At 34.6% G+C, this 71,152-nt stretch overlaps 7 protein-coding genes across 10 annotated transcripts in view; 5 read left to right on the forward strand and 2 right to left on the reverse strand.

The window, feature by feature from the left end:
* The first annotated feature begins 32,208 nt into the window (after positions 1-32,208).
* Positions 32,209-39,346, forward strand: LOC140887328 (protein NUCLEOLAR COMPLEX ASSOCIATED 4). Its single transcript, XM_073294511.1, has 15 exons — positions 32,209-32,630; positions 32,700-32,792; positions 32,939-33,015; positions 33,113-33,165; positions 33,294-33,345; positions 33,772-33,872; positions 34,473-34,555; positions 34,656-34,757; positions 34,888-34,946; positions 35,046-35,220; positions 36,274-36,447; positions 37,361-37,520; positions 38,386-38,443; positions 38,551-38,656; positions 38,845-39,346. Exons 1-15 carry the CDS (start codon positions 32,292-32,294, stop codon positions 39,040-39,042), a joined length of 1,830 nt encoding a protein of 609 aa, XP_073150612.1. The 5' UTR covers positions 32,209-32,291; the 3' UTR covers positions 39,043-39,346.
* A 2,781-nt stretch (positions 39,347-42,127) lies between these two features.
* Positions 42,128-43,996, forward strand: LOC140892725 (tetraketide alpha-pyrone reductase 1). The gene is made up of 6 exons (XM_073301699.1): positions 42,128-42,506; positions 42,604-42,776; positions 42,854-43,042; positions 43,166-43,328; positions 43,427-43,619; positions 43,715-43,996. The coding sequence occupies exons 1-6, from the start codon at positions 42,380-42,382 to the stop codon at positions 43,866-43,868; spliced, it is 999 nt and encodes a 332-aa protein (XP_073157800.1). The 5' UTR covers positions 42,128-42,379; the 3' UTR covers positions 43,869-43,996.
* A 702-nt stretch (positions 43,997-44,698) lies between these two features.
* Positions 44,699-47,073, forward strand: LOC140886865 (amino acid transporter AVT3B-like). 2 transcript variants are annotated; one of them, XM_073293752.1, is made up of 3 exons: positions 44,699-46,090; positions 46,603-46,654; positions 46,731-47,073. In XM_073293752.1, exons 1-2 carry the CDS (start codon positions 44,810-44,812, stop codon positions 46,606-46,608), a joined length of 1,287 nt encoding a protein of 428 aa, XP_073149853.1. In that variant the 5' UTR covers positions 44,699-44,809; the 3' UTR covers positions 46,609-46,654; positions 46,731-47,073. The 2 variants fall into 2 exon arrangements, with proteins under 2 accessions (XP_073149853.1, XP_073149854.1); XM_073293753.1 differs by having other exon boundaries at positions 46,748-47,073.
* A 4,986-nt stretch (positions 47,074-52,059) lies between these two features.
* Positions 52,060-54,355, forward strand: LOC140893614 (probable serine/threonine-protein kinase PIX13). Its single transcript, XM_073302700.1, has 6 exons — positions 52,060-52,287; positions 52,401-52,726; positions 52,821-52,956; positions 53,048-53,190; positions 53,402-53,525; positions 53,657-54,355. The coding sequence occupies exons 1-6, from the start codon at positions 52,185-52,187 to the stop codon at positions 54,112-54,114; spliced, it is 1,290 nt and encodes a 429-aa protein (XP_073158801.1). The 5' UTR covers positions 52,060-52,184; the 3' UTR covers positions 54,115-54,355.
* A 3,071-nt stretch (positions 54,356-57,426) lies between these two features.
* Positions 57,427-61,009, reverse strand: LOC140891470 (protein NLP2-like). Of its 2 annotated transcripts, XM_073299968.1 has the most exons (6): positions 60,912-61,009; positions 60,726-60,788; positions 59,658-60,575; positions 59,489-59,536; positions 58,478-59,399; positions 57,427-58,387 (listed from the first exon to the last, which is right to left on the reverse strand). In XM_073299968.1, exons 3-6 carry the CDS (start codon positions 60,516-60,518, stop codon positions 57,621-57,623), a joined length of 2,598 nt encoding a protein of 865 aa, XP_073156069.1. In that variant the 5' UTR covers positions 60,519-60,575; positions 60,726-60,788; positions 60,912-61,009; the 3' UTR covers positions 57,427-57,620. The 2 variants fall into 2 exon arrangements, with proteins under 2 accessions (XP_073156069.1, XP_073156070.1); XM_073299969.1 differs by lacking the exons at positions 60,726-60,788; positions 60,912-61,009 and having other exon boundaries at positions 59,658-60,355; positions 60,448-60,580.
* Positions 61,010-65,107: 4,098 nt separating this feature from the next.
* On the reverse strand, positions 65,108-68,352 carry LOC140892984 (uncharacterized). Of its 2 annotated transcripts, XR_012152967.1 has the most exons (7): positions 68,190-68,352; positions 68,026-68,106; positions 67,495-67,623; positions 67,055-67,117; positions 66,769-66,893; positions 65,266-66,119; positions 65,108-65,163 (listed from the first exon to the last, which is right to left on the reverse strand). XR_012152967.1 is itself a non-coding variant. In XM_073302046.1 (6 exons), exons 1-6 carry the CDS (start codon positions 68,286-68,288, stop codon positions 65,927-65,929), a joined length of 690 nt encoding a protein of 229 aa, XP_073158147.1. In that variant the 5' UTR covers positions 68,289-68,352; the 3' UTR covers positions 65,251-65,926. The 2 variants fall into 2 exon arrangements, 1 of the variants encoding a protein (XP_073158147.1); XM_073302046.1 differs by lacking the exon at positions 65,108-65,163 and having other exon boundaries at positions 65,251-66,119.
* A 726-nt stretch (positions 68,353-69,078) lies between these two features.
* The window catches only part of LOC140887081 (isocitrate dehydrogenase [NAD] regulatory subunit 1, mitochondrial), a 3,642-nt gene continuing 1,568 nt past the window's right edge, over positions 69,079-71,152 (forward strand). The window contains exon 1 of the mRNA XM_073294108.1: positions 69,079-69,695. Within this exon, the coding sequence (XP_073150209.1) occupies positions 69,219-69,695 (477 nt within the window). The 5' untranslated portion in view covers positions 69,079-69,218. The remainder of the gene's footprint in view (positions 69,696-71,152) is intronic.

Consider the following 71,152-nt stretch of genomic DNA (forward strand, 5'->3'; position numbering starts at 1 on the left):
GAAAGACTTGCTGAAAAATAAAAAGAAGCTGAATGATCTTACGCAAGTCACAATGAAGGAAGAGTGCTCGGCGGTGTTGCAAAAGAAGCTTCCAACAAAATCTCAGGATCCAGGGAGTTTTTCTATACTCTGTCATATTGGAAGTTTGTCTTTTGAGAATGTGTTGTGTGATCTTGGGTCGAGCATTAATTTAATGCCTTATTCTATTGCTCGAAAATTAGGAGTTGAAAATATAGAACCTGCTGCTATCTCTCTTAAATTTGCTGATGGTTCTATTAAATATCCGAGAGGGATCGTAGAGAATGTCCTAGTCAAGATAGAACACTTTATATACCCTGTAGATTTTGTTATTCTTGACATGGATGAGGACTGTGAGGTTCCACTGATTTTAGGGCGTCCTTTTCTTGCTGCTAGTAGAGCCCTAGTTGATGTTGAGAAGGGAGAGTTGGTTCTAAGATTGAACGATGAACAAGTAGTTTTTACTATGTCTAAGTCGGCTACTGAGAGCCCAATTTTGAAATCTTGTTCTGTTATTCGTTTGGTTGATGAGATGCATGATGTTGATGCATGTCTGCAGGTGCAGTTGTCTACAGGAATTAATCCCTTGCACAAGTTCTTTAATGATGTAGCATGCAAGTGCAGGACTGATTCGAGTTTTTCACAGACGGTGGATAAACCACCTTGAATTTCACCACTCAAAGAGGAGTATAGTCGGGCTATAGACTATAAATTTAGCGCTGACTGGGAGGCAACCCAGTGTTTTTGTTTTTTTTTTTATTATGTTTTTGGTTTTTATTTTTGTTTTTATTTGATTATTGTTTCTTTCCCATGCCAGTTGGTCGTGCCCGCCGATAATCTAGACTACTGATACCGTCCCAGAGGATACTGTCAAGAAGGAAGAGAATACATCGAAAACCAGGGGAGTGTTATTTTTGTTTTTCATTACATTGTGTGTTTGTTTGCATTCTGTTCATTGTTCTGAAGCATTGAGGACAATGCTTTGGATAAGTATGGGGGGTAGACTAATTTATAGCATTTGTGTGTTTGTTTTGCATTTGTCGTGTTTCGTTTTTGTTTGCATATAGTGTGTTTTTGTTGTTGTTTGCATTGCATGAGTAGGATGAGTCATGATAGCCAATGATGATGAAGTTATGTTGAAAAAAAAATTTTGAAAAATTTTGCTCTTGGCTTGACATGAGAAACTGTAGGTTGAACCGTGAATATTTTTAAGCACTAATGTTAGACCAGTGGACTGTAACAAAAGATTTGATGAAGTTTCTGTCTTTTTGACCATTGCACGGCAATAGGTGGTTTGTGGATCTTGATTGTGTTCTATGAATTTTGATGAGGCTCTAGTTTACACTTATGATCTTGGGCGCACCTAGAAAAAAAAAATTTTACAATTCCATCCGGGCCTTGAAAGGATTAAAATCCTATGAAAAAAAAATTTAAATTTAAGGCTAAGTATGCGGGTTAAATGGGATTGTTGCTCCATCCGGGCTATAGACGAGGGGATTAGAAAGAAAAAATAGAATGATTTTTCGTATCCTAGCCAGTTATAGCTAAGTCAGCGGGTAATTATTGGGGCTAATGCAATACCGGGTGCAAAATCCGGAGGTGTGTAATTCATTATCTCAAGGGAGGTGGGTATGTCTAGAGATCATTGGAATGAATGGACACTTGAAAAGTGAAACTTGCACTGATTTGTCATAGGTCGCTAAGCAGATTTGAGACGAATTCGGTCTAAGTTGCATGAAACTGGAATGACATTTCACACACACACGTTTACGTAAAACCGAAGGTGTATTATGAAAAGTTGAGAGCATGTCGGTGATTTTTGTTGGTAATTGAACTTCTCAAAGGCTGTGCACATTCATGACTTGTCCTTACTTATGCTTTTGTTTGCATTTTATTTTTGCATGTCTTGCTCGAGGGCGAGCAAGAGTTAAGTATGGGGGTGTTGATAAGTGCAGTTTGTATGCATTAGTTTGTGATATTTTTATATATATTTTTGTGTGCATTCATATTATTTTTATGTGTTTTTATGTGTTTTAGTTCATGTGTGTGTATTTCACTTTCCCGGTTAATTTTGTAGAAAATTAGATTTTTGAAGAGCGAATAACAGAGCAGCCTTGATCTAAAAATCATATTTAATTTTTGAGAAATCCAAATCCGATCTCCACCGGTCAGAAGTTCAAGATGTTTTGAACCTGCAGTCCAAATTTCAGATCAATCCGACGGCTAGAACTCAAGATATGAATTTTTCAAAATCGTCGCTCGGAGCAGGTTGAAGGTTGCGCTGATGATGAGAGTTGTTGCGTGTTTGCCCTTGTCTAGGCGCTGATAAGCATGGGAGAAGCGCTAACGCGCTGAGAAACAAGTTGTTAGCACAAGAATTAGCGCTATCGCGCTTTATGGCTGTGGTTGGCGCAAAAAGCAGCGCTATCGCGCATCTTCAGCAAATAAATAACGCAATGCGCGCGCAGAAGAAAATTTCAGAGATTCGTGAGTGGAGCGCGCGCGAGCAGGACTATTTCTCGCGCGCGCGCGAGAGAGGAAGTTTGGGCCACTGTTTTATATAACTGCGCGCGCGCGTGTGTCGACGGGCCAGAAAATTCCGAAAATTATATTTCAACTAGGAAATTAATTTTTAAGGCTTTCCAAACACTATAAATAGGAGTTTTTATTATTTTAGAAGGGTTCCAGAATTTTAGAGGAGATTTCGAGAGGCGGCTACGGCACAGGCTTGGGAGATTTTTCTCTTCTCTTTTATTTTATTTTATTTGTTAATTCATGATTAAAATTTGGTTTTGAATTATGAATTGTGAGTAGTTTCTTTATTTCGATCAAGGCCACGTGATTGGGCCAGACAGTTTATGTAAAAACTTGATTTATTTATTTGAGATTTTCAGACTTAATTGAGTTTATTGATTATCAGATTTATCTTTGCCTTACAAATTTCTTGGCCAGTTATTTGTTTGCTTGTTAATCGATTCCAATTTGTACAGAGGAGGTTTCGAATTCGATCACTTTGGTTTTCAACATAGTGTAAAACTGACTAGAAATAAAATTCGGTTTCATTATGCGGTTTAGGTGTTTACTGAATTTTCACAGTGTTTATGCATTTGGATTTGATTAGAATTATGAAATATTAATCCGTCAAATTTGAATAGGTTTGATTGTTCTAGAAATAGTCTTTCGAACAATTTAGGAAAATTCCCGTAAATTATAATTAAGTCTGATATCTTAGATAGATTGCTTGTTGTGTGAATTGTCTGGTACCTACGTGTGTCCTTGATCGAAGTTTTTTCCAAATTTTAAGTAATCCAAAATATTCCAGCTTTATTTTAATTAATTTGAGTTTTATTGCAATTTTAGTTATTAGTTTAAAAACCTGAAATCGCTCTTTTTAATTAGCCTAGATTAAGTAGAAATAAATATATTTTGGTAATCATATTTTTACAGTCCCTGTGGGTTCGACATCTGGACCGTTGTCCACTTTATTATAATTTGACCTGGTTCGCTTGCCAGTAGAATTTTATTCATACCGAAATAGCCGGTTAAGTTTTTGGCGCCGTTGCCGGGGACTGTTTGATATCAAAATTTTTATTTCTCTTGAGATTAGACTGTTTTTTTTTTTATTTATCTGCTTTATGAATTTTTTTTATTTTATTTGTGTTTGTCAGGTACTCATCTGCTAGTGCATGCATCGATCTCGACTATTCAAACATCTCCTACCACTCGATTTGGAGATAGAACGCACGCTTAGTAGGATTCGGAGAGCTAGGAAAGATCTTAATTTGGAGCTTGATTCTGAGTCTGAGGAAGAAATGGCAGAAGAAGTTGACAACCGCACTGTTTGGGATCTTATTAGGCCTCCGGTTGAAGGTTATGGATCCAGCATCGTTCGCCCCACTGTTGAGGCAAACAGCTTTGAGCTTAAACCCTCAACTATTCAGATGATCCAACTTCAAGCACGATTTGGAGGCACTTCTACTGAGGATCCTTACGCTCATCTGGAGCGATTCTTGTCGATTTGCGACACATTCAAGTTTAATGGGCTAACCTCTGATGCAGTGAGACTGCGGTTATTCCCATTCTCTCTACAGTGCGAAGCCTTGGAGTGGCTTGATGACCTGCCGACTGGTTGTATTACTACTTGGACGGGTCTTGTCCAAGAATTCCTAAAGAAATACTTCCCTCCTACGAAGATGGCTAAGTTATTCTCTGATATTATATCTTTCAAGCAAAAGGAGGGAGAATCTCTACATGCGGCGTGGACCAGGTTCAAAAAGATGTTGAGGACATGTCCTCAGCATAATCTTACTCAAAGCCAGCAGACCCAGATATTCTACAACGGAGCCGATCAGTCGGTTCGATCTATGCTGGATGCTGCCGCCAATGGATGCTTATTCAGGAAGACGCCAGCTGAAGCTTGGGAGATTATTGGCAACATGGCAGAGAGTAATATTGGGTGGCCGGATGTAAAGAAGGAAAAGAAGGGTGGAATTCTAGAGGTCGATGCTTTGATGGCCCTGAACGCTAAGATCGACTCTCTAACACATCAAATGGCACTCATGAAAACAGCGCCAACACAAGGGAATCTGAAAGAGGATCAGCAGTTGTTTGAAGTTGATGCTGTAAATTTTATGGAAAATCAAGGACGGCAGCCGTACAACTCCTACAACAATAATTATAATCAGAACTGGCAGTCCAAGCAAGAGGAGAAGAAGCCGAGCTTCGAGGAAATAATGATGAAATATGTGGCGGGTACTGAGGCTTGTTTACAAAATCAAGAAGCTATGATGCAGAGGTTGGAAAGTCAGATGGGTCAAATTGCTTCCCAATTGTCAAATCGTCCTACTGGATCTCTACCGAGCAACACTGAGCTCAATCCCAAAAGCGTGAATGCAATTATGATAGTGACGAGATCACAATCTGAACAGTCTGAGAAGCAACCGGAAGACGAGAAGACTGTGGAAGGGCCGAAAATTGATGAAGAAAAAGAGGAGGTGCGTACAGAAAAATCCTCCACGACAGGTAAGAAAGGTAAGACTTCAAAATTTGAAGTTAATAAAAATGTTGATTTATCTACTTTACCTTTCCCTCTTAGAGCTAAGCAACTATTATTTGATTCTCAATTTAAGAAGTTTCTTGAAATTTTCAAGAAACTGCATATTAACATACCTTTTGCAGATGCTTTAGCTCAGATGCCGAGATATGCAAAGTTTCTGAAAGACTTGCTGAAAAATAAAAAGAAGCTGAATGATCTTACGCAAGTCACAATGAAGGAAGAGTGCTCGGCGGTGTTGCAAAAGAAGCTTCCAACAAAATCTCAGGATCCAGGGAGTTTTTCTATACTCTGTCATATTGGAAGTTTGTCTTTTGAGAATGTGTTGTGTGATCTTGGGTCGAGCATTAATTTAATGCCTTATTCTATTGCTCGAAAATTAGGAGTTGAAAATATAGAACCTGCTGCTATCTCTCTTAAATTTGCTGATGGTTCTATTAAATATCCGAGAGGGATCGTAGAGAATGTCCTAGTCAAGATAGAACACTTTATATACCCTGTAGATTTTGTTATTCTTGACATGGATGAGGACTGTGAGGTTCCACTGATTTTAGGGCGTCCTTTTCTTGCTGCTAGTAGAGCCCTAGTTGATGTTGAGAAGGGAGAGTTGGTTCTAAGATTGAACGATGAACAAGTAGTTTTTACTATGTCTAAGTCGGCTACTGAGAGCCCAATTTTGAAATCTTGTTCTGTTATTCGTTTGGTTGATGAGATGCATGATGTTGATGCATGTCTGCAGGTGCAGTTGTCTACAGGAATTAATCCCTTGCACAAGTTCTTTAATGATGTAGCATGCAAGTGCAGGACTGATTCGAGTTTTTCACAGACGGTGGATAAACCACCTTGAATTTCACCACTCAAAGAGGAGTATAGTCGGGCTATAGACTATAAATTTAGCGCTGACTGGGAGGCAACCCAGTGTTTTTGTTTTTTTTTTTATTATGTTTTTGGTTTTTATTTTTGTTTTTATTTGATTATTGTTTCTTTCCCATGCCAGTTGGTCGTGCCCGCCGATAATCTAGACTACTGATACCGTCCCAGAGGATACTGTCAAGAAGGAAGAGAATACATCGAAAACCAGGGGAGTGTTATTTTTGTTTTTCATTACATTGTGTGTTTGTTTGCATTCTGTTCATTGTTCTGAAGCATTGAGGACAATGCTTTGGATAAGTATGGGGGGTAGACTAATTTATAGCATTTGTGTGTTTGTTTTGCATTTGTCGTGTTTCGTTTTTGTTTGCATATAGTGTGTTTTTGTTGTTGTTTGCATTGCATGAGTAGGATGAGTCATGATAGCCAATGATGAAGTTATGTTGAAAAAAAAATTTTGAAAAATTTTGCTCTTGGCTTGACATGAGAAACTGTAGGTTGAACCGTGAATATTTTTAAGCACTAATGTTAGACCAGTGGACTGTAACAAAAGATTTGATGAAGTTTCTGTCTTTTTGACCATTGCACGGCAATAGGTGGTTTGTGGATCTTGATTGTGTTCTATGAATTTTGATGAGGCTCTAGTTTACACTTATGATCTTGGGCGCACCTAGAAAAAAAAAATTTTACAATTCCATCCGGGCCTTGAAAGGATTAAAATCCTATGAAAAAAAAATTTAAATTTAAGGCTAAGTATGCGGGTTAAATGGGATTGTTGCTCCATCCGGGCTATAGAGGGGATTAGAAAGAAAAAATAGAATGATTTTTCGTATCCTAGCCAGTTATAGCTAAGTCAGCGGGTAATTATTGGGGCTAATGCAATACCGGGTGCAAAATCCGGAGGTGTGTAATTCATTATCTCAAGGGAGGTGGGTATGTCTAGAGATCATTGGAATGAATGGACACTTGAAAAGTGAAACTTGCACTGATTTGTCATAGGTCGCTAAGCAGATTTGAGACGAATTCGGTCTAAGTTGCATGAAACTGGAATGACATTTCACACACACACGTTTACGTAAAACCGAAGGTGTATTATGAAAAGTTGAGAGCATGTCGGTGATTTTTGTTGGTAATTGAACTTCTCAAAGGCTGTGCACATTCATGACTTGTCCTTACTTATGCTTTTGTTTGCATTTTATTTTTGCATGTCTTGCTCGAGGGCGAGCAAGAGTTAAGTATGGGGGTGTTGATAAGTGCAGTTTGTATGCATTAGTTTGTGATATTTTTATATATATTTTTGTGTGCATTCATATTATTTTTATGTGTTTTTATGTGTTTTAGTTCATGTGTGTGTATTTCACTTCCCCGGTTAATTTTGTAGGAAATTAGATTTTTGAAGAGCGAATAACAGAGCAGCCTTGATCTAAAAATCATATTTAATTTTTGAGAAATCCAAATCCGATCTCCACCGGTCAGAAGTTCAAGATGTTTTGAACCTGCAGTCCAAATTTCAGATCAATCCGACGGCTAGAACTCAAGATATGAATTTTTCAAAATCGTCGCTCGGAGCAGGTTGAAGGTTGCGCTGATGATGAGAGTTGTTGCGTGTTTGCCCTTGTCTAGGCGCTGATAAGCATGGGAGAAGCGCTAACGCACTGAGAAACAAGTTGTTAGCACAAGAATTAGCGCTATCGCGCTTTATGGCTGTGGTTGGCGCAAAAAGCAGCGCTATCGCGCATCTTCAGCAAATAAATAACGCAATGCGCGCGCATAAGAAAATTTCAGAGATTCGTGAGTGGAGCGCGCGCGAGCAGGACTATTTCTCGCGCGCGCGCGAGAGAGGAAGTTTGGGCCACTGTTTTATATAACTGCGCGCGCGCGTGTCGACGGGCCAGAAAATTCCGAAAATTATATTTCAACTAGGAAATTAATTTTTAAGGCTTTCCAAACACTATAAATAGGAGTTTTTATTATTTTAGAAGGGTTCCAGAATTTTAGAGGAGATTTCGAGAGGCGGCTACGGCACAGGCTTGGGAGATTTTTCTCTTCTCTTTTATTTTATTTTATTTGTTAATTCATGATTAAAATTTGGTTTTGAATTATGAATTGTGAGTAGTTTCTTTATTTCGATCAAGGCCACGTGATTGGGCCAGACAGTTTATGTAAAAACTTGATTTATTTATTTGAGATTTTCAGACTTAATTGAGTTTATTGATTATCAGATTTATCTTTGCCTTACAAATTTCTTGGCCAGTTATTTGTTTGCTTGTTAATCGATTCCAATTTGTACAGAGGAGGTTTCGAATTCGATCACTTTGGTTTTCAACATAGTGTAAAACTGACTAGAAATAAAATTCGGTTTCATTATGCGGTTTAGGTGTTTACTGAATTTTCACAGTGTTTATGCATTTGGATTTGATTAGAATTATGAAATATTAATCCGTCAAATTTGAATAGGTTTGATTGTTCTAGAAATAGTCTTTCGAACAATTTAGGAAAATTCCCGTAAATTATAATTAAGTCTGATATCTTAGATAGATTGCTTGTTGTGTGAATTGTCTGGTACCTACGTGTGTCCTTGATCGAAGTTTTTCCCAAATTTTAAGTAATCCAAAATATTTCAGCTTTATTTTAATTAATTTGAGTTTTATTGCAATTTTAGTTATTAGTTTAAAAACCTGAAATCGCTCTTTTTAATTAGCCTAGATTAAGTAGAAATAAATATATTTTGGTAATCATATTTTTACAGTCCCTGTGGGTTCGACATCTGGACCGTTGTCCACTTTATTATAATTTGACCTGGTTCGCTTGCCAGTAGAATTTTTAATTAGCCTTCAGAGCCGAAACAAGTGGCATCGGAGGTCGCGCACCCTCACCATAAAAATACCAGCTATCATCCACAACCGGATGAAACTGTACCAGACACTGATAACAATCCACAGTAGCGTGATACAAAGTCAGCATATCTATTCCCAGGATACAGTCAAAATCTGCCATCGCTAATATCATCAAATTAACTGCTAACACATTACCCTCAAACTCCAGAAGGCAACCCATCACTAGACGCTTAGTTATTATCTCTTGCTCCAACGGAGTAGATACAACTAAATCCATATCTAATGATACATAAGGTAATCTATGTCTCTTAACAAAGCGACTAGAAATAAAGGAATGCGATGCTCCATTATCAATTAATACAAGTGCAGGAATACCACATAACAGAAAGGTACCTGCCAACATGCGATCGCTTTCCTCTGTAGCCTGCTCCTGAGACAGAGCAAACACCTGCCCTTGAGTCTGGGGACGATAACCAGAAGAACTTTGTGGTGCTGGCTGCTGACGTGGAAAAGTAGAAGCCTGAGATCCAACCTGTGATCCCGATCCACTAGCAGAACCCATGCGCTGAGGACAATCTCTCCGCAGATGTCCCTGCTGACCGCAAATATAACAAGCACCAGTAGCTCTCCGACATGAAGCTGCAGGATGCTTCCCTCCATAGTGACTACAAAACTCCTCCTTCTTCTTCTTCTTCTTCCCAAAACGGAACATACCTCGTGAACCACGAGATCCAGATGAAGTAGTAGGAGTAGAAGAAGACGTAGGTCCAGATTGCACAACAGATTGAGCTCGAGGCTCAAAAGATCCACTAGGCTGTGCTGACATCATCAACTGTGCCCGCCTATTGCTAGTCTCCACAAGACGGCAACGGTTCACCAAAGTCTCAAAAGATACCGGGTCATCACAGACGACAACCTGAGAGTAGATATCTTGGTTCAAACCTTGTAGAAAGATATCATACTTCGATGCATCACTCTCATTAATATGAGGACTGAAAGGTAGCAGATCAAGAAATCGTTGCTGATATTGATCAATAGTCATTGATCCTTGCCTCAGAGTAAGCAACTCCATAGATCGTGCTTGGCGAACAGCCGGAGAAAAATACAACTTCTGGAACTCCCGACAGAAATCCCCCCAAGTCACCTGTCCTCTCTCAGTACGTGCCTGAGCAGCTTTGGCATCCCACCAAAAACGTGCTCGATCCTCTAAAATGAATTCTAGAACTTCCAATTTCTGATCCTCAGTACAATCGAAATCATGAAAAGTACTCTCGAGTTTAGACATCCAACTTCTAGCTTGTTCAGGATTCTCGCCTCCCACCAAGGGTTTCGGTCCTACTTGCATGAACTTATTGATAGAGTAGCGATGTCTACCCTTATGATGACGATGTTGATCATCATGATGGCGGTGATGACGATGATGATGACCACCTCCCTGGCCAACACTACCGTGACTCTCGTCAGTCATATCCTGAAAAGAATTGCACATTAAAATCCCAATGCGCAAGAATTACTCAAAACTAAACTAAATCCCAAATACTAATCCCAAAATCTAAGCATGCTCTGATACCAAAAATATAGTGACCCTGCATGGTATCACCTACTAACTGGCAACTAATAGCATGCATTAAACTTAATACAACAAAATAACTTAACAGAGTAAAACATGCGGAAACAAAACCATAAAATACATATCAGCTTAGTAATAAAATCCAGGCTTAAATCTGTGGTAATAAAACCATATCGAAAACTTAAACAGTAAACATTATACAGCTATATCGAAACTTGCTGTATAAAAACTCCTCAAGGCTCCTGCTCCCTAGTCCTGCCTTGAACTACCAGCTCCGTCCATCCTGCGACCTGCCCCATGGAATAGGGTATCCAAGATAACAACTAGGACGTGAGCGCTAACGCTCAGTACATAAACATGAGTACACGTAAATATATGATGCATGCAACATGATGACTGGTACAGGGTCATCTGAAAAATCATGCTCAGTACCGGCGCCACATGAGTGCTGCCACCGCACGGATCAACCTCTGGGTGCAATCACACTCGTCTAGTACACCAGAGTAGACAGACATAAATACCCCCGCCGTCGCGGTACTCTCAGTGACAGACTATCGAATATAGAGTTGAGCGGCTCTATAGTCAGGTATAACAAGGTATAGGCTCAACGTGTATATGCACATGACATATGGATATAAAAAACGGTAAATCATATCTCATGCCATATAATAATGCCAAATGAATGCAACATATAAACATGTATACTCGCTGGCAATCTCAGTCAATGTGTACGTACCTCTAGGCTAGTTCAAGTAAAATAGGATCCTAGGTTCCAAACCTATATTCAAAAGTTCACTGTATCACTACATAAATTCTATAAGCCTTAACTAAGCTAATAAGTACCCCCAAAACTTAAATAAATTCCCGGACCATACCTTTGTCCGTAGTTAGCCCTTTGGAGTCGCTAGTCCCGGATGACTATAACCACACCTTGGTTATTCCAGAACCTTTATTATAACCGATAGGACCCTCAAGTGTATATCTCACACTATATAACTGAAGAAAGAAACTTGGGAATTCGTATTTAGAAATGAATCTGAGAAGCCCTATTTATAGGCAAAATTCCCGGCCAGGATCGGAACTTCCGATTTCAGGATCGGAGCTTCCGATCCAGCTCACTGCGTGCATGTGTGACAAAAATATAAATATATTTAAATATTCCTACATAATTAAATATTGATATAAAAAACGAAATGAAGTTTATATGTTTATATATATATATATATATATATATATATATATATATATTAAAATTTTCGAATCTTTGGAATTATTTTTAAATAATTCATGATTTTCAAATTTGTTTGGAAAAAAATATTGTAAATATATGTATATATGTATATAAAAGATGCAAAGATTATGGAAGTTTTAATTTATATATATGTATATAAAAATATGCAAAGATTATGCAATTTTTAATTAAGTTAATATTGTAATTTAAGTATGGAATTTTTTATTTCCGTTTTTGGCAATATGCTTTTGGCGGGAATTTGCCAAAAATGGCAAAAACTCAGTTATTATATATATATAGATTTACGTAATCTTTGTTTATATATATAATTTGTAAATAAAATAAAAACTATACAAAAATCACTAATTATTTCACAACCCGTAAAAAATAGAAAACATTTCCGATTTTAATTACGAAATTAAATCACAATATTAATATAATTAAACATTCCATAATATTTGCATATATATATATACATTTAAAATTACACAACATTATTTACATTATTCTCTAATTTCAGCATTCTTTTGATAATATTTGCTTTTAAAAAAAATTAAAAATAAAAATAAATATTTAAAATAAAATCCAACCTAGGATTCGGAAATGAAAAATTTTCAGAACAAAAACAGGAAAAAATAGTTTTAAAAAATAATACCTTTTTCAAATTATATTAAATCAATTATTCTATATTTGGCATATTTTGATTATGGAGGATTTTTAAAATATTTAAATTTCAGGCTTAATCACAATATTACGTAATTAAAAATTGCATAATATTTGAATTTTTAATTTTGTATAAAAAACTATACAAAATCACAACTATAATTAAAACTATAAAAAATCACAATCTATAATTGCGAATTAGATGCATATAAAATCATTACCTTAATTAAAACTATAAAAAAATCACTACTAACTTCCCGGCCCTTCTTAAATACAATAAAATCTAAAAATTAAGAAAAATATAGAATAACTTAGTTTTAACAAAAATATAAAGCATTTCATATCTTGATTACGGAATTAAATCAAAATACTCATATAATTAAACATATATAAATATAAGTGGAATTTTTGTCTTTTTGGCAAAATTTTGACAAAAATATGTTGCTAAAAACGGAAATAAAAAATTTCATAATTAAATTGCAATATTCATGTAATTAAAAATTTCATAATATTTGCAACTATTTATATACATGTAAAATTACAAATAATTATTTCCATTATTCTTTGATTTCATCATTCCCTTTCTAATATTTATTTAATTCTCTTTTTGTCATTTTTAGTAAAATCCCGCCAAAACTTTGTTTTTAAACAAAAATTTTGTGAAAATCGGAAAATAATTTTTTTAAAAAACTTATATCTTTTCAAATTATAATTCTTCATATTTGGCATATTTGGATTTGGATTACGGAAAAATGTTTACAAACAATTATATTACTAAATGGAATCGTATTATTCGTGTAATTAAAAATTTTATAATATTTTCATATATTTATGTACCTATATATTCATTTAAATTATTTCATTCATAGTATTTGCTTTCCAAAATATATAAAATTCATCAATTAAATTTTTTTTAAAAATCCAACATAAGATTCGAAAAATGTTTAATATAAATTTATACATAGAAATATATATATATATATATATATACAGAATTCCGTAATATAATTTATATACATACACCTTTAAGATATAGAAATGTTATTATTAAATATAAATGTAATTTCGTAATATTTGCATAAATTAATATACATAAATATCATTCCGTAATATTTGCTTTTTAAAATATCAACAATTCCTCATCTAATCACAATATTCCTGTACAAAATAAAAATTCTGTAATATTGACATTTATTTATATACATATATATTCATTTTAAATACAAAAAATATTTACAAACAATTACAATTCCACATATCTAAGAAATATATAACATTTTAAATTTAAAAACACTTATAATTACAATTAAAGTGTACTTTTAAAATATATATTACATAATATTGCTAATTTACCACGTGTGTGTGAATATATTTATAAACATATGTATCATAATATCAATAAACATTTAAAATACCCAATAAATGTTAAATATACATGGATATATAGATTAGATAATGGTTCTAATGTGAAAAAACAATACTAAAAAATACAGAATGTTTCATATTTACCATATATGTATAAATATATTTATATACAAAATATATATCATAATATCAATAAAACATTTAAAATACCCGATAAATATTAAATATACATGTATATATAGATTACACAATATTGTTAATTTATCATATATGTATAAATTTTAACCCAGATTTCAGCATTCCGTATACGATAATTGATTTTTTTTTGTAAAAAATTAAAACCATATTTTAAGATTCGAAAAAAAAATCACATTTAATACATTCATATATTTATATGCACATACAATATTTTCTTTCCAAAAAATTGAAAATTCCACCTTTAAATTTTTTTTTTAAAAAAAAACAATCATGATTTTCTTAAGGGTGGGGTTTCGGTATACCGTATAAAAAATATTGTTATAAAAAAATTCATACCGGTATCGATATCGAAATTTCAAAATTTTGGTATGGAAAAAATTCATACTAATACCGTAGAGATAACTAATTTTTTTTTTATATATCAAAAAATGTTTATATATCGAAAAATTTCGGTACGGTATCTCGAAAATTAGATATTTTGGTTCGGTATCACATCCCTAAATTTTCCTGCACACAATTAAAAATTTTAAAATTTAACAAAACTGACAGAACATTTCCAGTATTGGTTTGAATAAACTTAATGTATAAATATATTTATGTGCAAAAAATATTATTTAACATGATCAACTACTTCAATAAAACAGTCACCAATCAATTGCAAACCATATGACACATTTGTTTAATGTTATTGTTGAATCCGATATTTTGGTGATAACAAACAACAACTCATTGTATAGGAATGTGCTGCCAACCATCGTATTTCAGGAATCTACTACAACTTCTACCGGAAGCTTGTCAACCGCCCCTGCTCTCGACCGGCTGAAGACACAAGGATAAATCTATCTACCGGAAGCTTGTCAACCGCCTATGTCTCTCGACCGGTTGAAGTCTCAAGCCTATCGACTGGTTATTCAAACCAGTAGAGGACAAATATCTCTACCGGTAGAATGCCAACTGACTATCTAGATATCTCGAGACCAGTACCTGTGACAAGATGTTCCTTGCAAAGATCTTTTATTAAAAGCAGAACCGGCGTATCAGAAGATTTGTTGACTCCTGCAATCGAGACAACAGGTTGCACCAAAATGGCAAAAACACAGAATGACTACAGATAAAGCATTCGACCGTTTATTCCAGTTTTGGACCCTGAAAGTTGTCTGCAGTGTACGATCTTCATGCAGAATCATCAATGCATTTATGAGCATTAAATGTGCATTCAATGCAGCATCAGAACGTTCAAAATAAAGACGTTGATGATTGACCTATATAAAGGGAAGATTGCTCAAGAATCAACAAGTGACAACGGTGAGAGACAAGCAATTCAGAAAAATCTCAATCAACTCAATCACTTGAATAATATCAGAAGTCCTGATCTGATATACTTGAGCACACTTACAAGATCATTCATTTTGCTGCTCAAATAAACCCTCGCCTACAGTTCACATATCTGATCGTCAAGGATCATCCTAGGGTTTCCAAGCCTCTCGACCGCTCTGCAGTTTGAGAAGCTCAACTCAACTATACTCAGTGTTGAAGAGACTTGAAGCTGCTCTGAAAGCTTCCACCAGTCTAATAAGAACTGAGAATCTTATCTGTGTAAATCTAGGAGTTTCGGATTAGGCATTGGATAAGTCCTAAGTCTGAAGTGGGTGTATTACAAGACGTTGTAATGACCAAAGTCTTCTAGTGAATTCCTTCCTAAGTGGAAGAAGGGGAGACGTAGAAGGATTAAGCCTTCGAACTTCCATAAAATCGTGCCTTAGTCTTTACTGCCTTTTATCTTACTTCCTGCTCATACATTGCATTATAAACTTTGCATCACTAAAACCTCTGAACTATTTCCGCACTATTTAAGTTGTTCAAAACGTTTTAGAAGTTGAGGAAATCGATTAAGTGAACTAAACCTCGCTTGATCATTTTGAAGAAAAAGAAGAAAAGTTTCAGAGTGTATTCACCCCCCCTTTACCCTCTGAACCGATCCCAACAAGTGGTATCAAAGCGGGTTCCTTTCTCAACTGCTGATCTAAAGTTTTAAAATCATGACTTCTTTCAACAGAATTCCTATGTTTTCTAAAGAAGAGTATGATGATTGGAAAATTCGCATGCAGGCACATCTTGCAGCACAGGATGATGACATGCTATATGTCATAACAGACGGTCCTATCAAAATTATGAAGGTCAACCCAGCTCTAGCCGATGGTGCAGGACAAATGATTGAGAAACCAAGAGCTGAGTGGACCACTGAGGACAAAAAGAAGGCCAATCTTGACAATGTGGCCCGGGACATCCTATACAAAACACTGGACAAGAATATGTTCAGCAAAATCAAGTCATGTCCCACAGCAAAGGAGATTTGGGAGAAGCTCACTCAGCTGTGTGAAGGGAATGACCAGACAAAGGAAAACAAGCTCACCTTGGCCATTCAAAAATATGACAACGCCAAAATGAAGCCAGGGGAAACCATGGCTGAATTTGATGAACGGTTCAGTAGTATCATTTGTGATCTTATTGCTTTAGGTAAAATTTATACTAACCGTGAAATTGCTGTGAAGGTTATGAGAGCTCTGCCCAAAGAATGGGAGATCAAGACAGTGGCCATGAGAGAGTCAAAAGACTTGAGCAAGGTTGAACTGCATGATCTCTTTGCAGATCTCAAAGCCTACGAGTTCGAGCTCAACATGAGAACAGAAGATGAACCATCTACCTCTCAACCAACCAAGGCCTTAACCTCAACCGTGATACGTCCACCGGTCGAGGAAGCTCCAAAGAGATCAGCTGAGCAAATCAGCAATGAAGCCATGACACTCTTTGTCAAGAAATTTGGTAAATTTATGCGTAAAAACAATTCTAAATTTAAAAATTATCATAAATCGGACCATACAAACGATGGTCCTACTTGTTTTAACTGTGGCAAGCCAGGCCACTTCATTGCAGAGTGCACCAAGCCTAAGAGCAATGATCAGAAGCAATTTTCTGAAAGAAAAAGGGGCAAGGAGGACAAGAGGACCCTTAGAAAAGGAAGAGACCAAAGGGTTCTAGTAGCAGACGAAAGCAAAAGCAAGTGGGCTGAGTCTGACTCCGACAACTCCAATACCGGAAGCTCTTCAGATGACAGCGATGATGAAAAGGTGGAATGCCTTATGGCTGACATCGAAGAAGAAGCTGAGGAGGTATTTGACTTTGGCTCACCTGAATTTACTCACAGTGATTTGGTTACTGCTTTACACGAAATGGCTAATGAATACAAAGCATTATCCAAGGAGTTCGAGGAAGTAAAGGCAGAAAGAGCTGACCTAAAAGATAAGTCAAGCAAATCAAGCTGCATGCAGCAAAAAGAGCTTGATGGTCTTAAGGTCAAGCTAAGTCTGCTGGCTACTGAGAACGACACCTTGAAAAGAGTATTCCAAGCTACCTTGATTGAGAATAAAAAACTACTTGAAACCATTAAGGCTTGGAATAAATCTTTTGTAACCATTGACAAGATTCAAGAAATCCAAAGACCGGTACATGATAAGACCGGTCTAGGGTTTGGAACAAATGAACAGTCTATGGAGTCCTGTATTCAGTCAAGCCTGGACAAAGGCAATCTTAACAAAATAAGATTCGTCAGGTCCAGCACGATATATGAACACGATAAGTGCAGCTTTGAAAAAAATCAGAAAGTATCTAACGAACGAAGCTCTAAGCATAAAGGGCTGGGATATGTGGATCCCCAGATCTCTAATCAAAGAGGAACTTGGATCAAACCAAAACCTAATGAAAGAAGAAAGGGAAACCAATCTAATTTCAAAAGGCCATGGAATGAGTCTAACTACTCTAAGAAAAGATGGTCAAAGAAGAAGCCTTACCAGTACTTTAATTGCAGGCCAGTTCAAAAGAGGTACAGGCTAACTGATGAAAATCAAAAAGGCAAGCAGCACACAGCAACCTCACAAGCACACACATTTATTGCCTATCGACCGCACAGATTTCTGGACACACACACGGGCAAACCTGTAAGGGTGTTCCAGGTGTGGGTCCCGAAAGGGCTAATCCGACCTGGACCCTACTAGATATGGGTACCAAAAGTTCTTCACTCTTTGCAGGTACTAAAAGTCCAAACGGGTGAGAAAACCACTTCTATCAAGGACACTACCTGGTATTTAGATAGCGGTTGCTCACGTCACATGACAGGGAATCCAGAACTTCTAACAGAAGTGGTGTTGCGCAAAGGACCAAAGATCAGCTTTGGAGACAACTCCAAAGGTAAAACCATGGGTAAGGGTAAGATTATCCATGGTAACATCATTATTAAAGATGTGTTACTTGTTGACAAACTATGCTATAATTTGATAAGTATTAGTCAACTTTGTGACAATGATCATTCGGTCGAGTTTCACAAACACACTTGCTTCATAAAAAATGACAAAGGTGAGACTCTTATGACCGGTGTACGAGACCTAAACACCTACAAGGTAAACTGGTCTTGCTCACATATTTCCTCACCTACTTGTCTTACTGTTCATCATGATAAACATTGGTTGTGGCATAAGCGATTAAATCATCTAAATTTTAAGTCCATTTCTAACTTGAGGAAGCATGATTTGGTTTCTGGACTGCCCGAAGGAGTTTTTATAAAAGATAAAGTTTGTCCTGCGTGTCAACTAGGAAAGCAGGTGAGAGCAACTTTTAAAAATAAAGGGTGTATGTCTTCTTCCAAATGTTTAGATTTAATTCACATGGACCTATTTGGCCCTATACCAGTAAGAAGCTTAGGGGGAATGAGATATGCTCTTGTTGTTATAGATGACTTTTCTCGATTTACTTGGGTCATCTTTCTCTCTTCAAAAGATCAAACTGCACCTCACCTGATTAAGCTTTTTAAACGCTTGCAAAATAAACAATCTACTGTGATAGATAGGATCAGGAGTGATAGAGGGACTGAATTTTTAAACACCACTCTTATGACTTATCTAGATGATCAGGGAATCAAGCATGAGCTGTCAGCTGCTAGATCCCCACAGCAAAATGGGGTGGCTGAAAGAAGGAACCGTACTTTAAAAGAAGCAGCCAGAACTATGATTGCTGATTCAAATGTTTCTCAAAGGCTTTGGGCAGAAGCAGTTAACACAGCTTGCTATACTCAAAACAGATCTATGATTAATAAACGATTTAACAAAACTCCATATGAGATCTGGAATGGCACAAAACCTGATATTTCATACTTCAAAATTTTTGGGTGCAAATGCTTTATCCACAACAATGGCAAAAACCATTTGACAGCCTTCGATGCTAAAGCAGACGAAGGAACTTTTATTGGTTACTCAGCCGTTAGCAGAGCTTATCGAGTGTTCAATCAAAGATCACTAACGGTCGAGGAAACCATTCATGTTGTTTTTGATGAATCTACTCTTTGTACAGAACAAACTCAAGGGAGCATAAATGATCTGAGTCACAGATTGGAAAACACAAATCTACAGGAAGAGAGTGACAGTGATCTATATCCTCCAAAGAAGGATGATCCAGCTCCCTCTACCGTTTGTGATCAAACAAGGCCAGAAGTGGATCCACCGGTTGATAACGATCCTCCTGCCAATGATGATCCAGTAAACGAGGACGTTCATCAACCAATTGATGACAACCCTTTAGGGAATTATTTTAGGTGGAACAAAGATCATCCACCTGGGTTGGTCATAGGTGACCCTTCTGCTCCTCGTAAAACACGTGGTCAAATGATTAATGAATTCTTGCATGCAGCTTTCATATCTCAGGTAGAGCCCAAGAAGATAGATGAAGCCCTATCAGATGCCAGCTGGATCGAGGCAATGCAAGAAGAACTGAATCAATTCACCCGCAACAATGTTTGGCATCTAGTTCCTCGACCGGAAAATCAAAATGTGATTGGAACTAGATGGGTGTTTCGTAACAAGCTCGATGAACATGGCACTGTTGTGCGTAACAAAGCTCGACTTGTTGCTCAAGGATTCAGACAAGAAGAAGGCATAGACTTTGAGGAATCTTTCGCGCCAGTTGCTAGACTAGAAGCAATCCGCATCTTTCTTGCCTATGCAGCTTTTAAGGATTTTAAAGTTTATCAAATGGATGTCAAGTCTGCATTCCTCAATGGTCTACTTCAAGAAGAGGTGTACGTTGAACAACCACCAGGTTTTGTCAATCCTACTCATCCTCAATATATCTATAAACTTGACAAAGCTCTTTATGGATTAAAACAAGCACCACGTGCTTGGTATGACACATTACTAAAATTTTTACTGGAACATGATTTCCAAATTGGAACGGTCGATAAGACCCTGTTTAAATTTGTAAAAGGTGATCATGTGTTACTAGTACAAATTTATGTTGATGACATTATATTTGGGTCAACTAACCCCAAGTTGTGCTCAAAGTTCTCTAAGCTAATGCAGGAGAAGTTTGAAATGAGCATGATGGGCGAGCTAAACTTCTTTCTTGGACTTCAAGTGAAGCAACTTGAAACTGGAATATTTATCAATCAGTCCAAGTATGCCAAGGAATTGGTAAAGAAGTTTGGAATGGAACAATGCTCAACTGCATCTACCCCCATGAGTACATCAATCAAGCTTGATAAAGATGAAGGGGGAATTTCGGTCGAGGTAACCATGTATCGAGGCCTTATTGGCTCATTGCTTTATTTGACTGCCAGTCGACCGGATATTATGTATTCAGTCTGTCTATGTGCTAGATTTCAAGCAGCACCTAAGCAATCTCATTTCATTGCTGCCAAACGAATCATTAAATATATTAAGGGAACTACTAATGTGGGTCTTTGGTATCCCAAAGATTCAAATCTTAATCTTATTGGCTATTCAGATGCAGATTATGCAGGGTGTAGAATTGATCGCAAAAGTACAAGCGGCACATGTCAATTCCTTGGAGATAGACTGATTTCGTGGTCAAGTAAGAAGCAGACATCAATTGCTACCTCGACCGCCGAGGCAGAATACCTTGCTGCTGGCAGCTGTTGTGCTCAAATACTCTGGATTCAACAGCAGCTTAAGGATTATGGAATCCGGTCGAGTGAAGCTCCAATCTACTGTGACAATACAAGTGTCATAGCCATCACTCACAATCCAGTGATGCACTCTAGGACAAAGCACATTGATGTCAGGCATCACTTTATCCGAGATCATGTCTTAAAAAAGGAAATCAAGCTGGAATACATCTCTACCGATCAGCAAGCAGCAGACATATTCACCAAGCCTCTACCGGACGCTAAGTTTTCATATTTTCGAAATATTCTTGGCTTAGTAGATCTGAGTTAGTATGCATGTTTTTAGGGGGAATAATTGCCATTATGACATTAATAGCTTAGCTTTTACATTACCATAAATATTGGCATATCATCCGCCTTAAACTAGTGTCTGACAGGCTTAGTACTAGCAGCCTTGTGCTTTGAACCAGTTGACATTAATTGGGCGCGGTGATTATTCTCCTCAAAATTTTTTTGAATTTCAAAAACACTTTTTCATGACGTCACCCTATGGCCCATAGGTTCCTATATATACCTTTTTACACTCGTATATCAACCTTTCACATTTGCTAAAGCCTTCATATTGCTCTAAACGCTCCATCGAATTATCCTCTAGATTTTGCTTACTTTCTGCTCTAGTTTCTATCTACAGCTATCATGTCGATCCAGAAGACCTGCCTGGCAATCAACTTTGACTCCGTGGTTAAGGCAAACAATGCAGGAATTACAGAAGTCTTCACCATGCTTGAAGTCTCTGGACTGAAGAAATTTCTGGAATGCAGTGCCATCTGCGATTTGCCTGTTTTGAAGGAGTTCTTCGCCACCGCTCAAATCGAGCATGGGACTATCAAATGCGTGATCAAGACAGAGGCCTACTCTTTCAATCAGAAGTTCTTCGCCAGCACATTTGATCTGCCCTCCAGGGGTTTGACAAAATGCACGGATCTTCCAGATGGTAACTGCTCTTATTGGTTGAAGGAGTTCTCAACCACTGATGCTCCAATCAAACTGCCGGCCCAGAAGACATCTCTCAAAGCTCCATTCAGGCTCTTGACCAACATCGTGGCCAAGAATCTTCTGGCCAAGGCTGGATCTTACGACAAAGTGACACTGGAGAAATTTCAATACATGGCGTGTATTGCCTCCAAGATCAACATAAACTGGTCAGATATTCTGTTCAATATTCTATGTGAAATGATCAGGGGCAAAGGGCAATCCGAGGGATTTGCTCTGCAAATTTGCCACATTTTGAGCGTCCTTGGAGTGGACTTTTCCAAGACTGAGCCTCTGCATCCCACCAAATGGCTCAACAAGTCCACGATTCTCAAATTCCTGAACAAAAAGGAGACTGCGGTCGACACTTTGCCCTCGACCGCAAAGGTTATTGCTATCCCTCAACTGCTTTCAACGGTTCCGGTCGTGGCCAAACCAGTCTATACCAAGAAGTCTGCCAAGCGCCAACTGATCATCGAATCTGACTCTGAAGACGAATCACGTGAGAATGTTCCACTGATTCAAGCTTTCAGCAAGTCATCTCCTTCGGTCTCCAAAGCAGCTGTGTCATCCACGTCTGCAGGCGAGAAGAAGAGGCAGCACAAGAAGTTAAAGTCTCTTTCTGGACTTGCTCCTACCCTGCCAACGGTCGAGACTACTACCGCTGTTGCTTCTACTGCTCCTCAGGGTGTGATAATCCGAGAAGGTGCCTCATCAGCTCCTAAGGTCACTCTAGCTGATCCCAAAGACAAAGGGAAAGGTGTGATGATCTACACACCCAAGGCTCAACCAGCAGCTACGGTAGAACTCAATTTGATCATTTCTCACGTGCTCCGTACTGTCAAGCGTCATCTACAACGTTTTGACAAATGGCATCACTCCCGCACTCACTTGACACTCGCTCAAATATTTCCTAAATGGAAATCTCTAAACGTCATTGAGCAGAAGATGCTTCTATTTGCTGATACTGAAGATATCGTGGAGGCTCTGGGAAGAAGACAGCTCATAGACTTGAAGCTTCGAGGAAGCCTGCTATCTCTGCTAATTAATGAGCGTGTCAAGAATTTCAAATCCAAGAGTCCTACCGCTGCCGATGACTTTGTGATTTTGACTGGACTACAGGATAGTCTACGTCAAATCACTCAACTACTTCAGCACTTCCAAGCTCTCAACAATGTCAAAACACCAGCTTCAGCAGCCTGTTTACAAGCTTATGTGCTGGAAGCACAAGTGATGATGAAGACCTTTCTCACTCAAGATCAGGGTGAAGAAGACGTCTATGCTCTCCCTTCTTCAGATGGGATTCTGACCGATCTCATCACTGCTGACCTCTTTCAATCATCTGCTCTAAAATCGAGTGTGGCAGCATCTTCATCAGTCGACCCCTCCTCAACCGCAGTCCAACCAGTCACTCAACCGGAAGCAGTTGTAATTGCTCACTCCTCTCCAGTGACGACCGCTCTCACCTCTCCAAGTCATCCACAAGATGTTTCAGAAGTGGCTGCACAAGAGATACCTGTCACCTCTGTGACAGAGGCTCCTTGCAGTAGTGCAGCAATAGTGCCCCCAATAGAGATACCAAGCACTATTGTATCACCTGCATCTCCAGTACAGCAAGTGACTGATGCTGATCAAGCACATCAACCGTCTCCATCCACTGAAAAGTTTATGGAAGATCTCATTATGGATGAACCAAGTGCTGATCCTGATACTCCACCAACCATATTGGCTGCAGTCGAAACAATTACATCTCCAACTGTACCATTATTGGAAGGTCCATCATCTAGATCTCCAGCCAGAGCACCATCACCACATCATCGTGAGTCAAGCCCGGTTTCACCAAGAAATGACCAACAAGGGCAAATGCTTCAGACTGATGATTCTTTGATTGACGCCATGGCCGCAGCTCTAGATCATACCTTGATTAATAGGCTACATGAGCTCACGCAAACGGTTAGGTCCTTCTCTCAAGACATCACTAACTCCTCCTTCTCCGTTGATAATTCACGCCAGACGATGATTCGGCATTTCGAGACCGTGTCTCGAGACCTTGCTCGTATGACCACAGAGATCACTAATCATCATCGCACTCAAATCAACACGCTCTCTACCGTCTCTGAACAAGTTGTCCGATCCGAAAATCGCCTTCACAAGCAGTTGAATGATCGGATGGACACTATGCAAGCCACTCTACTTGCTCAAATCGATGCAAAAATAGACACTATGCAAGCCTGCCTTGGCACTCAACTCACTGAGGTCATCCTTCGACTCAACCAAGGTGATGCCAAAAAGGGGGAAGAAGAGCAACGTAGAGCAGCAGAGGCAAGAAGACGAGAAGAAGAGTCCAGAAGAAAGGAAGAAGCCGACAGAAGAAGAAGAGAAGGCGACAGGTCAGGAGGAGCCAGTTGGTTCAAAAGATGAACAACTTATCTCTTCTTCACTTATCGCAGCTGTTTCTTTTTTTTTGTTTTTCTCTGTAGGTGTAATAAAAATGCCTATTGTACTTAATGAAATTCATTCTCTCAATGAAGTTCATTTTAATGCTTTCATATTGTTCTTGGAGCACTTAAGTTTTGTCATCACCAAAAAGAGGGAAATTGTTGAATCCGATATTTTGGTGATAACAAACAACAACTCATTGTATAGGAATGTGCTGCCAACCATCGTATTTCAGGAATCTACTACAACTTCTACCGGAAGCTTGTCAACCGCCCCTGCTCTCGACCGGCTGAAGACACAAGGATAAATCTATCTACCGGAAGCTTGTCAACCGCCTATGTCTCTCGACCGGTTGAAGTCTCAAGCCTATCGACTGGTTATTCAAACCAGTAGAGGACAAATATCTCTACCGGTAGAATGCCAACTGACTATCTAGATATCTCGAGACCAGTACCTGTGACAAGATGTTCCTTGCAAAGATCTTTTATTAAAAGCAGAACCGGCGTATCAGAAGATTTGTTGACTCCTGCAATCGAGACAACAGGTTGCACCAAAATGGCAAAAACACAGAATGACTACAGATAAAGCATTCGACCGTTTATTCCAGTTTTGGACCCTGGAAGTTGTCTGCAGTGTACGATCTTCATGCAGAATCATCAATGCATTTATGAGCATTAAATGTGCATTCAATGCAGCATCAGAACGTTCAAAATAAAGACGTTGATTATTGACCTATATAAAGGGAAGATTGCTCAAGAATCAACAAGTGACAACGGTGAGAGACAAGCAATTCAGAAAAATCTCAATCAACTCAATCACTTGAATAATATCAGAAGTCCTGATCTGATATACTTGAGCACACTTACAAGATCATTCATTTTGCTGCTCAAATAAACCCTCGCCTACAGTTCACATATCTGATCGTCAAGGATCATCCTAGGGTTTCCAAGCCTCTCGACCGCTCTGCAGTTTGAGAAGCTCAACTCAACTATACTCAGTGTTGAAGAGACTTGAAGCTGCTCTGAAAGCTTCCACCAGTCTGATAAGAACTGAGAATCTTATCTGTGTAAATCTAGGAGTTTCGGATTAGGCATTGGATAAGTCCTAAGTCTGAAGTGGGTGTATTACAAGACGTTGTAATAACCAAAGTCTTCTAGTGAATTCCTTCCTAAGTGGAAGAAGGGGAGACGTAGAAGGATTAAGCCTTCGAACTTCCATAAAATCGTGCCTTAGTCTTTACTGCCTTTTATCTTACTTCCTGCTCATACATTGCATTATAAACTTTGCATCACTAAAACCTCTGAACTATTTCCGCACTATTTAAGTTGTTCAAAACGTTTTAGAAGTTGAGGAAATCGATTAAGTGAACTAAACCTCGCTTGATCATTTTGAAGAAAAAGAAGAAAAGTTTCAGAGTGTATTCACCCCCCCTCTACCCTCTGAACCGATCCCAACAGTTATTCGTGAATTAGACCCTTCAGACTAGCTTTGATCGTTGAAACACAGTTAGTACGTTGTTAAGATCTACTAGATCTCACACGATAAAATCATATTTTAAGATGTTGAGGTATACATAATTTTTTTGATTTATTTTTATGTTCTATCTATGTTCGTTCAAATGTTCAATCTTACTATTTTTCATCATTAATTGTATACAATAACATCATGTGCATCGCACGACACATTTTTTTAAAGATTTTTTTAAAAAGTTTTTAAAAGTATTTTTTAACATTATTATTATTACTTATTGTAGAATTAAATTTTTTTATATTTTAATTTCATATTCAAAATTTTTATGTTATCCAATTTAACCATATTATACATGATATATAGTCCGTACATCGCACGGGTGAAATACTAGTATATATAATAACTGAGTTTTTGCCAAAAATAGTAAAATCCAACCAAAAAAAATTAGCTAAAAAAGGAAAACAAACAAAACTTATTTCTATTTGTGTTCTATATGCAACGAGATTTTCCATTCTTTTCATACATTATATTATATATATATATATACATACAAATATATAATTTATGAAGATAACTCATATAATTTACGAAAATTACATATTTTATAACGCTTTGTTTTGCTAAAAAATTTTACTTTTAAATGTAGATAAATAAATACTACAAATATAATAATAAAAAATTATAATTTTAAATTTGCTTAATTACTCTACACAAATTCAACAATTTTAGGAATACTTACATATTAAATAAATGCTTTAATATATATAGTTCGTAATAATTAATATATTTCTTTAACAATACAATAAAATTAGAATATTTAATAATTATTACATATAAAATGTACCATAAATGAAAAAATCACTTAGTTTCTTTTTAACATTTAAAAAGTCTTTAATTTCGGAGGTTGATTTTTTTTTTATTAAAATACAAAGATTATATTTAAAAATATGAAAGTTTGAACACAAATAGAAATTGAACAACAGAAATTTTTTTAGTTTTCAATAATTATCATATTTTTGAAGGTGAAAATTTTAAAAAAATATATTAAAACGATTTTCCATAATCATAGCATATATAGAGCTACAAATTTTTAATTTGCTATAATAGAATACAAGTTAATCTACCTATATAATATTAAAGATTTCGAACAAAGATTAAAAGAAAAAAAATTACAAAAAAAATATATATGCAATAGAAATAGATATACGAAAATTTATAGATTTATATAAATATAATATATTTTTCTATAATATAAATATATTTATTTATGTAATTTCCATAATAAAAAAAAGGAACAAAATAAGTGATGATATTTCAACCGGCCAATAAAATGATAAAATAAAAAAATAATAACAAAAATAGAATTATTTTCAATTTTGATTAGATCCCAATTATTATTGTATAAATGAACAAATATTAAACATCTAAATTGTGAAAAGTTTAACTTATTTAGATTTTCATGCAGAATTATCAATAAGTATACATAATCACAGTTCAATACATTTTTAGTTTGCAATATTTACCATATTTATAAAGGTTAAAATTTTAAAAGAAGATATTCAAAAAAATTCCATAATCATTGCATATATAAAGCTATAAATATTCAATTTGCTATGATAAAATAAAAGATAATCTATATAGATATAATATCTATATCTATATTATATCTATATCTATATATATATAAGCAGAGTTTTTGCCATTTTTAGCAAAATCCCGCCAAAACTGTGTTTCTAAAAAAAAAACTTTTTTCCAAAACAAAATATAAATTATGTTTTAATAAAATTGATACTTATACATAATATATTCAAACGTGTACATATATAGAAACTTTGCCGAAAAATTAAATTGTCTAGGCCAAAAACGATAATAAAATTAATTTTATTAAAATTAAACTTATTAATTATATTCATGAAATGTATATAAATATATATACATACATATAATAAAATTTCATAGATTTCTATGATTTTCAATTATTATTATAAAACGATAATAAAAATAATTTTATAAAAAATTAAAATTATTAATTTTAATCATGACGTATATTAAATTAAATTGACGAAATTCAAAATACAAATCCCGCTTTAGATTAAAATTTAAAATCAAATACTTAATAATTGAAATTGACGAAATTCGATTATTAAATTTGAAAAAACGTTGACACAAACATTATGTAAAAACACTTGCACAATCCCAGGAAATTTGTATTACTTCCATTATTTTAGCTTTCCAAAATAATTAAAAATCTACCTTTAAGACTAAAAATTATAATGCATGTGATATGTTTTGTACAATCACAAGATTTCAGTATTCCTAAAACACAATCACTTATTTCCAACACAAGATTATACATTCTAAAAATTAACAAAAAAAATATTTAATAATTTGACTGACAAAATTCGAATGATTAAAGAGTGATTTAAAAATAATCATGTCTGTTGTTAAATACAATCAATTAATCAATTGATTTAACATTCTCATGATATAACTTTACGTGCATAAATCCAACTTTTAACGTTCTAAAAATGTAAATATATATCCAAAAAATCCGATCAATGTTATATATATATATGTATTTTATCATATATTTATGTGTATTTTATAAAGGATTTACATTTTACCAAATTTAGATATTTTTCCATATTTGTAACAATGTACGTATGTATGTATGTATGTATGTATGTATGTATGTACGTGTGTGTGTCTATATATATATATATATATATATATATAGTTTTGTTATGCTACCCACCTCCCGTGCCCACCTATGAGGTGGCAATCATCCAATGGATGAGATGAATCATATACAAATGGTTCATCCAATGGATGAGTGTCACCTCATAGGTGGGCATGAAGGTGGGCACGGGAGGTGGGCAGCATAGCAAAACTCTATATATATATATATATATATATATATATATATATATATATATATATATATATATATACTGCCCACCAACCGTGCCAACCTCTGTGCCCACCATGTGTAATAGTTGAGTGTTTTATACATGGTGGGCACAGAGATTGACATGATTTGGTGAGCAGCATAGCAAAACTGTATATTATAACCTAAAGATGTCCATATAAAATAAAAAATTGTCTAAAAAATACCCAGGATATTTTTGCCTCGGTATATTGATACATTTCCTATAACAAAATCTAGAATTGCCAAAAAAACAAACAAAAAATCTTATAACTTTGGGATTCAATCACATTATATTTGATTTCCAAATATACATCATATCAATTAAAGATAAAAAAAAAAAATCAATCAATCTAATTCCATAATTAAATTTAAAATTCAAAACAAAGTCCATATATCTCATAAATGTTAAATATACACGTATTTGATCATATAGTATGTTTCTATATATATATATATATATATATATATATATATATACATAATATGTATGTATATATTTAAATATATGTATGTATATACAAAATATAACAGAATATTTAAAATTCAAATAAACCACCCCTTAAATATTGCATGCCATTAAATTTTTTAAAACTTAACATATATACCAAATCAAAATAAAATCCATTTCACAAAATAAAATAAAATAAAATAAAATAAATAAATAATAATAATAATAATAATAATAATAATAATAATAATAATAATAATCAACATTTAAGATTAAAAAAAACAAAATACAACCGAATTTTTAAAATTCAAAATTAGAAATTCAAATAAATCACTGCTTAAAATTTGCATGCCATTAAATTTTTTAGAACTTAACATATATGTCAGCACAATGTCCGTCGTGGATTTGAACATAATATATATATATATATATATATATATATATATATATATATATATATATATATATATATATTTTGTGCATCACTATAAAGTAATATTTCATTTCAAGAAAAAAAACAATGAATTTATTCTGAAATCCAAATGGTTACTTGTTTAAATTTTATCTATGAACTCGATCCTTCAAATTGTTACTCGGAGCTGAAACTATGATCGATTCGTTGTTATGAACTATCTCCATATGAAAGCAAGAGAGATCCCATAATGGAATGTATAATATTTAATGATGTTGAGGTATACTAATTTTTTTTGTTTTGATATCCATCTATCTAAAAAATGTTAGTATAATTTATATTTTTCTCAATTTTACAAGGGGTACGCATACATACAACCATAGAATATGACATCGTTGAGAAATTGAAGTCAATACTAAAAAAAGGTAATCTTTATGCTTTCAAAAATATGATTGTTGCACAAAATATATTGAATACAAGACCACGTCAAACAAATATAAATGTAATTTTTTCAATTAAACAAATGTGTGAAATTTTCGATGATAGTTTTTCATCAAAGATGTTTGAACAAGAACTTTAGAGAATTGACGAATGCAGATGTCATTGACAAAACTAAATTTTTTGGTAAGTCTTTTTCATGTTTTATTTATGTATACATCAAATATTTTGTGTAATTGACATGATTTTTGTTAATGGATCTTAACATTGTTCGTATTTTTATCATATTTTTTCTAGATATCATTTGCGTAATGATTTCAAAATACTGTCTTCAAAACAGAGAAATCAATGGACGTCACATGAAACTTATTGATTTTGTCATTGAATATTTAGAGTATAGTCCCTTTTTCTAATCTTTCTCATTCTATTTGCGTAGGTAAATTTTTTTATATATAGATTTACTAAAATACTTTTATTATTTGTTAGTAATTTTTTGTAAAAAAAAAAAATTATAAAATAAAACTATTATTAGGCAGGTCAACCCGATGCCTATCTCAATAAGAATATTAATCTTAGCCTAAAAATAATATTTTTACTTTAGTCAAAACAAATATATTTATCTCACAAAATTGATTCATAAGATTGTCTTATAAAAGTTTTTATTACATTATATCAATAACTATAACTAATTTATGCAAATACATATACTTATTAATTATAATAATTAATTACCTAAAATAAAATTTCGTGCATCGCACGGGTGAGACACTAGTTTAAGTAACATCAGAGTTTTTTTAATTAATTAATTTTTTAAAAAATATATAACTATAATTAATACTTTGAATATATTTATATGGTTATTTAGCTTTCAAACTATGATAAATATATATTTTTTGTCTATTTATATACATATTTTAGGTTTTTTAAAAATTAAAATATATTATTATTTATATTATATTATATAAACGATTTTCCGTTCTGACCGATTGGACCGTTTTTTAAAATCGGTTCGATCACCGATTCGATTATGAAAATATTGACTAAATATGGTAGTTCTCACATGAGATTGTCTAGATAATATTTATCAGTGATATATGTGTTAATCGATCTAATTATAAAGTTAAAAATTAATATTTTTTTATGAATCAAATTAAATATGAGCGTAGGCTAAAATTAACCAGTGACGTCGTTTCGTAACATGTTTTGTGTTTTGGTTAAATATATCATGAATATGTAATTTCTATGTAGACCAATCAACATTATTAGGGATGACAATGATCGGGTCTAGAACCGGTCATGTAGGTCCACATACGGGTTCAGGACGGATCTCGGGTTTGGCCAGATCTGCCCCGTACCCGTCCTGCCAAAAATATATATATTAATATATAAATATAAAATATATATGTATATATATATTAATAATATATAGTTATAATTTTTATATTAAATAATCAATATTTTATCCCTAATTTGAATTTATAATATTTTTGGATTGAAATAATTTTAATATATTATGATATTTTTAATGTGAAAATATATTAATATAATTTTTTTGTTATTAATTATTAATTAAAAAATTATACATTTTAACTTGTGAGAATTTTTTTTGTCCTAAATATTATTAATATAAATTTAAAAAATAAATTTAATGATGGTTTTTTTTATTTTTTAAACTTATTTAAATAATTTATTTAATAAAATTTAAATTATATTTAATTTATCGGATCCAACGGATCTAACCCGGATTGAACCCGTCGAGTTCACGGGACGGGGCCAAAGGGAGGCGGGGAGGGTCTCGTGTTTTCCCAAACCTATCCCGAACCCACCCCATTGCCATCCCTAAATATTAAGTTATCTAGATTAATTTTTCTTGTATGCTCCGAAATTGTGAAAATTCAATTGACCCTAATATCATAACCAAAAAGATCTCAATTTTATATAACTTATTCATATTCAAGTTTTGAAATGTTTCAAATAATTTCCGAAAATACCAAAGATTCATGTTTTTGTGACAGAGATGTCAATGAGTCGGATTTCGAATCTCGTTTGAGACTAGTTAAAATCGATTAAACATATCAAAACGGTCTTGAGATATAATTAATTTACGCCTAGAAGTAGAATCAATTTGGATACAAAAGTCATTACTTAAAATAAAAAATTTGTTGAAATAAATTCATCTATTTCAAATGTTTTTTATTAAAACAATTTTGACATTAACCCCTTCTGTCTTTTGATACCAAAACGGCCTGAAAATTAACCAAGCCGAGTTACATAAATGATCACAAAGCCTAAAACCCCAAACTGACTCTAAAATCTCCGCCAAAGTCTCCGCCTTCCTCCGCCGTCTCCACTTCTCCTCTCCGCCTGCAATGGCGTCCAAGCAGAAGAAGAGAGAAAAGTATAGCCTAGCGGACCTCAAAATCCTGGGCCAGAAGTTGCTAACTTCCAGGCTTCACATCAACAACCTCCCCATTCTTCTCACTTTCGTCACCCCAAAATCGCCGCCAGCGCACGCTCTCGAATCTATCCTCTCGCTCCAGTCCTTCTTCACTCCTCTGCTCCCTCTTCTCCCTGCTTCAACTCCTTCCCATGAATCCAATCCCGACCCTGAATTTGTTTACCGGGTCTGGCTGCGCTCCAAGTTCGACGACTTCGTCCAGAACCTCTGCGACGTCTTCATCTCTTCCAATTCCGACAACGCTCTTCGGGTATGTTTTGTTTTCGTTATTGTTCTCCTTAAAAATCATTGTCCCTTGATGCATCTGCTTTTAATCCAGGAAGTTGCTCTGGATGCCGTTATGGAATTTGTGAAAGTGCGCAGCGCTGGAAAATTTCATTCCTCCATTTATCACAAGCTTCTCCATTCCATCGTTAGTTTGGGAGATATATCTCCACTGCTGTTCTCTCTGCGTTCCTTTTTTCCCCTCCCCCTTTTTGTGGCGTATTGAACATAATCGTAATAAGATGTTAGGTGCTTCCGGGTTTGTTGGTTATGTATTTCATTCCACATTTGCAGGTTCACTCTATGTTGGGCGTTGATGATAGTCTTTTGGATTTGCTTACCACGAAGTATTTCAATTTCGTAGATGTCCGGTGTGTTCCATGGCAGAGACATTATTAGAAGCTTGTGGCTTTTGAACATAGTTATTTTGATTCATCTTGTTAGTTTAATCACCTTTGTTTTGTACAGTTATTTTACCTACATTAGTCTGGAAAAGCTTGCTAGAACCTTGGAAGGAATAGGTATTTCTCTTGTGTACGTCTATTGTCAATGCAACCGAATTAGTATTCATTTTATAACCATGTATGGGGCTCAGGTATGATTCTTTAAGTTACCCATGGTTTCCGCGTAAATCTGTTATTTTCCACAGGGGACAAAAGTGGAAGTGTAGATGTTGAGGATCAAAGCCATGTCACACCCAGGTCTGTATAGCTTCTTTTATTGATTTCAGGATGATAATTAGAAATGGCTGCAATTGGATTTAATTATCAGTGTTCATTGAGGATGTGCTGAACCATGCTGATTGACTTATTGGGCTGGTTGGAAGAGAGTGCAATTTAACGAGGCTGGGCGAACCTTGGCACATGGTTTTGTTAGCTTGGTTTATAGGGAGATTTGAATCAACTTTCAATGGCGAGCACTTTTGGTTCCTTACCTTTATGAGATTCCTCCTATTAGACTTGAGAAAATGAAAATGCTGTCAGGCAGCATCAAGTTTTTAGCATGTGTGGCAGTAATCGATTACTAATTTCCCTTTTCCCCCTTTGTAGGACTGACTTTCTTCTGTAACAAACTAAACATAGCTTTATGGTTTAGTAATTTTTTATTTTTATCCTTTTGCATCGCAGCATGGATCTCACCATTTACAAGATTCATTATCTTCTATCTCATATCCCAGCGTTGGAAGCTTCAGGGGAAAAGCTAGATCTGGAGGCGTGGACTGATTTGGGTAATATTGTTTTGCTGTCGATATACTAATGGTTCATCATGTAATCTTTTTTTAGTCATCTCAATCTGACTTCCGTGGACCTCATAGTTCGCTTCTAAAGTCTTAAGTTGTAGATAATATATCTTAGTGCCACTGTTTCTTGCATCTAATGTCATACTGCCCTTGCTGATCGCTTGGAAAATTCAAGTACTGCTAAAGTTCGTTAGAAATCACCTCCACCACTTTCTCTCTGAGTTAGAAATATGTCATGTGCTTTTCTACCTTGGTTGCAAGAATGTGTTATCAAACATGTGCTCATGATGCCTCATATGTTGCAGTATATATGAATATTTAGTTAAATGCTCTTGCTTTTCTCTAAGCCTTTTGTTTCTCTTGAATTATTGAACCGTGTTTCAGTGGTTTGACTGTTCATAGTATTAATTTGAATTCCCATTTGCATTTATTGACATCAGACATCATGTCACAAGTCGAAGGCGACAGACATCCCTACACGTTTATCCCACTACTCTTATGGGCTATCTGCTATTCTTTAATTTTATCAGCTTATACTTTTGACTTTGTTGACATCAGTTTTTTTATGTCATTATCTTTATGCGATAGGCATTTTTATGGGGAGAAGCAATAGGAAAGAACATACCGAAAGAGAAGATAGCAATGCCAAGTCTCGAAAGCCTAACCATGAGGTATATCTTGAGAAAATGTTGAATACAAGTCCAGGTATCAAATAGTAATCAACTCCACTTTTCTACAGAGAAACATCAATTATTTTGGATTATTTTACAGCTTTTGCCTTCAAGGAATGTTTCGAAGAAAATGAAACTGAAATTTACAAAAGCATGGATAACATTTCTTAGATTGCCCCTACCTCTTGATGTATACAAGGAGGTAAATTTTCAATATTTATAAGTGTATTTATGAAGAATTAGTATTTCCAACTGATATGTATTTTTGTCTTAAGGTTTGTCAACTCTGTCTGCAACATCTAGCCTATAACTTGATTTTTTTTTAATTTTAGGTTCTTGTGACCCTTCATGAGGCTGTCATCCCTTATCTCTCTAGTCCCATAATGTTATGGTAAATATTACTCAATCTAATGTTTGTGTTGATTCAAGAGTTATTCCCTTGTTTCTGCTCAAAAGCTTTTTTAATTATTTCTCAACTCTGAATATGTAGCGATTTCTTGACGCGATCATATGATATTGGGGGTGTCATAAGTGTTATGGCTCTTAGCAGCTTGTATATTCTCATGACACAACACGGTATCGAATATCCCAACTTCTATGACAAGCTTTATGCTCTGTTGGAGCCCTCCATATTTATGGCCAAACACCGGGCAAAGTTCTTCCAGGTAATTTATTAAATGTTTAAAACCATATGTATCCATGTGAATCTCACATGGTCCCAGTGTTGGCAATTTAAGTTCAATGTGGATGTGGAAAATCAGATTTAAATATGTTGGAACAAATAGGATCAATCTCCACTTTGTTTGACTGTAGTGACACACTGGTTATCTCATTTTCTAGGTGCATAATGGAAGTCTAAAAAGTTTAAATTTTGCGAAAAAAAACTGATGTTCACAATGTACGTTTTAGGTTATTGTCTATTCATTTTCCTTTGTCATATGAGATTGGAAAAATAAGAGACATTTTTAATTCAATTTATTTAAAAGTTTATACTTCAAAATTTATTTTCTAATGTTCATTGCTTAATCAATATATCGAATCTAGTATTGCTAATACAATATTCTCCTCTCACTGATTTACGTCTGAAAGGTTTCAGTTATAAATAATAAACACTGCTGATAATATGCTTTAAGGGTAAAAATAGCATTTGATTTTGATAATTAAAATAATTTATATTTAATAGTGCTTTATTTTAATGCCTTATTACATTATTTAGTATCCTTCATATCCAACTGTTTACTCATTGTTCGAGGCTGTAATGACCTGAGATCGAATTTCAGGTTTAGATCTCTTTACCCGCAAACATAATTGGCTTGGGTGTCCTGTGACAAAACAAACCCTAAAAGTGACGAAATTCCATAGGGTATTAATGCATTTAAGTACATAGTACAAGTTGCCTCATATAGAACAAGTACACGAACTAATACCTTGATTCTACTGTACACAAAGCTTAGTGGGCTGCAATTTCAGGCAGTATTTGTCAAAAACAGCCTGCATGGTTTATTGTTAAAAAATTCTTAAATATGACTGAATGTGAATAATTATTTCTTATTTTTCTTTCACATAGTGATTCTGTTTTGCTTGCTGATAAGTGATAACATTTTGAAAGTTTGTAATTTGTGGACTACATGTCATGCATGCCTAACATTTTTGGGTATGGCTTACTCTCCGATGTCTGTCCTGTGCTAATTATCTATATCATGTAAACATCTTCCCAGCTGTTGGATTCATGCTTGAAATCATCACTTCTTCCGGCATATTTGGCTGCTGCTTTTTGCAAGAAATTGAGCAGACTAGCACTGCGTGTCCCTCCTGCAGGAGCATTAGTTATTGTTGCTTTGGTGAACAATCTTCTAGAGAGGCATCCTTCTATTAACTGTCTGATTCATTGGGTAAGAGCACAATCATTTCCTTTGAAGGCTATAATTTTTCAATCATTTATAAGGTGGGGATTTGAACATGGTGTAAAGTAATATTTTTCCCATTGATAAGCATTTGGAATGTTATGGCATGTGCTATGGATCATATAGTTCTCAAGAAACTTAACATTCTTAGAATCTGTGTTAGGTTTTTTTCAGACTCACGACATGACTGCAATTTTTTGTTTATTTTTAATTAATGAAAATGATGCAAAGTAAATCATGTAGATGATAAATGATTTATGTTAAATCTTAAAGTGATTGGCAGAAAAATTTAGCATGTTGCTTGCTCTTGGGTGAGATAGGAAGGTATTGGTTAAAATGACTTCTTGACTGACTTGGTGGTCCTAACAAAGTTATAAAATTTGCTGGATCCCTAGAAAATCATGTTTTTTTTTAATCAATTAATCCTTTATCAAACTAGTAAAATTTGTGAATCTCCATGATAGAAAAATGTGATCTCTAGATTCATCATTGTGGTTGCATAGCACAATCAACATGGGATTACCGATAATTAGTTTTTATACGATATTGTACACTGTGGGTATTCAAAGCAGTTTCATCCCTCCATTTCTGGCTTTATTCTGGCCATGATCAAGTGACCTCTTGTTTTTTGTTTAGTCATGTTATGCTGCACCGTGAGCCTATCTTACGAGTGATAGGATTTCCTTAGAATCTTTCCTCATCTTTGACAAGAAGAAATAAGACGGCAACTATTAAGCTTTCATCAGTATTCAATATTGAAACTATTTTCTGTGTTGCAGTAAAAAATCCTTTAGATCATTGCGCTACAAAAGTGCATGATGTGTAGTGTCATTCTATTCTGTGCATTGTTTGTATGTGTTTAAATGATGTATGTTTGGTGACACACATCCCTATCATTTAGGAGGGTGGTACTGGAACCGGAAGAGGAAATTCTGAAGAAAAAAACGAGAGCATGAAAAATGCTGAAAATTGCAGCGATCTGCAGGAGTTGTTTGACCGGAAGGGAGGATTTGATCACTTTAAAAATGAGGAAAGCGATCCCAAATATACTAATGCCATGCGTAAGTTTTACTTATCTCTATTTTGGGTTTTTTCCTGCATAAATAAACTTCCCTAAAGTTAATTGTTATCTATTACATGCCTTTAATTTTATTGCCCGTTCTTTTATATAATCACTGTTGAAGCATTATTTTTGGAGTGAAATTCAGTTTGTTCTTCCCCCATTAAAGTCAATGATTTGTAATCCACGGATATGTCTTGAATCATCCTGTGCTATGTCAAATATACTTTGGATATGGAAACAGCCCTGATACAGATCTGACATGAATTTTGATTCTCCATAAAAAAAGTTGTACAGAAAAATGTTCGACATGGCCAAGAGAGTGTCCCAAATGTTGGGAGTACGATGGGCCTAAATTTCATCTTCCAGACAGTTCTGTGTAATGAAGGGGAAAAAATAGTCAAAGGAATACAATTAATTGAAGTATAAAATCACACATGGAGACTACACTTCAAAACCAGTGCTCCTTAGTCAAACCTTTGCGTTATCGTAAAAAATTGTTGTCTCTTGTCCTTTTGTCTGAACTGTTTTTCCAGTAGTTAGTTGATCGATTTAAGGATCTTATATTAAAAAGGGTCAATACAATGTCCGAGAGGTTCAGTTCTGCTTCATGAGATGTGCCTAGAGAACTCGAGTATCCCTTGAAATCATGTATTTTTACCTCAAAAAGGCATATTAATACTTCACGTTACACTTTGGAACATTATTTGTATTTATTTCACAGATAGTTGTAAAATGAAAATAGGTTTGCTATGTGCACTGGCCACCTAGTTCAGTCGTGTCACCCCCCTGACTCTAATCTGATTGTTATAGATTCTCAGTTAATAAGATACTAAAATGATAGATATGTGGCAATTATTGGACAGGGAGCTCTCTCTGGGAGATCGATAATCTTCGTTATCATTATTGCCCTCCGGTTTCAAGGTATGCTCTATGGAAATTTTAACAAGTATTTTTATGTTGTTTGACTGTTAACACATTACATTTAGATTCTCACTAATTATTAATTGATTCTCTTCTCGTGTGATTAGATTTGTTGTCTCACTTGAGAATGATTTGGCTGTCCGGGCTAGAGCTCCAGAAATTGCTGTGAAAGACTTTAGTTCTGGTTCATATGCAACAATTTTTAATAATGAGGTAAACTATTTGAGGAGAAAGATAAGTACCCCATGATGTGTTCATTTTAGATAAGTTTATCCAAACTATTTTATCTTTATTTGTTTTGTCTTCACTTGGCCTACAACGCTATTCTCTTTTAAACCAATGTATCTTTTTTCTGGTTGTGGTTCTTAAGTCAGTAAACGAAAGTTCAATATTTGTTGCAGATAAGAAGAAGGGTCAAACAAGTCCCACTGGCTTTTTACAAATCGACTCCAACATCTTTGTTCTCAGAGTCCGACTTTCCTGGTTGGACATTTAAATTTAAGGATGCAGAATCTATTCCAATGAGTGTTAATGACCAAGCAATCGACGTATCTGAAGATGACAGTGATAAATCTGCAAAACGGCTGCGAACGAATTGATTATATGGCTACGTTCAATCTTACGGTGGCAAAGAGAAACTTTGATCTACCAGTTTTCTAGTACTGCCTTGGCAGCTACCATTCGTCTCATGGCACATAGAGATTCATATCAGACGATTTTACCATTTTTTTTTGTGTTACAGTTCCTTTGTAGCAGGAAGTATCCTTGTGCTAGAGTAGCTTATATTCAACTAGATAATGAGACATTCTTATTTAACAAGAACCAACTCTGTAACAGTTTTGTTATGTTTCATTAATTTGAGCATACTAGGTAAGAAGTGTAAACAATTTATTTATCGTGAGGTACAACTTATGTATCAATTCAGTTAAAAAAAAACTCATGTATCAATTATTATAGTAAATAATTGGCTAATTACAATAATCATCTTTCAAAGCATTATATCAATTATTTTTTAAATCTTCGAGGACTGAAAAACTATATTAACTAAATTTGTTTGAATTAATTTTTTTAACTTACTGTTAGGTTTAAATAATAATAATAAAATTTAATTTTTTGGGTTAAAATATTGTTTTTTTGTAAAAAAAAAACATGTATAATCAAACTATAAACTAAATATTCTATTTATTTTTGTTCTCGGTTTTAAAATTATTATTGTGCGGTAATAATATTTTGATATCATATTTATTTTTAAAACTAATAGTAAGTCAAACTACATCCTTTTTAGAAATGTTTAGCAACGGAGAAATCTTTTTACTTGTAAATGTTTTCCAATGGTAGTAAATGGTTGTACGTCTTCTCTTGTTACAACAGTTGACATCAGAATCCGAAACTGAGAGAATAAGTCTGTCTATCAAGTGAACAAAATTTATCTTGATCATATCCCCTCATAATTCATACACCGTTTCGGTACCTTATTTGGAAGTCCATATTTTAATTATATTAATCCGACACCAGATTTAGATTTGGATGTCCGTAGTTTAATTAATATATCCTGAAACTTAAAATTGGATATTTTCATTGAGATGATGTTCATAGGGGTAAGTGAGATCCTATCTGTATAGACATTGGCTCATTGTAGATTTAAGAGTTGAGATTTATCGATACATGTGGGGTTTACTATTTTTTCAGTGGATCCCACAAATATTAATAAATATCCACTCCTAAATACATCGTTGGGGTAAGACCTATAAATGTAAGATGTAATTATCCGTTCATAGGAGTCGTGACAACCTGACTCTTTGAAGCATTAAAGATGAATTACTATTACTACTATTATAAATATGGTAACTTCGACCATACCCATGGGTGGTGTGGAAGTATTTGATTAATCTAATCCCATGGGTAGGTTCGAAATTTCCTATAAACATATGAGTTTTGAATTGTGATCAGTATTGATTGTCCTTGTTTGTTCAGTTTTGTCAAAGATTGCTTGGAGTATTACATTAGTTGTTAGATAATCTTACTAAGAGCAAATTAATTTATTTCTATTATAAGTTCTCATAATTTAGATCACTATTTCTCTTTTACAACTTTAATTACTTGAAAATTCCTTTTTTTATTATTTTCTTTATTTTTTTGGTTTTAAAATAATATTGACAAATCTATTCCAATAAATCTGTTTCAAAAGTATCAACAGTGAAATACAAGAACTATTGTAAGGTGAATTGAAATTGGTTTTTATTCACATCGACTTGTAAAACCTATCATTTTAAAATTTAACAAAAATGGAATAATAATAAAGTAAGGTTTGACTTTAATTATTGGAGAATTAAGGTGTTTAATATTTGTTTTTTCATTTCTTGTAATGATAATATGGTTTAGCATATTTAATTGTTCAGGTCTTGTCTAGATAAAATATTCAGGTAATTTGTCTTCATAGTTATTGTCAAATATTTGTTTATATAGTTTTCACATTCTACTCAAATGTATTATCTTTTTTAAAAAAATCTGCAAATACATCTTCTTGTACATAACTTTTGCAAATGATCATGTAAATAAATCTTAACTGTAATGTTTAGATTTAATGATAGTTTCTATTGTATCAGCACATGTCTTTCTCACGCTTATATCTTCACTTATACGAAGTTTGAGAAATCGGTCACTTGTCCCATAATTGCCCTAACCTAAGTTAAGGTAGTGTTTGAGGGGAATGTCGATGTTACAGTAGGGGTAATATTCCAACTGTAGCTGTGTGGCCAACATGCAATTCATGTGGGACTCACATGAATTTTGGTTAATCAAAACCATCCACGCTGCAGAGTGGGGTAATATCCCCTCCGTAACTTCGAATTTCTCGTATTTGAGATTGTTTCTAGGAAATACATTTAAACTTTTCTTTCACAAATTTTGAAAAATTGCGAAGGAAAAGCTCAAAAGCATTTCCTAGAAGCAATCCCAAACACTACATAAGAGCGCTTAACTTTGAAGTTCTTATGTGGTTAGCTCTAAAAAAAAGGCACACCTTGTAGATATGATTTTCACCTATAAAATCTTTTAAACATATCTTAACTGTATAATATCATAACTTCACAGTCTTGAGATCCTTCTCATTCGGGGGTATATGTCAACTAGCTTCCACTTCGTTCATCCCCGAACACACTTTCATAAGAGATGTCGACTCTGATACCAACTATAATGTCTCAGATTTGAGGATTGTAGCAACACTGTTCTTTTTAGCGTGCTTATATCTTCACTCACACACACCATGAGAAATATCCCAAGGGTCACCCATCTCATAACTGCCCCAAGTTAATTACTCTTAACTTTGAAGTTATTATGTGATAAACTAACGAAAAATGTGCATCTTGATTATATAAAGAAGAATGAATTTTAATTTGATAAGGTCTCACGGATATTTTGGATGAGTCGACCCAATCCATATATAGAAGAATTTTGGTATTTTAATCTTCTTTGTGAAAAAATATGTCCACTTTATGTACAAGCAAATAAAACTAACTATTTTGGTGTTCCAATCTTTTAAAAAAACTGCATCTTTATCTATTATATATAGTTTGTCAATTTGGACCTTATCATAATAATTAATTCCACACAAAAATCATCCCTAAATTTCTTGTGTGTGTATATACGAAGGACAAAACTGACAATACAAAATAAAAAATTTTGACATTGGTTTACACTTTTATAATAGAGAGATCAACAATAGATAAATAATAGATAATAGATTGATGATGGTCATGCTTTTTGGCTTCTCTGCCTACTTAATACCTGTAAACCAGGTTCAACCCCAACTCCAACCTTGTTGCCTTGTATTTTTACATTTGTTAATTAATGAGACCTACCTTCTCTAGTACTTGCATTGCTTTGAAGGGTGTATAAATTTGATTCCTGGCTTTCGTATGATATAACAAAAGGAGAATGAATCAGATGGGTGAAGTGAAGGGTAAAGTGTGTGTGACTGGTGCAGCTGGCTTTCTAGCCTCATGGTTGATCAAGCGTCTCCTTTCATTTGATTATCATGTCATTGGAACAGTCAGAGATCCAGGTGCATAATTTGAATCATCAAACTTTGCTCCTATTGTTATTTTATGTTTATGTTAATGGTATTTACATTATTTTCTTGCATTACAATTATTGATCAGGAGATGAGAAGAAAGTGGAGCATCTGTGGAAGCTGGATGGAGCAAAAGAAAAGCTTCGCCTGGTGAGAGGAGACCTCATGATAGAAGGCAGCTTTGATGAAGCAATCATGGGCTGTGTTGGAGTGTTTCACACCGCTTCACCTGTTTTAGGCCACTCTACTTCTGATCCAAAGGCATACACTTTTTTTTTAATATATATATATACTCCGCAAGACGAGACGAGACCAACATTGATTTTGATCCGTGGCAGGCAGAAATATTGAAACCTGCAATCGATGGCACTCTCAATGTGTTACGCTCGTGCAAAAGAAATCCGGCTTTGAGGCGCGTGGTTCTAACCTCATCTTCATCGACGGTTAGGACTAGAGAAGATTTTGACCCTGATGTAGCATTGGATGAGTCATCTTGGAGCTCTGTGGAGCTGTGTGAAAAACACAAGGTATTCCAGTGAGTAGTAGCAGTAGACTTGATTGTCTTTTATACATGCATGGTTTCCTAAGTAAATCATACATAGGCGCGCGCCGCCTTTTTTTCTCTTGGGTGGTTTGTTTGTTCCTACTAGATTTGGTATGCATTGTCCAAAACTCTAGCGGAGAAAGCTGCATGGGAATTCTGTGACAACAACAAGATCAATCTGGTGACCGTTCAGCCTTCGTTTGTGATCGGACCTTGTTTGCCTCCTGTTCTTGGTACAACTTCAGCCGATGTACTTGGCTTGCTCAGAGGTAGTCATGTATAAACATAACACATGATTAATAAGATCAAGATGTGTACGTAGAAACTAAACTGACTGCTCCTTTAAAAACAAATAAACACACACCAGGGGAAACAGAGAAGTTCCAATGGTATGGAAGAATGGGATATGTTCACATAGATGATGTTGCGTTGAGCCATGTTCTTGTTTTTGAGACGGAGACCGCGAGAGGGCGGTATCTTTGCAGCTCAACCGTTGTGGACAACAATGAACTGGTATCGATTCTATCATCGCGCTATCCCGCACTACCCATACCCACAAGGTGAGTATCCCCATTCATCAACAAATATAATCTAGAATCCATGTTGAATCAGATATTGCGACTTGCAACTTTTAACTTTTCTTTTGTTTTTGCAGGTTTGAGAAACTGGACAGACCATACTATGATTTCAATGTGTCGAAACTGAAGGGCTTGGGAATTAAATTCAGATCAATTCAAGAAATGTTCGATGATTGTATCGAATCATTGATCCAACAAGGCCATTTAACCTCTGTCTCGACCCGTTCGTAATAACGGATACCCGAAAATTATAATAAGAAAACAAAAATGAATATGGTGGTGGGTATCACAATAATTGTATGGAGCATGTGTTTTTTATGTGTTCATTCCTTTCATACCTTTGATTGGGAAAGGAATTAAATTACATTAAATTTACTACTATTTTTATACTCCATTACTTTAAACAGCATCGGCATCCCAAGAAAAGATAACACACCACTCCACAAATACAAGTGACGCAATCGAGTTTATCTTCAGACTATAACGTAATCTTCATAAACTTTTCGTGAAAGAAAATTAATAACTTTATATCCAGCACACCAAGACTTCTTCCAACCACACACACATATATTCTATTAATATTATCTTTACTATTATTAAATATGAGAGAATATAGACAAAAAATGATAAGTTTGGTATGCTTTTTTGTTTTTGTTTTTAAAAAAATAAATAAATGTACACAGTAACCTCTCTGTTCATTTTGATACTTATCATTTAACCATGGTAATTTTAATTGAAAAATAATATTGTTAAATAAATAGATTATTCAAGTATGTAATACGTACACCCAAGTAGTATTGATTTATTAAAGATTAGTCCAATAAAGATTTTTAAAATAAAATACAACAAAAAAACATAAAATTAGCCCAATAAAGACAAATTTGATAGGTTGTATAACCAACCAAGCTCATAATTTTTTTTAAAAAAAATCTCCTAATTTTTAAAATTATTATATTATCTCAAATTTAATATAAATATTAATAATAAAAAATATTATCCCGGAACGCAAATGTACGAATGCTAATGTTATATAATTGAACAGATAAAATTAAAAAAATATATGTGGTGAGATTATTCAAACAAAACAAAAAAAAGGAAATATCTGTGGGAGCTGATTCATCACCGTCGTCATCATCATCACCGCCGATAATCGGAAGATAGATTAGATATTGATGGTGATGGTGATGGTGGTGGGAAAGGAAGCGGGCTCATCTTCGAATGATTTGCCCACAGAGAACACACCTCTCTTGTTTTCTTTCGCCCACAAGCCCCAGGCTTTGTCTTCTCAGCTCAAAACCTTCGCAAATGTCTTTATAGCCATCGTCGGGGCCGGAGTTCTTGGCCTCCCTTACACCTTCATGCGCACCGGTTGGCTCACTAGTCTCCTCATGATTCTTGTGGTCGCCGCTCTCACCTACCATGGGATGATGCTCCTAATCAGGACCCGTCACAAGCTTGGGGATTCCCCCTATCCGATTGCTTCTTTTGGCGATCTGGGTTTCGCTGTTTCTGGTTCTATTGGCAGATTTGCCGTTGATTCCATGATCGTTCTGTCCCAAGCTGGCTTTTGTGTTGGCTATCTCATTTTCATTTCCAACACTCTCGGCAATCTTTTCAATTCCTCCTCCTCATTGGTTGCGCCTAAGATCTGGGGAGTGAGCGCCAAGAGCATTTATATTTGGACTTGTTTTCCATTTCAGTTGGGGTTGAATTCGATTGCATCTCTGACCCTTTTGGCGCCGCTCAGCATCTTCGCGGATATTGTGGACTTGGGGGCTATGGGGGTTGTGATTGCTGAGGATTTCCAGATATTCATGAAGCAGATGCCAGCGGTTGAGGCGTTTGGAACTCTTTCCACCTTCTTTTATGGATTGGGAGTGGCGGTGTATTCGTTTGAGGGGATTGGAATGGCATTGCCTTTGGAGTCGGAGATGAAGGACAGGTCCAAGTTTGGCAAGATTTTGGGACTGGCCATGCTCTTCATTGCTGTAATGTATGGGGCATTTGGAACGATGGGTTACTTTGCATTTGGTGAGAACACAAAGGACATAATCACGGCCAACATTGGAAAAGGATTGTTGAGCACTTTGGTTCAGCTAGGCCTCTGCATAAATTTGTTCTTTACATTCCCGTTGATGATGCACCCAGTTTATGAAGTGTTTGAGAGGAGGTTCTGGTCGGGGAATTACTGCTTGTGGATGAGATGGATGCTTGTACTGGTTGTAAGTTTGGTTGCATTATTTGTTCCAAATTTTGCTGATTTTTTGTCTTTGGTGGGCAGCAGCACCTGCTGTGCTCTTGGGTTCGTTTTGCCCGCTCTGTTCCATTATCTAGCATTCAAAGAAGACATGAGCTGGAGACAAGCTAGTGCTGATTGGGGCCTAATTATCTCGGGTGTTTTTCTTGGGGTCTTGGGGACTTGGTACTCCCTACTGGAGATTTTCGCTATCAAGGTGTGAATAAATTGATAGCCAGTAGTTCAAACAATAAATATACCTACATGTTATTGCTTTTTGATGAAACTGAAACATAATGCTGAGTTTTCCTCTGCGCAATAGTTATGCTTTTCATTTTTCATGTGATTCATCTTCTGGGAACAAATTCTTTAGTAAAACTGAATGTGAAGTTAGAGAAAACATTGTCTTTTATGCTACTTTACCAATCCTGAAAGATGTGGCAGAAACTTATTTGTTGTGATAAGCAAGGCATGTTGATTCTCTCGCCTAAACGTGTCTATCAATGAGAAGGAGATATGTACTTGTTTGTGGACAAACATATATGTGAATGGACATCCAAGTTTGTATTTTTTCAGCATTTGGTTGTTGATGATATGCATATCTTCAGATTTTGATCTAATATTATGGGAAACTATGTTAGATTTCTTGGGTTTTTTTCTTAATTGTTATTGAGATTAAGGTCTAACCTTGTTGGCTAGCCGATAATAATCAAATCATTTCCTTATCAGGCTTGAAAGACACCACCATATCTATCAGACTGGCTACGAGTCTACAATTTTGGTACCACACTGAGTTCTTGCTATTCTATTTTATTTTCTGGTCTGTTATTTAGCAATAAATTAGCCCTGATTTGAAGATGTTTCTGATTGAAAGAGATCAACGGTGACTTTCTTGATGTGGATGAATTCACTTTTGCAAGGATGCCACTTGTGAGACTATAGCAAATGCTTTTAATGATTTACCCAACAAACAGGGCCTGCTCTGATATTACCAAGTAGAGATACATATAGTTCCGGATTTTGGTATTGTGTTGGTGGATAGTATTTGAATACAACCGCGCGCTGACAACATTTCACTTTGTAGCAACATATGTATTTCAGTCTTCATTGATAATATCATGTAATGACACTGCCTTTTATATATACACGAAATATGATGAAGGGTTGGGCTTGCATTGCCCTTCATATGCATTTTGCAGCTAGAGTTACTTGTATTCGTCATTCATCGATTTATTTGCATCTCAAGAGATTTAGTTTAGTGTCGAAAGTGTAAGCAGAAGGCTAATCCCTCCATCACCATTCCTTTTTGTGGAAGCTCACTTTGAATTGATGTTGAGGGTGTGTTATTTGAAGGTTTTGGCTAGGGGGCTTTGTTATGGAGAGTGTTTGTTTTTCCATATGTCTAGTTTGTTTGGAGCTGCTGATCTCCAATCCGAGGATGACAAGTTCAGCAAGCATTTCAAGGGATGATTTGCTTGTAGCTGGAAATTTTGATACAACGTTTGAGTTGCTAACAAATTGGGTATATTATGCATGACGATTTGTTAAAAGTTGATTGGAGGAATTTATATTGTGTGGATGAACGACACACAATAAAGTTGGAGCTCGTGAACATGTCGATATGATCTATTACGAAATTGACTCGTGCTTGAAATTTAAAAAAATTATTTTAATATAATAGATGGTCATGATAGTTTTGTATACGTAGATAAACTAGTTTGTACGTGGTGAATAGTGAGTAAAATGAGGACACGAGACATACATGCACGACAAGTGTAATATTGTTGGCCACGAAGTAGCCAAACGTCCACGCTTGAGACCACCACCATCGCCATATATATAGTAACGTGGTTACAAGAAAATGGCAATTTAAGCAATAATAATAATAATAATAATAATTGAGAAGATTAAGATGGCGGACGTCAGAGGAAGAAGCGCAGCGTGCGACGACAGATGCGGGTGTCCGTCGCCGTGCCCTGGCGGCATCACTTGCCGGTAAGTACGAACATGCTTTCCCACTGTTATTGTTCTCGAATGATATCATGAATAAATGGGTGGATGCATGCGCGCGTGCAGGTGCTCGGGCGGAGATCCTAGCAATATGGAACACAAGCAGTGCTCGTGCGGGGAACACTGCAGCTGCAATCCCTGCACATGCTCCAAAAGCAGCTCCACGGCGGAGGCCGGGACGGGGAAGGCCTTCTGCAGGTGCGGTGCGGGCTGTGCCTGTCCCACCTGCACAGCTACTTCTTAGTCAGTGATTGTATCGGTAATAAGACGAGCGATTACAATAGATGAGTTGATTTGTATATAATGGACATGGAGTGTGCATGTAGTTTTGAGTACCATAAAAAAAAATATATATATATATATGATCCGCTGCCGAAATGTGTGTGCGCTCGCGTGCGTAGTTACGTGGTTATTATGGAATAATATTTAGAACTATGTTGCTGAGACTTGGTTGCCTTTTTTTTCATATAGTTGGCCACTATACTGATATATATGTACGTAGGAGAAAGAACATCACTGTTAGGACGTTTTGGGGTATGTGATATTAATTAATTACTGTTTAATTGGACTCATTAAACCAATGCATAATCATGAATGGAAATGAAAGTGCTTCTGAGGTCGCTGTTGGAAACATTTTGGGGGGTATGATATTAAATAAATACTGTTTAATTAGACAGATGACACCATATGATCATGCTATCATAAATGAAAATGAAAGTTAAATGAAATTTCTCCCGAGAAATTCGTCTCACCTTCTGAGATCAATGTTGTAACATTTTTGGGTCGTGGAAAATTAATTAATTACTGTTTAATTGGACCTAATTAAACCGTGACATTCTATCATCATCATAAATAATCATAAATGAAAATGCAAGTTCTTCTGAAATCGTCTCATCTTGCATGGAAGTATTTTTTTTACAACAATATAATTGCATGGAAGTATTTTTAATGGTATGTGAATGTCAATTGTTTTATAACTTTTATCAAAAGCAAAAAGCACAAATTTAATATTTTTTTTGTTTTTGTTTTTATTTTTTTTTAAGAAATAAAATTACAAGTATGATATTACGTAATTACCCTGGATTTTTTATTTATTTTTATATATAAGTTTTAATAGTTTCTGATATAATTTATAAATTTTCAATCATATCTTATTACAAGCACTTGATTTTTTTGAAAAATATATTACATTTTCATACATTTTTTTTATATATCTTGTGCATTTATACAAGTTTTTGTCATTTATTATATTTTATTTTTATGAATTTTATATATTTTTTCTAGCATTCATGTTATAAAAAAAAATATTTTTGATACAAAATTCATTATATAATAATAATTATATAAAGATAAATAAATTTTTTTATGGTGTGAGTAGAAAATTTAAATAATTAAAATAGATCAATTTTATATAGTTTAAGGCACTGTTTTGTACATTATATCACCAATATATATATATAACTCATCTCATGTTTTTTTAATCATATTATTTATTTATATATTAATTATTTATTTTAAATCAATCAAATCATTAACTATTTATAATATATCAATCAAATCATTGAATTTAAATTATTATATTAGCTCTTATAAAAAATATAATTTTTTTATAATTTTTATTTTATTTATTGTTAAAAGTACAAAATAGTCATTTAATATTTTTATATAAAATTTAATCAATCAAATAAACTATAATATATCAATCAAATTCAATATTATTTTAACTATCATTTTTTATTTATTTTTTTATTACATTATATTACTTATCTATGTATTATTTATATCATCATTCAAATCAAATGGTGCTTAAGTGTATGATTGTCACGTAAGTGTATGATTGTCATTTAACTAAAAACTTAATCTTGAAAGCAACTATTCTCCAAACATTCAAACCTTAGCTTATATTAGTTTTAAACTTCTATTTTCAAATATTTTCTACTTTAATTTCTTGCCAACTTCAAAATAATTTTTACAAAAATCATTTTTTTTTATAAGCAAAAGCTCTCCAAAACACACCTAAATGCATGTATAGTTGTCAATGACTCAATGTCCTTGTAATATAATATAATTATTGTTTTGCCGTGAAGAATATTTTCAGTTGACCGAAGAAACTTGATTCAAAACCGAGGGATATTATGATTTTTGAAAATAAATTTTTAATTCTATCGATTCTCCAAATAAATTATTATATTTCACTTTCAAACCAGTTATTAGTTGATAAGTGAAGGATATTTTAACATTAGAATTGAATCAATTATTTGTTTTAGTATTGACTTTGCAATTTGAAATTAAGTGATGCAGCGTAATAAATTAAATCTGATACTTTGATTGTGTGCAACCCAACATATATTATATATATACAGAGACTTTTGGATGTAAAATGAAAAACACAAGTCGTTATAGCTAGCCTTTTATTGTTCACTTCATAAAGAAACCATTTGTAATCATAATAAATTAATTCATATATTGCAGTCAATCATATATAGAGTAAGCTGTTTATGAGATGGTCTCATATGAAAAATATATTGAATATAATTTTTTATTTTAACTAATTTTTTTGATTTTTTTATACATGCATCGCATGCTAAAAATAACATGTATAATATAAACTAGGGGAGAAACTATCTAATCTAAAAATCAAAGTGTGTGTGTTTGCGTTCAAGCCCTTGCTTTGACTTAGAAAATTCAATGCATCAATGAATGGTGTTAAATAATTTAAATTTAAATTAATTAAGAGGTGCAGTTTAATTAGCAGCTACTCGTTTTCAATACGCAACATAATTGCAAAGTTGGCAGCTGGGAAATCAATGAGATTAGATTAGCGGTCTTAAGTTCAATGTTTATTTATTTATTTATTTATATATTTATTATTTTTATTAATATTATTATTATTATTATTATTTTATTTGTAGTTTAGAACAGCCCACAATTTACCCTGTAATCTTCAATGCCTGTTTCCTTTAATATTAAAAATAAAATAAATTACTTTTAATCAATATTGTTTTTTCCTATTCAATTTGGTTTGATATTGGTAGACCTTAAAATAGTGTCTGGCGCATTAGATATCCGTATTGATATATAGCATATATGTGATCGACCATTTGTTTAGTTGTTTTTTTTTAAACTATCGACTTCGGGTTCGGGGTAATTGGAATTGTGGTTCGGGTTCGGGGTAATTGGAATTGTGAGAGAGTGCTAGTAACTTTTAAAAAAACAGTCATTATTTTTTGAAAAGTATTTTTTTCCAATATTTATGGATTGAGTATTTGAAATATTATATTAGATCTTTTCTCAGAAAAAAACATCTACTTATACGAACATAACTAGGAGATATTAGTAAGTTTTTATGTTTTTTTCTTGAAATGTTTAAATTAAAAATTTTCTCATCGACTATACACGTAAGTAAATTGTATTCACATCATGTGAATAACTTTATTCGATTAGTCAATACAATAAGTATTTTTTATTTATTAAAAAAATTAATATCCTTTTACTTGTTTTTTTAAAAATATATGTGCGTAATGAATTTATTTATATTTTAATTCAATAAATATGATATAAAACATCAATCACAATTATTTTCTTAATCAAAATTTGTGTTCGTTCAATATAAAATCATTCTTTAAAATAACAATTTATTTATAAATTAATTAGAATATTATTAATTTACACGATGTTACGTATGAGTTTTATGAAACAAATTTTCTATTTAAATTATTTACGAAAAAATATTAATTTTTATTATAAAAATGATTGACTCCGAAAAGGACCCCATTCCACATGAGTTAGAAGCTCATTGGCTCATGTGAAAGTTAAATCGAGGGATGTGCATGAGCGGCAGAGACCTGAAAGACAGAGCAACATGGCCAACCCCAGAGCATATCCCACAATATTTCAAAAGAAAATATGATCCACACGATGATCGAACCCGCAACGCTGCGTCAGCTCAAATCTTACCAATTCACTTGTGAACAAATATTAATTTTTATTATAACAACGAACACTGGTGTATTGCAATAAACGTGACTTTTTATTAGAATGTAAATGATGTAAAATTACACAAAAGATTTAGAACAAGTCTGCCTTGATGATTTCTATGTTCACACCCTTTGACTTTGACTTTAACGTCTCCGTGTCCACAGTCCATCGATTAAATTTTAAAGTCTTCACATTGATCTAAAGCTTGGACAAACTTGAGATCAAGACCCTCCATTTCATTTCAAAATCCAAGAAATTTCATCTCTTCAGTGCATGAATATAGTTGAATCAACGGGATTCGATCGTAAAAGCGTGGCGTGCACATGGGTATTTGCTTGAGCCGTGGCGGCAGTCGATCGGCCACCGTTAACAGCTACGCTAACCAGGGCCAGCCCTCCACCACCGGCAGCAGCCAATGGAGTTCAGGTTATCCGACACCCATTTCCGATCAATCCCATATATGTTTTCGCGTGTATATTTATTGTATGACGTCTTTTTGTGTGTTGGGATTAAATGATCCGATGTGAATTGTGATGCAGTGGCGACTACAACGGTGTCTTCTACGTGGAGCAAGAGCGCCAATGTTTCTGGGAGCAGCAGCAGCGTATTCTCCGGCGGCGATCACGACACGGGCTCCTCCCCGGCTTTCGCCGCCGGGCAGATGTTATCCCACCCCAGCTTGAGAGTCTTCTCTTTCTCAGAGCTAAAGAACGCCACCAGAAGTTTCAGAAGCGACACGCTTCTGGGAGAAGGTGGATTCGGCAAAGTGTACAAGGGATGGCTCGTGGGAGCAAATGGGGAAAAAACTGTTGTTGCTGTCAAGAAGTTGAATTCCGATGGCTCCCAGGGATTTCATGAATGGCAGGTCTCTTCCAATCCTAGTCCTAGATTAACAACTAATAATTTATGGGATTTGTTTCTGATCATTTGAATGTAAATGAATATGAATTATTCTTCAGTCAGAGATAAATTTTCTTGGAAGACTTTCTCATCCCAACCTGGTGAAGCTGCTGGGATACTGTTGGGAGGGAGTAGAGCTCTTGCTGGTCTATGAATTCATGCCCAAAGGGAGCTTAGAGAATCATCTGTTCGGAAGTAAGTGTGTCGATTGCTGAATTGGAGGTGGAACACTGATTTGTGTATCGAAAATTTTGATGATTTATATTAGATTCTTGGGTCCGTTTAGGGGGTTCTGCTGTTCAGCCACTTCCGTGGGACGTTCGGCTTAAGATATTGATCGGAGCGGCCCGTGGTCTTGCATTCTTGCACGCTTCGGATAGAAAAGTTATCTACAGAGACTTCAAGGCGTCCAACATATTACTTGATGTGGTATAGCTCTCTTGTTTTGGAACATTAGTGTCTTTCCATTAATGTTTTCAACATAGATGTAGTTATGATTGGCTTTCATTGCTATGCTATACATCAATACATGGACAAACCAATGTTCTTGTGGTTAATTTTCTTGCAAGAAGTGTTTGGTAATGTATTGATCATCTGATCTTTGTGATGTTGGTTTGATTGTTTGTGTGCTCGATCTCAGTCGTACCACGCCAAGTTATCGGATTTCGGCCTTGCGAAAATGGGTCCAACAGCAAGTAAATCCCATATAACGACGCAGGTGATGGGGACCAACGGCTATGCTGCCCCTGAATATGTTGCCACAGGTAATATAACTACACTTGCACCATAAAGCATATGACAGAGTAAAGAGTGCCAAAATGTGGTTACATACTTACATTACATATATTAGTGGCATTTTAATTTTTCTTGTCTTTGATCAACTTTCCTGTGGCAGGGCACTTGTATGTCAAGAGTGATGTATACGGTTTCGGCGTCGTCTTAGCAGAGATGCTGACAGGGTACCGAGCACTCGACGAAAATCGTCCCAACGGGAAAGAAAAGCTGGTTGAATGGATCAAGCCACATCTAACTGACAGGAGGAAGTTGAAGAATGTTATGGACTCTCGGCTGGAAGGAAAATATCCCTCTAGATCTGCATTACAAATAGCTCAGCTTTCACTAGAATGTCTAGAGAATGAACAGAAGAACAGACCATCAATGCAAGTAATTGTGGAGACCTTGGAAAGAATCGATGGCGCCCCCGAGAAATTGCATAGAGATCAAGTTAAGGTGAAATCTACTCATCCGCCTATCCATCGACGTGGTGGCGGTCAGCAGCCTCTTCATTACCGGTCCCCGCTTCATCCGAAGCAAGACGTAGATCAAACGTATCCACTTCCCCAGCGTATATAGCCACTGCTGGCTGAGTGGCAAATTCAAAGAACCAAGTCTTGGATCCTTAATTTTCAGCTGCAATGAAGAGCTGCCTCTTGTTTTAATATTATACTTCATAGTTTTTATATTGTAACTTGAGTGATGAAGTATAGAGAATGGTAAATCATGGGAACTGTCATTTTCTTTCTACGATTAATTTGTTGTCGATGTAAAGATACTTTCTACCTACATGACTGTATATTAAACATATTTTGGATTTTGGATTGATTTTTTTTTAAAGAAACGAATCCCCAAGAAAATGAACTACTAAAAAAAATTTCAACGTAAAATTTGATTTCTTTACGACTTTTTTTATTTGCCCAAAAAGAACACATGAGAATGAACCGCTAAGAATCCATATTTTAAACATTGATTTTATAAAATAAATTAATAAATAAGTAAGTAAGGCCCTTTGCGTTACCCGGAAAAAAAAAAAAAAAAAAACAAACAAACAAGCCCAACTCTAATAAATGTTGGCCAGAGCTTTGTAATGGTAGGATATCGGAAGGGTGATTTGGAAATTGGACATAAGGTTCATCCACGAAAATCATATAAAATTAATATTATTTTATTGTCTATATATTTTTTGAGTTTTGAAATTGTGAGTATCTCATACGATGATACGAACACTTACGTGAACATCGCTAAAGTAACTCTTGTACATCCAATAGATGAACATTTTACCAACTGATATAGTCACATAAATACGTACTCACGACACCATACCAAAACTCAATATTTCTTTATCTATCATTTTTTAATAACTTATTACTAGAAATTCAATGATATGAACCAAACATTAACATTGGACTCTCCGCATGTCCGTGGACCATTCAAGCACCTGTCTATTGGTTAGTCTATGCTACACTGAGAGTGTTTCTCTCCCTATTTTAATATCATTAGATCACGTGGAACCCCTATATTTTTATGGAAATTGACACATGTGTTGATGATCCAATGATTGATATTTGACCACATCATGGGAAAAAAGTACTCCAGGTATAGCATAGAATAATCTTTTGTCCACGGTCGCATGAAGAGGGTCGCAACACATTAAATTTAAATGTGAACACCGTACTAAATATAAAATAAAATAAATAAATTTAAATTTACTCACATTTATAATAAAAATAAACTAATAATGATTAAAATTAAAATAATGTATTTGTTTTTTAGATGCATAGGTGTTGAGAGTTTTATGTTTGAATCTTAAATTTATTTCAATAAACGTGGATTATGTTTTGATATTTATTTTATTTAATAATTCTTTGAATTATTATATTGATTAATTTAATTTATAATACTTAAATTTGATTGAATTTCAAATTATCCATAAATTTTATGTTCCATTTTCCCTTAATATTTACTAATTTTTCATCAAATATCCATGCAATTATGTTTCAACAAATTATTATTTATCTAATGAAATTTTTTTCCTACTATTCACACTTTTACATATAACTAAATTAAATATACATTTTTTTAATAATAAAAAAAAGACTCATCCTTTGTTGCATCTAGCACGAGATTATTTCAGTGAAAAATATTTTTTTGTCAAACATATATTCACTTTTAATGTGTCATTGTTTTTAGATTAAATATATATTAGAAAGTTCAGCATTCATAAGTTATTTTTTAAAAATAGATGGTATAAATATTTTACATCTATAATTTCTTCTCATGTTTTTTTTAAATACATTTTAGGAATATGATGGACATCAATAACATGTTGTATTTAGTGGGTCAAATAATAAATGCACCAATTAAATGAAAAAGAAACGCATTGATTTTTCACAAATTTAATATTTCAAATTTGACCCAAATTTTTACACCATTTTCCACCCAATAAGAATGATTAGAAAGTTTGGCAATAAGTTATTTTTAAAAAATATATGGTAGAAATACTTTACATCTATAATTTCTTCTCATGTTTTCTTTAGAATAAATTTTAGGAATATGATGAATATCAATTAACATGTAGTATTCAAAGAGTCAAAAAATAAATGCATCAATTATATGAAAAAAAAAAAACACATTGATTTTTCATAAATATCCCAAATTTGACCCTAATTTTTACACTATTTTTTCACCCAAATGCACATGCAATTAATACGTATAATTCATAGTTTTTGGCAATATAGTAAGGGTGTGTTTACTTGGCATGGTAAGTATCATAGGATGAACTTATTAATCCAATCTCATCCATTGATTACTTACAAAAAAATCAATTTTTCAAAAATCTCAAGGCCTGTCATTATACTCTTGTTTCATGAGATTAGTCATCTTTAATTATAATCCTGAACAATATTTGTGAAAAAAAAATCCATAAAAATCCTAATATACCTAATTTAATTTCTTTGTTTTCTTCTCAATTTCTCTTCTTTTTTTTTTATAACTCAACTTATCAATTTTATTTATTTTTAAAAAAATACATATTTTATATTCAATAATTTTGATAAATGAAAATAACTCACATTTGAATTAATAATAATTTACAATATTCAACAATAATACAATCCAAATTATATGAATAAAAAATTAAACATGGGTGGAGGATAAAACTGTAATTCGTCCATCAATCTTTATTTCAATCCCAAAATTAATAACTCATAGTAAACAGGTTATTGTTTATCAATCACTATTCCACGTTTTTCAAAATCATTTTAATAGTGTTTTATAAATTAATGAAAAAAAAATTAAAGTATGTGTTTGGATACATTTTTTGTAAAATATTTTTAAAAAGTGTTCTCTAAGTTTAATTTTTAAAGAACACTTTAGATATATTTTTAGAATGAAACTATGAAAGACAAAGATGAACATCATTACTTTTGTGATGTTAAAATGTTATCATAGAATAGTTATCCAAACACATATTTATTATTAAAACAACTTTTAAAACATTTTATAATTTTTTTAAAAAAAACACTTTCATAAAAACATTTCATTCGTGTGCATGTGGTTTGGCTCTAGTTTGGAAACTACGTAAACCAAATTGATCATAAATTTTTTATTTCTGTAAACTTGAAATTGTCAGCTAACTAATATACACCTCTACTGATACAACCTGAGTTTAACTAATGATTAACAACTCATTCAGCACAAAGGACTCACAGATGATCCCTGAGAAAACAAGAGATGGAATGACGACGCGACGAAAAAAAAACATGACGTCGATAACGACGATATCAGATGCAATCTGTAGAGCATGGAGGGACTAGCTCCTTGCACATATTTCATTTATTTATATAAGCTCAAACTCAACACAAATATACAGAGTAAAGATACAATGACACTGAAACATTGAGTGCCAATGTTGTTTTTGTTTTTTTATTTGGCTTTTTCCTACATATTGTCTGAGTCACACAAGTCTTATAGATCAATTAACACACTAGTTTTGTATCTCACCACCAATGGTCTAATAAAACTAAGACTCTATGGTTGTGAAACAATCCCCTAAAGGCCAAACCCAATTTGTGTAGAAGCCACTATTTATTGCTACCAAATGAACTTCCAAGACTTTGGTTATAAGCTTTATTAATGACAGTAATTTTTATGGTTCTGGTCTTGGATGATCTGTGTATGTCAACACACTCATCAAGATCAGCGTCGCATGTCAAAAGCACCCATTCGGCGTCATCATCCAGGTATTTTATATCAACTTTACCCACATTGTTTTCTACATTGAAACGCCTGAAAAGCTCTCCTCTTAAATCATTGAAACTCCAGTGTGGATGCAGGCTGAACCGGATCTTTTCTTCTCCGAAAGTGGCTTTTATCCTGTAAGGGACTATGTCGTTGTCCTTTGCCTGCCTGCTGCTATTATGTGGCATCGGCGGGGCCTCTAGGAGAAGCAATTCTGCATCACTCCTTGCTCTCTTTAGCACCCCTTGATCAATCATTTCTTCTGCGGATAAAGCGTCTCCAATGAGAGTGAGAGATGATTGTTTCACCCCAGTGGAGAGGCAGTAACTTGAACTTGTGCTGTGACTGCTGGAGGAAGTAGGTGACTTTGAAGCAGTCTGGATGTTCATGTTTGAAGCGTCCACAGGTAGCTTGGGAGAGGAATTGGGAGAGACGAATTCGGGGAAGTTGTTATAGAAAGAACCGAGCTTAATAGGACCCTCGGCGCCCTGGACTGAATCCATCACAAGTTGGAGTTTCTTCAATGAGTGGTCTACTTTCTTTATCTTCCTAGAAGGCCATCGGGTGATCCCATGCTGCCTGCATATTCTCTTCAGAGTAGTAGGACAAACTGCAAATCGAAAAGAACGTAAAAACGGATTGTTAATTTTCAAAAACTAAAGCTACTGCTTCAAGTATATATATCAGTGATCTGTCATACCCCCAATGCTCTTGGCAGCATCTTTTAGGCTCCCAGCAAAATATTGCCTAAGTACTTGCAAACTAATGGTCTTCTCAGCCTTTGTCTTTCTCTTTTCATTTGCTTTCCCCTCTAAGGAAAGATACCCACTAGAATGGGAAAAGTTTTCAGGATTATCCCACTGAGTTGTCACCCTGAACCCTCCTTCCTCCTTGCTATCATCATCAAAAGAAACAGAGACTCCTTTACCTTTTTGCTGGGAATCCATTATATTCATGATCCAGGATGGAGCATTTTGAGAAGGTTCTTCTGCGCGAGAAGCGATAAAATTTGGCCATTTGTCCTCCCCTGACCTGCCTGCTGTGGTGCTACTCGTCTCTTTATCTGATGTTTCTTGAGCCAACTCTTGGTGGGACAGAACCCTCAGGCTCTGGCAAGTTTGATGCAAAACAGACAACAAAGAGTCGAGCAGCATCTTCTGATCGTCGGAGTCTTTGCATTTTAGAGGAAAGAAGAACTCCAGAACAAAGTCAGCCTTTCCCGTGTAGGTGCTTCTGAGTCGTATCGCCACAGCAGCGCACAACTTAAACACCCTAGCATGGTGTGAGAGAGGGTAATCTGTCTTGCTGAAAGACGTCACGTCCGCAGAAAAACACGGTTTATTACTCATGAAGGCTTTCCCTGGAATACCTTCACCTTTGAGCAAGTGGTGTTCGGAGCACGCCTCATGAAAGCCGGAAACTTGGGGATCAGCAACGTAGCAGGCCGAGTCAATAGTTGAAACACAATGTGCATAGTTCTCATCCGAGTGTCGGCACCCTTGTTTATTATGTTGAGTACAGGGCGCCCATGTCTGTGCCAAAGGCAGTTCATGCACACTGCACACATATTTCACAATATTTCTGATCTCTGCCACGGCAGATTGGTAAGATTCATCACAACCCTGAGATCAAATATTGTGTTTGTGCATTAAAATTTATGTTCAGTTATATCAAGCACTACGACGAAACTTGAAATGTTCTTGTTCCATACCTCTATACTGAGGGGACTTGGAACATCAAAACTCTTCAAATCAACAGCCTGTATGAAAAAACAAATTTATTTTACATGCATCCTTTGATCATCTCCTATTAGGCTGTATGGAAGTGAGTGTGAAAGGCAATCAAGGAAACTTAGACTAACTAGAGCGACGAAAAAACACCTGTAGAGCTCTGCAGATGTTTTCAAGTTCAGGGCGGTAATTGAGTCTCTGATTAGTCGTCACAATTTCGACCACCCCCAAGCAACGACGACTCCCCAGTTCAAAAACAGGAAGCGCAAGTGATCCTCCAACATTGTACTGCTGAGCGTAAACAACGCGCGGATACTCCTCGCTTTTGAAAAACCGAACATCAGGAGTCCATTCGGGCAACTTCTTCAAGAAAACCCTGCCCGGCAGCCCAACAAACTCTTTCGACCCCTCATCTGCTGGGAATTGGTAATTTTCAGATACATCCCTGTACTCCTTAAGATTTTTGCAGTTTAAATCCAGTGAAAATGGCTGGTTGTTAGTTATAAGCACTCTTCTGCCATTTATCTTCACAGGAAACCAGATTTGGATAAGCACATTTTTATCTCTCACAGAATCTTTGAGGCGTTTAATAGCCTCATCCAACCTCTTCCTCACTGAAACGGGAGCACGTGCATTGATTATGTTCCGGTCCGTTCCAACCCACAACCTCGTTTCCATGTCGAGTTTATTCAAAGAACCCGATGGAACAGTGGATTCACTGCTATGATGAGAAAGATCACGACGGTCCATTTGCGGATTATCAAGAAACAAATCTGATGTTTGTGTTTGTGTTTGTTTCAAGATATTTTCCGGACTCGGAGGATTCGTATTCCAGCTGCCTACGTTGTCTGAAGCAGGAAAAATAAATGAAGGAGAAGTTAAACGATGAGTTGAAATAGGCTGCCAAAAGTTGGATCCATCAGCAGTCTGAGTCTCTAACCAGAATCCATCATACAAGAACTGATCCATAAGATTGATATCAACTGTGGCGAGTCCAAATTCTTCCATCATCAATAACAACAAGTAAGCTTCTGCTTTCAATCTTCCATTTCAGAACATATCATAAACCTGAATCATCCATCCATCATACACCTTAAATGCAAAGAAACCCGAACACAAACACACACACGCATATACACATACACAAGGCAAACATGACACTGAATTCAAAAAGAACATTTTCTAAAACAAACCAGTTGTGGATCAGCTCAAACATACCCGAAAAGACGGTACAATCTCTTCCTATGATACACATATTCTACATGGAAATTATCGGTACACCTGAAATCAAGAAAAGAAAGGATTCAACACCATCCCACATAAAGGGAAAGTGCATATATATATATATATATATATATATATATGAAATAAAACTTTAAGAACAGAAAGTGAAAAGGATCTCACTTGGATGTTGGACAAGCAAATAATTAATCTTTGAAGAAAATTTTTGGTTAGTATATATATATTTTCCCTTCATGCATGTCCATGTCCTCTTCTTTCCCTCACTTTCCCTTAAAAATTTCAGGTTTTTTCCGGGCTGTGACTTTTCAATTCCTCTCTGTTTTTTTTTTTTGGGGTGGGCGTGTGTGATGGAGAGACAGTATGAAGAATCTCTCACTCTTGTTTATGCTTTATTTGGGTGGCAGTGAATCGTACAAAAAAAGTGGAAGAATCTTACCCTTAACCCCTTTGATAAATACTTACATAGATGTTGACTTTTTTTATGTTCTATATTCTTATTATCATGAAATGCAGATCAAAAATAGCTTGCTTGTCTGTCCAAAAAAAGAAATGTTTTACGTAATATGCTGATAATTTTCTTTTTAATCATTTCTCGTTTAAATAGTGCCCAATTGGCGATGATATCCATTCCAATCATTTTTTATTGTCTAGCCTCGTTTCTATCGTCTTTTTATTAAGTTATTATACGTTTTAAAATATTAAAGTTATATTAGTATTATTAGATATAATTTTCGTTAAACCATCAAATATTTGGCAATATATGTAATCGAACGAGTGAGTAAAATAAATATACAAAAATTCTTATAAGACTATTTTACGTTTATATCAAAAGTATTATTATTTTCAGATATGAATCGAGTACTCACCTCCATGAATTAAACGATATTTTTATGTATTTGTGTATGTATCTATATATATGTATGGATGGCTCTCAAAATCCTCATAGGGACATGCATTCGCTGCCTCTATTTGATAATATCAGCTTCGGTTCACCGCATCTCACTTATGAGTTGCCCCTCCAATATCTGACGTACCAAACAATAAATAAATATATATATTTTTATTATAAGTGTGTCGATGATTACTATATTATACTTTAATCGCTAGTGCTTATGCACAACCAAGGAGCAATGCTTATTTGCTTAAGAAGCTTAATCCATGTTAGTTAAGTGTGATAAGCTACTAATATATTATAATTAAAGGTACATGTGAGTGGAAGAATGTCTCACTTACATTTTAATTATTCTCAAATACTCACAACTAAAGCACAATCAAAACCTTTAAGGTTTTCTTTTCATTTTTTTTTTTGAATTTAAATATGGGTTGTACATGACGAGGTATCTCAAATTAATAGTAGTTTAATTATGATTCTTTGTTTTGTAAATATTACTTATTAATTTTTTTTTTTGTGACGTGGGAACCCGCAACCCCTATCTTTCAGTGCGCTCTGAATAAATCTTCGTAAAACGGGTTGATCAGATCTATACTTGCAATGAACAATAATATTTTTTTAATGTGATGTATCAATTATTCGTCTCATAAAAATGATTTTTGCTACGGAAAGTTTTATAGATATATATATATATATATAAATTATATTTATGACGTCAGATTTTGGGATTGGTGTATCTATAAGGTTGTCAACGACTCCCAGCCAATGGGATGGCTTTGACGTCATAAATAAATATAATAACAATACAAAGTTTGATTTTTTCTAAGTATTTGTTATAAATATTTTTTAATTTATGTTGAAAATTTAAGCTGGGATTGAATATACTACTTTATACTGGAAATCTGGAATCAGTCAGAATATTCCATTCATTTCTTGGTTATGGAATAGGATGGTGGTCCGGGCCAGAATCATGGGCCGGCCTCAACCTGTGATGGATCCCATCTGATAGACCACTGAGCAATAAGGTTAAAGAAATTTCCATCTTCGGTCATAACTCATAAGCCATAAATGTTCATCTCTTATCTATTTGATCATTTATATTAAATTAAATTTAGTGCATGTTTCAATTTTTGGCCATTTAACCTTTTTTTTTCCCTCAAAAGGATTTCTAACCCCACCCAAAAATCGAGTAGGGGTGTGTATTTTGACCGAACCGAACCGAAAATTCGGTCGTTTGAAATCCGAACCGAATTTAACGGTTTGGTTGAAAACCGCAATTTTTTTGGTTTTTCAGTTTGGTTTTCGGCTTTAACCGAAATTCAATTTTTTATTATTTTTATTTTTATTTTTATTTTTATTTTTATTTTTATTTATTTTATTAATGAAAAATAAAAAAATGATTTAAAAAATGCAAAAAAATTTAAAAATAAAAAAGAGATTTTCGGTTTGGTTCGATTCGGTTAACCAGAAGAAAAACTTGAAAATTCAAAAAATCAAAAACCGAAAATCGAACCGAATTTTTGATTCAAATCGAATTTTTAATTTCGATTCAGTACGGACAGTTAACCGATCGTATGGTCATTCTTAATCAAAACACACTAATCCTGATGACAAACGCCAACACTCTTGCAATTTTTAATTTTTTTTGGGTAAGTGTGCTAATGATAATGTGTATATTTCATGGGTCATGTTTAATATCACATCGATGCCATATTAGAACTTCATAAATAAATAAAAAATTAGAGGGGAGAAATTAAAAATAATAATGAACTGAAACTGCGATTCAACGACTCATAACACTAAAACTGTAATTTTTCAAAAATACAATATATGTGTGTTTATGTTCTTTTTAAAAAAAAACAATTGATGACGTTGTCACATAATTAGTACAATTAAAATAAAGTATGAGTAGTCAAACCTCAATTATTGTTGTTTGATGACGCACTTATGTGTCAGTTTCAGATAGATTATACAAGTAATATATTTGCGGCAGAAGCCAAATTTTCCGTGTTACTTGCAATGAAAAGGATCGCATGGAATATTCATAATTTGAAAATTTGTCATTTTAATAATATGGGGGTTTAGTGTAGATGTGGATTAAAGATTCAAACCTGCCTGCCACATTCTTCATCTTTGATGATGATAACAATTATTTATAGTGACGAAACAAGCATGTACATATATTTTAACATTACAATATTAATATAATCACGAATTCTTCTAAGCATCTGATGTGGCTACAACTAATCATCCATCTTCTTCGTTACAACTCGATCAATAAACCATATTTTCACAATTTTCTATCCATCCATTTGCACAAAAACTTACACACACAAACAAATAAATATATATATGAATGTATCGTGTTATATAGGACATAAAAAAATGTCTTATCTTTAAGAAAAACAAAGACATCAATAATAGCTTGAGTGACATAAGTCTTCGTAAATGAGATGTTTTGGATTGGGTTTCCTTAACTCGGGGTTGAATATAAACTTATAATTGGTTCTCAAATTCGAGATTTTATGGGAAAAAAAACGTTAAAATCATCCTAAATCATCATCAAGTCGAACGATTAAAATGAGTTTGACACAATGGGTATGAAGTTCTTGGTTTCACATGAACAACTCGATCCAAATACATATATATTCCCGGCCTCCGGCAATGCAATGGGGTACGTTGAGGTTGTTGACTTTCATAACGATTGAAGCTTTTTATGCCATTAATTGCTTCAATTATTGATTGATAATAATTTTTTTTAAAAAAAGTCTTGATTATGTGGCAAATGTACTCATGAAAGTCATTTGCACAATCGAAATAAAATATCCCTTAAATTATAGAGTTCCATTAAAATTTTAAAGAACATGCTATTGGTACGTTATACATAAGATTTGGATAATAATATCGGGTAGCTTACGAAAAGACAGATATATGGACTAGTGTGGATGTTATTTTATCCAATTAAGTGTAGGTGCATCAGAATAACGTATATCTAACAAATTTATTAATTATTATAGTTTGGTGTAGTGTAAAACATCAAATTCATGAGTTGTGTAAACCAAGGGTCTTTTCTCGTCTAAAATCTTCAAACTTCATCAAAGGATTTGGGCCAACGAAGTTAACATCTATGATGGAAATATTGATGAAACATCTGCTGATAAAACAGATATGATGCATGCAGCTGAGATAGAAGTTGGATCATGCAGAAACGAATAAAACCCGTTCGCCCGATCATCACGTTGGATAACCATCAGTGGCTTGTATACGCCACAACAAGCCCAAGCTAATAAGGACATGAAAATTGTTTTGAAGTGTTTGGAAGCCAAGCCACAATCAGTATTCATATTCTCACAAGAACTGGGGATGAAACCATCAAGAAATTAAGTTCACAACAGAAAATGAAATCTGGACTTTCCATGTTCATAATAAAGTACCTTTGTTTGGTGAAAACAGAGCCATAATGGAAGGGCATACTCTCTGCATAATCACCTTGATCTGGCTGATCCAATATTTTTTTACAAACTATACAAGAAGCAATATCATTCTCCCAAGTTCATGATCATTCGAAGGAGAATTCACATAATCAACTTGAAAAGGCTCGATTTTATGGTGAAGAGGAATTACCTAATGTTCATCTCTCACGTCTCCGGATAACCGTAAACAGCATTGCTATGATTGTCATGACCATTGCCCTTGAATGATTCTCTTTCAAATTTTCTGCTATGCTCCATCGCGTTATTAGTTTTAGGAAGGCAGAGAAGGCGCTCAGAGGTGGACAGCTTCACAACAATATCCAAGATAATCATACATGTGAACTAAATTTGGTCATAAATGATGAAATTGGGGAAAGAATTACTACACAAGTACTCATGAATGAATTATCTATCTGGCGCATGTGTTAAACAAGATTTGAGTTTGTATTAACTATAACAATATAGTTTTGTATGTACATTACACTTATGTAATTAGTTATGTATGTGCATTACACTCATATAATGATTGAGTACTTTGGAAATGGCAGTTGGTGTTGGATGGTCTGAACTCTGAAATTTCTGTAGACACAAGTTCAAGAGCAACTAACTTACACTTATTTATGATGATTGTGCCCTTCAACAGAATTCAATAAAAGATAAAATTGAGACAGGAAAAAAAAAAAAGCCTTTTGGCACCTGGCTTCTAAGAAGCTAAAAATTGAGAGATGTGTATAAAAAAAGGCAGATACTGCATGCATGGTTCTGCATCTCATGCAAACAGGTTCTGGGAAGAAGAAAAAGCCAGCCATTAACTACACTAATTCACGAAGTTCTCCCGTATTTAGAGCAAATTTCCGGTGCTGTGACAGGACAGAAGGGACACTGATTTCCTGAATTCTTGAGGTCAAGTCATTTGCATCAGTTCTTGTGGTCTGCACAGATGCATTGACTATTGTCTGCAGAATCTGCAAGGGATCTCCATGACTGACAACTAACACCGTGCACCTACAAAACGGAGCGGATAGCATCCTCATATAAATCATCCAAGGACTTTGAACCAAGCTTATGCCTAAAACCACTGAATTATGTGAAAGATAAAGTATTATAAAAAAACAAAAAGACATACACATAACAACCGATTTAAGATGACAAAAAGTTCACTGAACTGCAGAGGAATTATGTGTTTGTTAATAGGATCTGTGTGATTAAAATTGTGTATGCTTGCTCAAATGACTCAACATACGGTATGAAATATTTCCACTTGGATGTCATACGCTCTCAAAGTAGAAAATTTGTTAGATTTTCACAATGGTGAAACTTGTCAAACTTATATTATTGGGCAGAACAAACACTGTGAAGGATAGTAAAAATTTTGTATATCCTATTCAACTAGGAGAATAAACTTGTGATGGCAGTTTCAACTCTAAGGCAGTGTTTGATCCATAAAAATTTTGTGAAGGAAAAATTCATGAGCACTTTTTGGAAGCAACCCAAACACTAACCAAATATGTTTTCCCTGGTATTAAAAAAGGAAAAGAAGCAGACATTGGATGCCAAATGCACTAACAATTACCAGATGGATCGAACATCACTTGATAAACATGTCACAAGCATAGAAAACAAAAGCAGAAAAAAGAATAATGTCAATTGTTACCCTTCAAATGTTGATTCCATTTTAGCCAAAGCCCTTATCAGCCTTGTGACAACATCAGCAACACTTTCTCCTCCTTCAGGTCGCGTGAAGGGATCTTTCTCATCCATGGCCCAAATCTCAGGGTACTGTGAGAAGAAAACACAATTACCATGAATTAATTGAGGGTTGACTGTAAATAAATGTGAGCTTTAATACTCATAAGCTCCATGATAACCACAAAAGGAGCATATTGAAAATCAAATTGGATCTGAGATGATATCTGCTAGTACTCCCTCGAGCTATTTACTTTATCATGGGACTTCAGCTCAAATGAACCACCAAAGAACCGCTCCCGAAGATCCTCCATAGCCTGTTAAACAAGTATTACTGGGATAAAAACAAAGCATCTATTAACCTTGAAATATAAAATGGAAACAATTATTAATGTATCACTTCTCCACGAGAGTATACATTCACCATTAAGTACTGAGTTTTCAAGTGACTGGTTGAAGACAAATAAACTGCTCTCTAAATCATAAATTATCACACATCGATGCAAGGCCTGGGATGGACTATTACAACATTTCATTCAACACAAGGAGTGATTCTATCAAGAGTTCAAAAAATTCAAAAACAAAGACACATTCTTAAACCAGGTAGCCGATAAACATGTAACACAAGCCTGGTTCTTTCTCAAACTTTGAATATACACTCTCAAACATTATTGAACAGGTAAAAGTAAATTACCTTGCACTGTGGACCATCAAATGGAACATTTAGAACGGAAGCAACCACTTTTGCAGTATGACTGGTCCTTGAAAATGGTGAGTAACATATACGAATGCGCTCTATCCCAATGTTCCTTTTCTTTATTTCCTGCACAGAGAATTCAGAGTTACAAAACAAATAAGTAACTGATCGATCATCGTGAAACTTCTGAAATTTAAGAGATTTTTTTTTATAAAAAAAAAAAAAAAGACACAGCACCTATGGTAGCTATAAAAACCAGTACTGCAACTACTGCAACAACAATGTCAAGCTCGTAACATTAAAAACAATTCCTTCTCACTCTTCGATTCCCAAAAGAGAAGGTTTTAAGAATTTAACTTAATGCTCGACAAAAACTATTTTACTGATAGAATTAGACAATCAACATTGACTCAATGGTATCAGATATCAATGCAACACAAGGAATAGCATTATCATCAAAATATGAATATAGGCCACGCAATTTTGATTCTACACCGAAACAAAAATGAAAGTGAGAGTGAGGAGTGCCTCGAGGAAGGATTCTCCAGCCAAACGAGCCTGATGAACCCCATCAGGACACAAACGATATTCTTCAAGAATCCCATTTTCCTATCACAAACAAATCGGAAATTTAACAAGAAATGGCGGAAAAACGGAGAGCATGGTGGTGTTGGTGAATAAATGGCGATTACCAGAGATGAAATGATTATTCCCTTTTCGTTTGGGATGCTTCTTCCATGCCTGAGCACCCAGAATTTGTTCTTCAGCAACGATGAATACTCAGCCGCCATCCCTCAAAACAAGTCAGCAGCCACTCTCAAGAACAACACATACTGAACCCAGAACCACAGCAAATGTTTTATATCAGGTGAACGCAACTCTTTTTTATTTTATTTTTAAATTAAAAACAACTCATTATCAGCCTATTTTTTCTCAACAACTATATAAAAACTCTTTTTTTTTTTCAAATTTACAATACATTAAAAAAAAAATGAAATATAACTCGTCAAAAAAATGAAATATAAAATTAGAAGTTACATAATAAATAAATGTTTATTTTTAAATTTTTAATTCCAAACTTAATTATTTTATTATTAATTTATTTTCATTTTCGGAAAAAGTTATAATAACTAGAAATGATATAAAAGTTAGTTCGTTGATATCAAAATATCGATCAAATGACAAAAAAAACAGGTTGGATGCAAAAAACAAGAGTAGTTGATTGAAAAAAAAAAACATAATATTTTATTTGAGAGTAGGTTTTCAGCTAATGTTCTCATATATCTATATTTATATTCGTGAGATAAATCGATTTAAATATACAAAGAAAAACATAATATTTTTGTAATAAAAAATAATAATTTTTAATAGATCGAATAATATCACAAAGATTCGAGTACTAACAAGTCTCTTTGCCACCATTACATCAACTCTCCAGGTTTGGGAAAGGGTTTGATAAATCTCTATATTTAAATAATAAAATCAATGTTGATTCTCCACATTTTAAAGTATTAATTAATTAATTAATTTGTTATTAAATTACTATATTATGCTAGTCGATGAAATGCGAATCCCCCTCGAAGCAAATTGAGACACTCCCATTCCACTCCTTATTCCCTAGCTCTTTCATCTCTGAACCCTAAAATCTTTGTTTGATTCAATTCATCCGCGCAATACGAACCCTAATCACTTGAATTTCCTTCTCCAAGCAAACTAATCAAATGTCTAGACGAATCCTCAGCCACCTCCGTTCCACACGATCGGTCACCTACATGCCCCGCCCCGGCGACGGGACCCCTCGGGCTGTCACCCTTATTCCCGGCGACGGGATCGGCCCTCTCGTTACCGGTGCTGTCGAGCAGGTCATGGAGGCCATGCACGCTCCCGTCTACTTCGAGAAGTACGACATCCACGGCGACATGAAGGCCGCCCCTCCCGAGGTGATCGAATCGATTAAGAAGAATAAGGTGTGTCTTAAGGGTGGACTTAGGACCCCGGTGGGCGGAGGAGTCAGCTCAATCAATATGCTTTTGAGGAAGGAGCTCGATCTCTACGCTTCACTCGTCCATTGCTTCAATCTTCAGGGGCTTCCAACGCGCCACCATGACGTAGATATTGTCGTCATCAGGGAGAATACTGAGGGTGAATACTCGGGCCTCGAGCATGAGGTTGTTCCTGGTGTGGTCGAAAGCCTCAAGGTAGTTTTGTACTATACGTGTTTTTTTAATGTGTGGTTACTTTTTTATGGTGCTGCGTTATATTTTTGCTTTTGCTATTGGGTTTTAGCTGATTGTAGAATTTCCGTGATTTTTTTCCTTCTTTTTTTTTTTTTTTTACTATTGACGGTTGTCTAAAAGGTTGGAAGGAAAATTAAACAGATATACTTTTCAACTTCTAATAATATCAATCAGGATTTAGTTCCACTAGCAATTGTTGACTGTTGGCAATTTCCTGGATCCTATCACCTATTCATGGTGAGGAGCAACAAAAATGGGAAAAGGAATGAGGGGTTAAAAGATAGCAAGAATTCAACTTGATTTGTTAAAAGTAAGGTGCCTTAACAAAGAAAACAGAAGCTCCTAACTGTTAACCTTCATGAAGTGTACTGGTCAAAGATGGCTATGCCAGATCTCCAGCTTTAGAACTCTATAGCCCGAAATTGAATTAATAAAGATTTATGCTTTTATTTAAGAAAAAATATATATTCCTGCTATATCAATACGTACCAACTTTGGTAAATTCGTTTTGCAACCTTCTAATTGTGGAAATTGGAGGATTTAAGAGAAGTTTGTGATGTTGATTTGTTTTATTATAATTGATAAAGATAGAGGCTTTTTGTTAATGGGCGAGATTCCTAAATGGCTGAATCTATGAACGAAGTTAAGAAATTATTTGACGCCAACTAAATGAGAACGACGCATATGAGAAGGATATCTTTTTCAAGGCCTGTAAACAAATTTTATCCAAGATTGAAGTTCAATCTAAATCATAAACGTGAACATCGTTCAGTCAGTAGCAGCACATGAGATGGTTAACATGCTAAAGTGGCTTCTTCTTTTTTTTTTTTTGTAATTCTTTTGCCGGCTTCTGGAAGCCTAGAAAGATGAGCTCGTTTTATCAAATAATGAATTGAGGTTGAGCCTTAGCGTTATTAAATTTGTATTCATTTTCATTGGGATAACTAGGTCATTTGTCTATGGAACTTGTTAATTAAAATCCTTACGTTTATTTGTGCACCATTGCATGGTTTTCCCCTTTTTAACACCTGCCATAACTTCATGCTATCAATGGCATCTCACCTGCTAACCGATAAGATAATGTTGCAGGCCAGTCACCTCCTGTTGATTATGTGTTTTAAATTTTACACAACTTGGAATTGGTGTGATTTGTTCCTCATTTTACCTTCATGAACCCTCTGTTTTTTATTAGTTCATTTCTGTTTAGTGTCATCATTATTCTCCTTCCATGGAACATTGGAACCTCTCTGTTCCCTTTTTAGTTCATCACTGTGTAGTGTACTTATCCTGCTGGCTGGGAAAGGCTGCAGATTACCTTCTTGTATATGTAGGTTGTGTTTTTATTTATCTTTCTGATGTGTGTGTCAGTACCTCGCTTTTTAGAAATTAGAACATCCAATAAAAGTTTTTATGGCGTT

The sequence above is a fragment of the Henckelia pumila genome, chromosome 3 (genome assembly GCF_033568475.1).
Source record: "Henckelia pumila isolate YLH828 chromosome 3, ASM3356847v2, whole genome shotgun sequence".
In the NCBI taxonomy this organism is placed as follows: Eukaryota; Viridiplantae; Streptophyta; class Magnoliopsida; order Lamiales; family Gesneriaceae; genus Henckelia; species Henckelia pumila.

What these genes read in the sequence shown, in the direction of transcription:
- LOC140887328 (XM_073294511.1), top strand. Translation starts at nt 32,292, where the DNA reads ATGGCGTCCAAGCAGAAGAAGAGAGAAAAGTATAGCCTAGCGGACCTC. An exon ending in ACAAGCTTCTCCATTCCATC is followed by an intron (nt 32,793 to 32,938) that starts GTTAGTTTGGGA and finishes CCACATTTGCAG; the next exon opens with GTTCACTCTATGTTGGGCGT. An exon ending in GGAGGCGTGGACTGATTTGG is followed by an intron (nt 33,873 to 34,472) that starts GTAATATTGTTT and finishes TTTATGCGATAG; the next exon opens with GCATTTTTATGGGGAGAAGC.
- LOC140892725 (XM_073301699.1), top strand. Translation starts at nt 42,380, where the DNA reads ATGAATCAGATGGGTGAAGTGAAGGGTAAAGTGTGTGTGACTGGTGCA. An exon ending in ACTCTACTTCTGATCCAAAG is followed by an intron (nt 42,777 to 42,853) that starts GCATACACTTTT and finishes GATCCGTGGCAG; the next exon opens with GCAGAAATATTGAAACCTGC. An exon ending in TGTACTTGGCTTGCTCAGAG is followed by an intron (nt 43,329 to 43,426) that starts GTAGTCATGTAT and finishes AACACACACCAG; the next exon opens with GGGAAACAGAGAAGTTCCAA.
- LOC140886865 (XM_073293752.1), top strand. Translation starts at nt 44,810, where the DNA reads ATGGTGATGGTGATGGTGGTGGGAAAGGAAGCGGGCTCATCTTCGAAT.
- LOC140893614 (XM_073302700.1), top strand. Translation starts at nt 52,185, where the DNA reads ATGGGTATTTGCTTGAGCCGTGGCGGCAGTCGATCGGCCACCGTTAAC. An exon ending in CCAACATATTACTTGATGTG is followed by an intron (nt 53,191 to 53,401) that starts GTATAGCTCTCT and finishes GCTCGATCTCAG; the next exon opens with TCGTACCACGCCAAGTTATC. An exon ending in CCCTGAATATGTTGCCACAG is followed by an intron (nt 53,526 to 53,656) that starts GTAATATAACTA and finishes TTCCTGTGGCAG; the next exon opens with GGCACTTGTATGTCAAGAGT.
- LOC140891470 (XM_073299968.1), bottom strand. Translation starts at nt 60,518, where the DNA reads ATGATGGAAGAATTTGGACTCGCCACAGTTGATATCAATCTTATGGAT. An exon ending in CAAGTCCCCTCAGTATAGAG is followed by an intron (nt 59,400 to 59,488) that starts GTATGGAACAAG and finishes ATTTGATCTCAG; the next exon opens with GGTTGTGATGAATCTTACCA. An exon ending in TGCTGCCAAGAGCATTGGGG is followed by an intron (nt 58,388 to 58,477) that starts GTATGACAGATC and finishes TTCGATTTGCAG; the next exon opens with TTTGTCCTACTACTCTGAAG.
- LOC140892984 (XM_073302046.1), bottom strand. Translation starts at nt 68,288, where the DNA reads ATGGCGGCTGAGTATTCATCGTTGCTGAAGAACAAATTCTGGGTGCTC. An exon ending in CTGGAGAATCCTTCCTCGAG is followed by an intron (nt 67,624 to 68,025) that starts GCACTCCTCACT and finishes TTCTCTGTGCAG; the next exon opens with GAAATAAAGAAAAGGAACAT. An exon ending in ATGGAATCAACATTTGAAGG is followed by an intron (nt 66,120 to 66,768) that starts GTAACAATTGAC and finishes TCCGTTTTGTAG; the next exon opens with GTGCACGGTGTTAGTTGTCA.